At 41.2% G+C, this 65,380-nt stretch overlaps 12 non-coding genes across 12 annotated transcripts; all 12 read left to right on the top strand.

Moving 5' to 3' along the window:
* Positions 1-285: 285 nt before the first annotated feature.
* Positions 286-359, top strand: trnan-guu (transfer RNA asparagine (anticodon GUU)). Its single transcript has one exon. It is a non-coding gene; the product is annotated as a tRNA-Asn (tRNA).
* Positions 360-2,914: 2,555 nt separating this feature from the next.
* trnan-guu (transfer RNA asparagine (anticodon GUU)) lies at positions 2,915-2,988 on the top strand. The gene has a single exon. It is a non-coding gene; the product is annotated as a tRNA-Asn (tRNA).
* An 18,547-nt stretch (positions 2,989-21,535) lies between these two features.
* On the top strand, positions 21,536-21,609 carry trnan-guu (transfer RNA asparagine (anticodon GUU)). Its single transcript has one exon. It is a non-coding gene; the product is annotated as a tRNA-Asn (tRNA).
* Positions 21,610-22,708: 1,099 nt separating this feature from the next.
* On the top strand, positions 22,709-22,782 carry trnan-guu (transfer RNA asparagine (anticodon GUU)). Its single transcript has one exon. It is a non-coding gene; the product is annotated as a tRNA-Asn (tRNA).
* Positions 22,783-25,018: 2,236 nt separating this feature from the next.
* trnan-guu (transfer RNA asparagine (anticodon GUU)) lies at positions 25,019-25,092 on the top strand. Its single transcript has one exon. It is a non-coding gene; the product is annotated as a tRNA-Asn (tRNA).
* Positions 25,093-29,674: 4,582 nt separating this feature from the next.
* On the top strand, positions 29,675-29,748 carry trnan-guu (transfer RNA asparagine (anticodon GUU)). The gene has a single exon. It is a non-coding gene; the product is annotated as a tRNA-Asn (tRNA).
* Positions 29,749-34,006: 4,258 nt separating this feature from the next.
* trnan-guu (transfer RNA asparagine (anticodon GUU)) lies at positions 34,007-34,080 on the top strand. The gene has a single exon. It is a non-coding gene; the product is annotated as a tRNA-Asn (tRNA).
* A 3,427-nt stretch (positions 34,081-37,507) lies between these two features.
* trnan-guu (transfer RNA asparagine (anticodon GUU)) lies at positions 37,508-37,581 on the top strand. Its single transcript has one exon. It is a non-coding gene; the product is annotated as a tRNA-Asn (tRNA).
* A 2,260-nt stretch (positions 37,582-39,841) lies between these two features.
* trnan-guu (transfer RNA asparagine (anticodon GUU)) lies at positions 39,842-39,915 on the top strand. Its single transcript has one exon. It is a non-coding gene; the product is annotated as a tRNA-Asn (tRNA).
* Positions 39,916-42,173: 2,258 nt separating this feature from the next.
* trnan-guu (transfer RNA asparagine (anticodon GUU)) lies at positions 42,174-42,247 on the top strand. The gene has a single exon. It is a non-coding gene; the product is annotated as a tRNA-Asn (tRNA).
* Positions 42,248-47,171: 4,924 nt separating this feature from the next.
* trnan-guu (transfer RNA asparagine (anticodon GUU)) lies at positions 47,172-47,245 on the top strand. The gene has a single exon. It is a non-coding gene; the product is annotated as a tRNA-Asn (tRNA).
* Positions 47,246-48,309: 1,064 nt separating this feature from the next.
* trnan-guu (transfer RNA asparagine (anticodon GUU)) lies at positions 48,310-48,383 on the top strand. The gene has a single exon. It is a non-coding gene; the product is annotated as a tRNA-Asn (tRNA).
* The last annotated feature ends 16,997 nt before the right edge of the window (positions 48,384-65,380 follow it).

The raw sequence follows: 65,380 nt of genomic DNA on the forward strand, positions 1-65,380 counted from the left end.
CATAATATATTTGTGATTGTGGCTGAATTTACTCCTGCCAGATGCCTTTTAATATAATGTTGCGCTGACGAACATTGCGCTACATCTTTGCCCTTTTGAAGGCCATTCAAACAGCTAACAAACATTAGAAAACTACAGGGCTACTTCCTTGAAAATGTTGCTGCACTTTCGATGCACGTTAACACAACCATTGGAACAAAGTGTTGTTGTTTCATAAACTCCATGTTCAGTTGGATGAGAGTACAAATGGCCAGCGATCTAGCGTCAGTATTAAATACATCACAAGTCTCTGTGGCGCAATTGGTTAGCGCGTTAGACTGTTAATCTAAAGGTTGGTGGTTCGAGCCCACCCAGGGACGACAGTTTTCAGTTTGTTGTGCTCCATGATGTCGATGTGACGTCCTGTACCTGTTGTGAGATTCCTGTTAAATTGACATGCTGAGGGTCAATGCCAACACAAGCCTCTCTTGTGCAATCAGTTAGTGTGTTTGACTGTCAATCTAAAGGTTGGTGCTTTGACACCACCCAGGGATGACATTTTTCAGATTGTGAAGTCCCCCTTCCTGACTTGGCGTGAGCTTCCATGAGACTTTGGCCTGCTGAGGGTCAGTATAACCACAAGTCTCTGTGGTGCAATTTGTTGGCGCGTTAGACTGTTCATTTAAAAGTTGGTGATTTGAGCCCACCCAGGGATGCTTTCTTTCTATTTCTAGTGATATGGAAGACCTTCCTGGCCTTACAGTAAGCTTGCTTTTGACCTGCTGTGTTTCCTGTTGTAACATGTGATTGGTGTGTTGTTGAACATGAAAGATGACAACTTACTATACCTACTGGTAAAATGGCTGTCAATGGTCTCTGATCTTCTGTTACTCAATAGCTTGATCATTCTGTGTTCTCCAAGGAACATATCATTTATTCTTATTAATCTGGCTAGTATGACAATGTAAATGATGTCAATCTGGTATGAAAAAACGTATTATTTATATTTATCTCGCGAGAAGGACAATGTTGGTCCAGTGTGTTTGTGTGTAAATGTATGCCTATACGCCATGAAAGTGACTAGCCACTTCATCATTCTTCCGGAGTCAGTCCCCTAATTATTTTTGAATGGGCTTGGCGATTATATATTACATTTGTGAAAATGCAGTTGTTTAAAATATATATTTATCATAATATATTTGTGATTGTGGCTGAATTTACTCCTGCCAGATGCCTTTTAATATAATGTTGCGCTGACGAACATTGCGCTACATCTTTGCCCTTTTGAAGGCCATTCAAACAGCTAACAAACATTAGAAAACTACAGGGCTACTTCCTTGAAAATGTTGCTGCACTTTCGATGCACGTTAACACAACCATTGGAACAAAGTGTTGTTGTTTCGTAAACTCCATGTTCAGTTGGATGAGAGTACAAATGGCCAGCGATCTAGCGTCAGTATTAAATACATCACAAGTCTCTGTGGCGCAATTGGTTAGCGCGTTAGGCTGTTAATCTAAAGGTTGGTGGTTTGAGCCTACCCAGGGATGACAGTTTTCAGTTTGTTGTGCTCCATGATGTCGATGTGACGTCCTGTACCTGTTATGAGATTCCTGTTAAATTGCCGTGCTGAGGGTCAATGTCAACACAAGCCTCTCTCGTGCAATCAGTGGTGCTTTGACACCACCCAGGGATGACATTTTTCAGATTGTGGAGATGTGAACTGACCCTTCCTGACTTGGCGTGAGCTTCCATGAGACTTTGGCCTGCTGAGGGTCAGTATAACCACAAGTCTCTGTGGCGCAATTGGTTAGCGCGTTAGGCTGTTAATCTAAAGGTTGGTGGTTTGAGCCTACCCAGGGATGACAGTTTTCAGTTTGTTGTGCTCCATGATGTCGATGTGACGTCCTGTACCTGTTATGAGATTCCTGTTAAATTGCCGTGCTGAGGGTCAATGTCAACACAAGCCTCTCTCGTGCAATCAGTGGTGCTTTGACACCACCCAGGGATGACATTTTTCAGATTGTGGAGATGTGAACTGACCCTTCCTGACTTGGCGTGAGCTTCCATGAGACTTTGGCCTGCTGAGGGTCAGTATAACCACAAGTCTCTGTGGTGCAATTTGTTGGCGCGTTAGACTGTTCATTTAAAAGTTGGTGATTTGAGCCCACCCAGGGATGCTGTCTTTCTATTTCTAGTGATATGGAAGACCTTCCTGGCCTTACAGTAAGCTTGCTTTTGACCTGCTGTGTTTCCACTTGTAACATGTGATTGGTGTGATGTTGAACATGAAAGATGACAAGTTACTATAACTACTGGTAAAATGGCTGTCAATGGTCTCTGATCTTCTGTTACTCAATAGCTTGATCATTCTGTGTTCTCCAAGGAACATATAATTTATTCTTATTAATCTGGCTAGTATGACAACGTAAATGATGTCAATCTGGTATGAAAAAACATATTATTTATATTTATCTCGCGAGAAGGACAATGTTGGTCCAGTGTGTTTGTGTGTAAATGTATGCCTATACGCCATGAAAGTGACTAGCCACTTCATCATTCTTCCGGAGTCAGTCCCCTAATTATTTTTGAATGGGCTTGGCGATTATATATTACATTTGTGAAAATGCAGTTGTTTAAAATATATATTTATCATAATATATTTGTGATTGTGGCTGAATTTACTCCTGCCAGATGCCTTTTAATATAATGTTGCGCTGACGAACATTGCGCTACATCTTCGCCCTTTTAAGGCCATTCAAAAAGCTAACAAACATTAGAAAATTACAGGGCTACTTCCTTGAAAATGTTGCTGCACTTTCGATGCACGTTAACACAACCATTGGAACAAAGTGTTGTTGTTTCGTAAACTCCATGTTCAGTTGGATGAGAGCACAAATGGCCAGCGATCTAGCGTCAGTATAAAATACACCACAAGTCTCTGTGGCGCAATTGGTTAGCGCGTTAGACTGTTAATCTAAAGGTTGGTGGTTCGAGCCCACCCAGGGACGGCAGTTTTCAGTTTGTTGTGCTCCGTGACGTCCTGTACCTGTTATGAGATTCCTGTTAAATTGCCGTGCTGAGGGTCAATGCCAACACAAGCCTGTCTCGTGCAATCAGTTAGTGTGTTTGACTGTCAATCTAAAGGTTGGTGCTTTGACACCACCCAGGGATGACATTTTTCAGATTGTGAAGTCCCCCTTCCTGACTTGGCGTGAGCTTCCATGAGACTTTGGCCTGCTGAGGGTCAGTATAACCACAAGTCTCTGTGGTGGAATTTGTTGGCGCGTTAGACTGTTCATTTAAAAGTTGGTGATTTGAGCCCACCCAGGGATGCTGTCTTTCTATTTCTAGTGATATGGAAGACCTTCCTGGCCTTACAGTAAGCTTGCTTTTGACCTGCTGTGTTTCCTGTTGTAACATGTGATTGGTGTGTTGTTGAACATGAAAGATGACAAGTTACTATACCTACTGGAAAAATGGCTGTCAATGGTCTCTGATCTTCTGTTACTCAATAGCTTGATCATTCTGTGTTCTCCAAGGAACATATAATTTATTCTTATTCATCTGGCTAGTATGACAATGTAAATGATGTCAATCTGGTATGAAAAAACGTATTATTTATATTTATCTCGCGAGAAGGACAATGTTGTTCCAGTGTGTTTGTGTGTAAATGTATGCCTATACGCCATGAAAGTGACTAGCCACTTCATCATTCTTCCGGAGTCAGTCCCCTAATTATTTTTGAATGGGCTTGGCGATTATATATTACATTTGTGAAAATGCAGTTGTTTAAAATATATATTTATCATAATATATTTGTGATTGTGGCTGAATTTACTTCTGCCAGATGCCTTTTAATATAATGTTGCGCTGACGAACATTGCGCTACATCTTTGCCCTTTTAAGGCCATTCAAAAAGCTAACAAACATTAGAAAACTACAGGGCTACTTCCTTGAAAATGTTGCTGCACTTTCGATGCACGTTAACACAACCATTGGAACAAAGTGTTGTTGTTTCGTAAACTCCATGTTCAGTTGGATGAGAGCACAAATGGCCAGCGATCTAGCGTCAGTATTAAACACACCACAAGTCTCTGTGGCACAATTGGTTAGCGCGTTAGACTGTTAATCTAAAGGTTGGTGGTTCGAGCCCACCCAGGGACGACAGTTTTCAGTTTGTTGTGCTCCATGATGTCGATGTGACGTCCTGTACCTGTTGTGAGATTCCTGTTAAATTGACATGCTGAGGGTCAATGCCAACACAAGCCTCTCTTGTGCAATCAGTTAGTGTGTTTGACTGTCAATCTAAAGGTTGGTGCTTTGACACCACCCAGGGATGACATTTTTCAGATTGTGAAGTCCCCCTTCCTGACTTGGCGTGAGCTTCCATGAGACTTTGGCCTGCTGAGGGTCAGTATAACCACAAGTCTCTGTGGTGCAATTTGTTGGCGCGTTAGACTGTTCATTTAAAAGTTGGTGATTTGAGCCCACCCAGGGATGCTTTCTTTCTATTTCTAGTGATATGGAAGACCTTCCTGGCCTTACAGTAAGCTTGCTTTTGACCTGCTGTGTTTCCTGTTGTAACATGTGATTGGTGTGTTGTTGAACATGAAAGATGACAACTTACTATACCTACTGGTAAAATGGCTGTCAATGGTCTCTGATCTTCTGTTACTCAATAGCTTGATCATTCTGTGTTCTCCAAGGAACATATCATTTATTCTTATTAATCTGGCTAGTATGACAATGTAAATGATGTCAATCTGGTATGAAAAAACGTATTATTGATATTTATCTCGCGAGAAGGACAATGTTGGTCCAGTGTGTTTGTGTGTAAATGTATGCCTATACGCCATGAAAGTGACTAGCCACTTCATCATTCTTCCGGAGTCAGTCCCCTAATTATTTTTGAATGGGCTTGGCGATTATATATTACATTTGTGAAAATGCAGTTGTTTAAAATATATATTTATCATAATATATTTGTGATTGTGGCTGAATTTACTCCTGCCAGATGCCTTTTAATATAATGTTGCGCTGACGAACATTGCGCTACATCTTTGCCCTTTTGAAGGCCATTCAAACAGCTAACAAACATTAGAAAACTACAGGGCTACTTCCTTGAAAATGTTGCTGCACTTTCGATGCACGTTAACACAACCATTGGAACAAAGTGTTGTTGTTTCGTAAACTCCATGTTCAGTTGGATGAGAGTACAAATGGCCAGCGATCTAGCGTCAGTATTAAATACATCACAAGTCTCTGTGGCGCAATTGGTTAGCGCGTTAGGCTGTTAATCTAAAGGTTGGTGGTTTGAGCCTACCCAGGGATGACAGTTTTCAGTTTGTTGTGCTCCATGATGTCGATGTGACGTCCTGTACCTGTTATGAGATTCCTGTTAAATTGCCGTGCTGAGGGTCAATGTCAACACAAGCCTCTCTCGTGCAATCAGTGGTGCTTTGACACCACCCAGGGATGACATTTTTCAGATTGTGGAGATGTGAACTGACCCTTCCTGACTTGGCGTGAGCTTCCATGAGACTTTGGCCTGCTGAGGGTCAGTATAACCACAAGTCTCTGTGGTGCAATTTGTTGGCGCGTTAGACTGTTCATTTAAAAGTTGGTGATTTGAGCCCACCCAGGGATGCTGTCTTTCTATTTCTAGTGATATGGAAGACCTTCCTGGCCTTACAGTAAGCTTGCTTTTGACCTGCTGTGTTTCCACTTGTAACATGTGATTGGTGTGATGTTGAACATGAAAGATGACAAGTTACTATAACTACTGGTAAAATGGCTGTCAATGGTCTCTGATCTTCTGTTACTCAATAGCTTGATCATTCTGTGTTCTCCAAGGAACATATAATTTATTCTTATTAATCTGGCTAGTATGACAACGTAAATGATGTCAATCTGGTATGAAAAAACATATTATTTATATTTATCTCGCGAGAAGGACAATGTTGGTCCAGTGTGTTTGTGTGTAAATGTATGCCTATACGCCATGAAAGTGACTAGCCACTTCATCATTCTTCCGGAGTCAGTCCCCTAATTATTTTTGAATGGGCTTGGCGATTATATATTACATTTGTGAAAATGCAGTTGTTTAAAATATATATTTATCATAATATATTTGTGATTGTGGCTGAATTTACTTCTGCCAGATGCCTTTTAATATAATGTTGCGCTGACGAACATTGCGCTACATCTTTGCCCTTTTAAGGCCATTCAAAAAGCTAACAAACATTAGAAAACTACAGGGCTACTTCCTTGAAAATGTTGCTGCACTTTCGATGCACGTTAACACAACCATTGGAACAAAGTGTTGTTGTTTCGTAAACTCCATGTTCAGTTGGATGAGAGCACAAATGGCCAGCGATCTAGCGTCAGTATTAAACACACCACAAGTCTCTGTGGCACAATTGGTTAGCGCGTTAGACTGTTAATCTAAAGGTTGGTGGTTCGAGCCCACCCAGGGACGACAGTTTTCAGTTTGTTGTGCTCCATGATGTCGATGTGACGTCCTGTACCTGTTGTGAGATTCCTGTTAAATTGACATGCTGAGGGTCAATGCCAACACAAGCCTCTCTTGTGCAATCAGTTAGTGTGTTTGACTGTCAATCTAAAGGTTGGTGCTTTGACACCACCCAGGGATGACATTTTTCAGATTGTGAAGTCCCCCTTCCTGACTTGGCGTGAGCTTCCATGAGACTTTGGCCTGCTGAGGGTCAGTATAACCACAAGTCTCTGTGGTGCAATTTGTTGGCGCGTTAGACTGTTCATTTAAAAGTTGGTGATTTGAGCCCACCCAGGGATGCTTTCTTTCTATTTCTAGTGATATGGAAGACCTTCCTGGCCTTACAGTAAGCTTGCTTTTGACCTGCTGTGTTTCCTGTTGTAACATGTGATTGGTGTGTTGTTGAACATGAAAGATGACAACTTACTATACCTACTGGTAAAATGGCTGTCAATGGTCTCTGATCTTCTGTTACTCAATAGCTTGATCATTCTGTGTTCTCCAAGGAACATATCATTTATTCTTATTAATCTGGCTAGTATGACAATGTAAATGATGTCAATCTGGTATGAAAAAACGTATTATTTATATTTATCTCGCGAGAAGGACAATGTTGGTCCAGTGTGTTTGTGTGTAAATGTATGCCTATACGCCATGAAAGTGACTAGCCACTTCATCATTCTTCCGGAGTCAGTCCCCTAATTATTTTTGAATGGGCTTGGCGATTATATATTACATTTGTGAAAATGCAGTTGTTTAAAATATATATTTATCATAATATATTTGTGATTGTGGCTGAATTTACTCCTGCCAGATGCCTTTTAATATAATGTTGCGCTGACGAACATTGCGCTACATCTTTGCCCTTTTGAAGGCCATTCAAACAGCTAACAAACATTAGAAAACTACAGGGCTACTTCCTTGAAAATGTTGCTGCACTTTCGATGCACGTTAACACAACCATTGGAACAAAGTGTTGTTGTTTCATAAACTCCATGTTCAGTTGGATGAGAGTACAAATGGCCAGCGATCTAGCGTCAGTATTAAATACATCACAAGTCTCTGTGGCGCAATTGGTTAGCGCGTTAGGCTGTTAATCTAAAGGTTGGTGGTTTGAGCCTACCCAGGGATGACAGTTTTCAGTTTGTTGTGCTCCATGATGTCGATGTGACGTCCTGTACCTGTTATGAGATTCCTGTTAAATTGCCGTGCTGAGGGTCAATGTCAACACAAGCCTCTCTCGTGCAATCAGTGGTGCTTTGACACCACCCAGGGATGACATTTTTCAGATTGTGGAGATGTGAACTGACCCTTCCTGACTTGGCGTGAGCTTCCATGAGACTTTGGCCTGCTGAGGGTCAGTATAACCACAAGTCTCTGTGGTGCAATTTGTTGGCGCGTTAGACTGTTCATTTAAAAGTTGGTGATTTGAGCCCACCCAGGGATGCTGTCTTTCTATTTCTAGTGATATGGAAGACCTTCCTGGCCTTACAGTAAGCTTGCTTTTGACCTGCTGTGTTTCCACTTGTAACATGTGATTGGTGTGTTGTTGAACATGAAAGATGACAAGTTACTATACCTACTGGTAAAATTGCTGTCAATGGTCTCTGATCTTCTGTTACTCAATAGCTTGATCATTCTGTGTTCTCCAAGGAACATATAATTTATTCTTATTCATCTGGCTAGTATGACAACGTAAATGATGTCAATCTGGTATGAAAAAACATATTATTTATATTTATCTCGCAAGAAGGACAATGTTGGTCCAGTGTGTTTGTGTGTAAATGTATGCCTATACGCCATGAAAGTGACTAGCCACTTCATCATTCTTCCGGAGTCAGTCCCCTAATTATTTTTGAATGGGCTTGGCGATTATATATTACATTTGTGAAAATGCAGTTGTTTAAAATATATATTTATCATAATATATTTGTGATTGTGGCTGAATTTACTCCTGCCAGATGCCTTTTAATATAATGTTGCGCTGACGAACATTGCGCTACATCTTTGCCCTTTTAAGGCCATTCAAACAGCTAACAAACATTAGAAAACTACAGGGCTACTTCCTTGAAAATGTTGCTGCACTTTCGTTGCACGTTAACACAACCATTGGAACAAAGTGTTGTTGTTTCGTAAACTCCATGTTCAGTTGAATGAGAGCACAAATGGCCAGCGATCTAGCGTCAGTATTAAATACACCACAAGTCTCTGTGGCGCAATTGGTTATCGCGTTAGACTGTTAATCTAAAGGTTGGTGGTTCGAGCCCACCCAGGGACGACAGTTTTCAGTTTGTTGTGCTCCATGATGTCGATGTGACGTCCTGTACCTGTTATGAGATTCCTGTTAAATTGCCGTGCTGAGGGTCAATGCCAACACAAGCCTCTCTCGTGCAATCAGTTAGTGTGTTTGACTGTCAATCTAAAGGTTGGTGCTTTGACACCACCCAGGGATGACATTTTTCAGATTGTGAAGTCCCCCTTCCTGTCTTGGCGTGAGCTTCCATGAGACTTTGGCCTGCTGAGGGTGAGTATAACCACACGTCTCTGTGGTGCAATTTGTTGGCGCGTTAGACTGTTCATTTAAAAGTTGGTGATTTGAGCCCACCCAGGGATGCTGTCTTTCTATTTCTAGTGATATGGAAGACCTTCCTGGCCTTACAGTAAGCTTGCTTTTGACCTGCTGTGTTTCCACTTGTAACATGTGATTGGTGTGTTGTTGAACATGAAAGATGACAAGTTACTATACCTACTGGTAAAATTGCTGTCAATGGTCTCTGATCTTCTGTTACTCAATAGCTTGATCATTCTGTGTTCTCCAAGGAACATATAATTTATTCTTATTAATCTGGCTAGTATGACAACGTAAATGATGTCAATCTGGTATGAAAAAACATATTATTTATATTTATCTCGCGAGAAGGACAATGTTGGTCCAGTGTGTTTGTGTGTAAATGTATGCCTATACGCCATGAAAGTGACTAGCCACTTCATCATTCTTCCGGAGTCAGTCCCCTAATTATTTTTGAATGGGCTTGGCGATTATATATTACATTTGTGAAAATGCAGTTGTTTAAAATATATATTTATCATAATATATTTGTGATTGTGGCTGAATTTACTCCTGCCAGATGCCTTTTAATATAATGTTGCGCTGACGAACATTGCGCTACATCTTTGCCCTTTTAAGGCCATTCAAACAGCTAACAAACATTAGAAAACTACAGGGCTACTTCCTTGAAAATGTTGCTGCACTTTCGATGCACGTTAACACAACCATTGGAACAAAGTGTTGTTGTTTCGTAAACTCCATGTTCAGTTGGATGAGAGCACAAATGGCCAGCGATCTAGCGTCAGTATTAAATACACCACAAGTCTCTGTGGCGCAATTGGTTAGCGCGTTAGGCTGTTAATCTAAAGGTTGGTGGTTCGAGCCCACCCAGGGACGACAGTTTTCAGTTTGTTGTGCTCCATGATGTCGATGTGACGTCCTGTACCTGTTATGAGATTCCTGTTAAATTGCCGTGCTGAGGGTCAATGTCAACACAAGCCTCTCTCGTGCAATCAGTTAGTGTGTTTGACTGTCAATCTAAAGGTTGGTACTTTGACACCACCCAGGGATGACATTTTTCAGATTGTGAAGTCCCCCTTCCTGACTTGGCGTGAGCTTCCATGAGACTTTGGCCTGCTGAGGGTCAGTATAACCACAAGTCTCTGTGGTGCAATTTGTTGGCGCGTTAGACTGTTCATTTAAAAGTTGGTGATTTGAGCCCACCCAGGGATGCTGTCTTTCTATTTCTAGTGATATGGAAGACCTTCCTGGCCTTACAGTAAGCTTGCTTTTGACCTGCTGTGTTTCCACTTGTAACATGTGATTGGTGTGTTGTTGAACATGAAAGATGACAAGTTACTATACCTACTGGTAAAATTGCTGTCAATGGTCTCTGATCTTCTGTTACTCAATAGCTTGATCATTCTGTGTTCTCCAAGGAACATATAATTTATTCTTATTCATCTGGCTAGTATGACAACGTAAATGATGTCAATCTGGTATGAAAAAACATATTATTTATATTTATCTCGCAAGAAGGACAATGTTGGTCCAGTGTGTTTGTGTGTAAATGTATGCCTATACGCCATGAAAGTGACTAGCCACTTCATCATTCTTCCGGAGTCAGTCCCCTAATTATTTTTGAATGGGCTTGGCGATTATATATTACATTTGTGAAAATGCAGTTGTTTAAAATATATATTTATCATAATATATTTGTGATTGTGGCTGAATTTACTCCTGCCAGATGCCTTTTAATATAATGTTGCGCTGACGAACATTGCGCTACATCTTTGCCCTTTTAAGGCCATTCAAACAGCTAACAAACATTAGAAAACTACAGGGCTACTTCCTTGAAAATGTTGCTGCACTTTCGTTGCACGTTAACACAACCATTGGAACAAAGTGTTGTTGTTTCGTAAACTCCATGTTCAGTTGAATGAGAGCACAAATGGCCAGCGATCTAGCGTCAGTATTAAATACACCACAAGTCTCTGTGGCGCAATTGGTTATCGCGTTAGACTGTTAATCTAAAGGTTGGTGGTTCGAGCCCACCCAGGGACGACAGTTTTCAGTTTGTTGTGCTCCATGATGTCGATGTGACGTCCTGTACCTGTTATGAGATTCCTGTTAAATTGCCGTGCTGAGGGTCAATGCCAACACAAGCCTCTCTCGTGCAATCAGTTAGTGTGTTTGACTGTCAATCTAAAGGTTGGTGCTTTGACACCACCCAGGGATGACATTTTTCAGATTGTGAAGTCCCCCTTCCTGTCTTGGCGTGAGCTTCCATGAGACTTTGGCCTGCTGAGGGTGAGTATAACCACACGTCTCTGTGGTGCAATTTGTTGGCGCGTTAGACTGTTCATTTAAAAGTTGGTGATTTGAGCCCACCCAGGGATGCTGTCTTTCTATTTCTAGTGATATGGAAGACCTTCCTGGCCTTACAGTAAGCTTGCTTTTGACCTGCTGTGTTTCCACTTGTAACATGTGATTGGTGTGTTGTTGAACATGAAAGATGACAAGTTACTATACCTACTGGTAAAATTGCTGTCAATGGTCTCTGATCTTCTGTTACTCAATAGCTTGATCATTCTGTGTTCTCCAAGGAACATATAATTTATTCTTATTAATCTGGCTAGTATGACAACGTAAATGATGTCAATCTGGTATGAAAAAACATATTATTTATATTTATCTCGCGAGAAGGACAATGTTGGTCCAGTGTGTTTGTGTGTAAATGTATGCCTATACGCCATGAAAGTGACTAGCCACTTCATCATTCTTCCGGAGTCAGTCCCCTAATTATTTTTGAATGGGCTTGGCGATTATATATTACATTTGTGAAAATGCAGTTGTTTAAAATATATATTTATCATAATATATTTGTGATTGTGGCTGAATTTACTCCTGCCAGATGCCTTTTAATATAATGTTGCGCTGACGAACATTGCGCTACATCTTTGCCCTTTTAAGGCCATTCAAACAGCTAACAAACATTAGAAAACTACAGGGCTACTTCCTTGAAAATGTTGCTGCACTTTCGATGCACGTTAACACAACCATTGGAACAAAGTGTTGTTGTTTCGTAAACTCCATGTTCAGTTGGATGAGAGCACAAATGGCCAGCGATCTAGCGTCAGTATTAAATACACCACAAGTCTCTGTGGCGCAATTGGTTAGCGCGTTAGGCTGTTAATCTAAAGGTTGGTGGTTCGAGCCCACCCAGGGACGACAGTTTTCAGTTTGTTGTGCTCCATGATGTCGATGTGACGTCCTGTACCTGTTATGAGATTCCTGTTAAATTGCCGTGCTGAGGGTCAATGTCAACACAAGCCTCTCTCGTGCAATCAGTTAGTGTGTTTGACTGTCAATCTAAAGGTTGGTACTTTGACACCACCCAGGGATGACATTTTTCAGATTGTGAAGTCCCCCTTCCTGACTTGGCGTGAGCTTCCATGAGACTTTGGCCTGCTGAGGGTCAGTATAACCACAAGTCTCTGTGGTGCAATTTGTTGGCGCGTTAGACTGTTCATTTAAAAGTTGGTGATTTGAGCCCACCCAGGGATGCTGTCTTTCTATTTCTAGTGATATGGAAGACCTTCCTGGCCTTACAGTAAGCTTGCTTTTGACCTGCTGTGTTTCCACTTGTAACATGTGATTGGTGTGTTGTTGAACATGAAAGATGACAAGTTACTATACCTACTGGTAAAATTGCTGTCAATGGTCTCTGATCTTCTGTTACTCAATAGCTTGATCATTCTGTGTTCTCCAAGGAACATATAATTTATTCTTATTCATCTGGCTAGTATGACAACGTAAATGATGTCAATCTGGTATGAAAAAACATATTATTTATATTTATCTCGCAAGAAGGACAATGTTGGTCCAGTGTGTTTGTGTGTAAATGTATGCCTATACGCCATGAAAGTGACTAGCCACTTCATCATTCTTCCGGAGTCAGTCCCCTAATTATTTTTGAATGGGCTTGGCGATTATATATTACATTTGTGAAAATGCAGTTGTTTAAAATATATATTTATCATAATATATTTGTGATTGTGGCTGAATTTACTCCTGCCAGATGCCTTTTAATATAATGTTGCGCTGACGAACATTGCGCTACATCTTTGCCCTTTTAAGGCCATTCAAACAGCTAACAAACATTAGAAAACTACAGGGCTACTTCCTTGAAAATGTTGCTGCACTTTCGTTGCACGTTAACACAACCATTGGAACAAAGTGTTGTTGTTTCGTAAACTCCATGTTCAGTTGAATGAGAGCACAAATGGCCAGCGATCTAGCGTCAGTATTAAATACACCACAAGTCTCTGTGGCGCAATTGGTTATCGCGTTAGACTGTTAATCTAAAGGTTGGTGGTTCGAGCCCACCCAGGGACGACAGTTTTCAGTTTGTTGTGCTCCATGATGTCGATGTGACGTCCTGTACCTGTTATGAGATTCCTGTTAAATTGCCGTGCTGAGGGTCAATGCCAACACAAGCCTCTCTCGTGCAATCAGTTAGTGTGTTTGACTGTCAATCTAAAGGTTGGTGCTTTGACACCACCCAGGGATGACATTTTTCAGATTGTGAAGTCCCCCTTCCTGTCTTGGCGTGAGCTTCCATGAGACTTTGGCCTGCTGAGGGTGAGTATAACCACACGTCTCTGTGGTGCAATTTGTTGGCGCGTTAGACTGTTCATTTAAAAGTTGGTGATTTGAGCCCACCCAGGGATGCTGTCTTTCTATTTCTAGTGATATGGAAGACCTTCCTGGCCTTACAGTAAGCTTGCTTTTGACCTGCTGTGTTTCCACTTGTAACATGTGATTGGTGTGTTGTTGAACATGAAAGATGACAAGTTACTATACCTACTGGTAAAATTGCTGTCAATGGTCTCTGATCTTCTGTTACTCAATAGCTTGATCATTCTGTGTTCTCCAAGGAACATATAATTTATTCTTATTAATCTGGCTAGTATGACAACGTAAATGATGTCAATCTGGTATGAAAAAACATATTATTTATATTTATCTCGCGAGAAGGACAATGTTGGTCCAGTGTGTTTGTGTGTAAATGTATGCCTATACGCCATGAAAGTGACTAGCCACTTCATCATTCTTCCGGAGTCAGTCCCCTAATTATTTTTGAATGGGCTTGGCGATTATATATTACATTTGTGAAAATGCAGTTGTTTAAAATATATATTTATCATAATATATTTGTGATTGTGGCTGAATTTACTCCTGCCAGATGCCTTTTAATATAATGTTGCGCTGACGAACATTGCGCTACATCTTTGCCCTTTTAAGGCCATTCAAACAGCTAACAAACATTAGAAAACTACAGGGCTACTTCCTTGAAAATGTTGCTGCACTTTCGATGCACGTTAACACAACCATTGGAACAAAGTGTTGTTGTTTCGTAAACTCCATGTTCAGTTGGATGAGAGCACAAATGGCCAGCGATCTAGCGTCAGTATTAAATACACCACAAGTCTCTGTGGCGCAATTGGTTAGCGCGTTAGGCTGTTAATCTAAAGGTTGGTGGTTCGTGCCCACCCAGGGACGACAGTTTTCAGTTTGTTGTGCTCCATGATGTCGATGTGACGTCCTGTACCTGTTATGAGATTCCTGTTAAATTGCCGTGCTGAGGGTCAATGTCAACACAAGCCTCTCTCGTGCAATCAGTTAGTGTGTTTGACTGTCAATCTAAAGGTTGGTACTTTGACACCACCCAGGGATGACATTTTTCAGATTGTGAAGTCCCCCTTCCTGACTTGGCGTGAGCTTCCATGAGACTTTGGCCTGCTGAGGGTCAGTATAACCACAAGTCTCTGTGGTGCAATTTGTTGGCGCGTTAGACTGTTCATTTAAAAGTTGGTGATTTGAGCCCACCCAGGGATGCTGTCTTTCTATTTGTAGTGATATGGAAGACCTTCCTGGCCTTACAGTAAGCTTGCTTTTGACCTGCTGTGTTTCCTGTTGTAACATGTGATTGGTGTGATGTTGAACATGAAAGATGACAAGTTACTATAACTACTGGTAAAATGGCTGTCAATGGTCTCTGATCTTCTGTTACTCAATAGCTTGATCATTCTGTGTTCTCCAAGGAACATATAATTTATTCTTATTAATCTGGCTAGTATGACAACGTAAATGATGTCAATCTGGTATGAAAAAACATATTATTTATATTTATCTCGCAAGAAGGACATTGTTGGTCCAGTGTGTTTGTGTGTAAATGTATGCCTATACGCCATGAAAGTGACTAGCCACTTCATCATTCTTCCGGAGTCAGTCCCCTAATTATTTTTGAATGGGCTTGGCGATTATATATTACATTTGTGAAAATGCAGTTGTTTAAAATATATATTTATCATAATATATTTGTGATTGTGGCTGAATTTACTCCTGCCAGATGCCTTTTAATATAATGTTGCGCTGACGAACATTGCGCTACATCTTTGCCCTTTTAAGGCCATTCAAAAAGCTAACAAACATTAGAAAACTACAGGGCTACTTCCTTGAAAATGTTGCTGCACTTTCGATGCACGTTAACACAACCATTGGAACAAAGTGTTGTTGTTTCGTAAACTCCATGTTCAGTTGGATGAGAGCACAAATGGCCAGCGATCTAGCGTCAGTATTAAATACACCACAAGTCTCTGTGGCGCAATTGGTTATCGCGTTAGACTGTTAATCTAAAGGTTGGTGGTTCGAGCCCACCCAGGGATGACAGTTTTCAGTTTGTTGTGCTCCATGATGTCGATGTGACGTCCTGTACCTGTTATGAGATTCCTGTTAAATTGCCGTGCTGAGGGTCAATGCCAACACAAGCCTCTCTCGTGCAATCAGTTAGTGTGTTTGACTGTCAATCTAAAGGTTGGTGCTTTGACACCACCCAGGGATGACATTTTTCAGATTGTGAAGTCCCCCTTCCTGTCTTGGCGTGAGCTTCCATGAGACTTTGGCCTGCTGAGGGTGAGTATAACCACACGTCTCTGTGGTGCAATTTGTTGGCGCGTTAGACTGTTCATTTAAAAGTTGGTGATTTGAGCCCACCCAGGGATGCTGTCTTTCTATTTCTAGTGATATGGAAGACCTTCCTGGCCTTACAGTAAGCTTGCTTTTGACCTGCTGTGTTTCCACTTGTAACATGTGATTGGTGTGTTGTTGAACATGAAAGATGACAAGTTACTATACCTACTGGTAAAATTGCTGTCAATGGTCTCTGATCTTCTGTTACTCAATAGCTTGATCATTCTGTGTTCTCCAAGGAACATATAATTTATTCTTATTAATCTGGCTAGTATGACAACGTAAATGATGTCAATCTGGTATGAAAAAACATATTATTTATATTTATCTCGCGAGAAGGACAATGTTGGTCCAGTGTGTTTGTGTGTAAATGTATGCCTATACGCCATGAAAGTGACTAGCCACTTCATCATTCTTCCGGAGTCAGTCCCCTAATTATTTTTGAATGGGCTTGGCGATTATATATTACATTTGTGAAAATGCAGTTGTTTAAAATATATATTTATCATAATATATTTGTGATTGTGGCTGAATTTACTCCTGCCAGATGCCTTTTAATATAATGTTGCGCTGACGAACATTGCGCTACATCTTTGCCCTTTTAAGGCCATTCAAACAGCTAACAAACATTAGAAAACTACAGGGCTACTTCCTTGAAAATGTTGCTGCACTTTCGATGCACGTTAACACAACCATTGGAACAAAGTGTTGTTGTTTCGTAAACTCCATGTTCAGTTGGATGAGAGCACAAATGGCCAGCGATCTAGCGTCAGTATTAAATACACCACAAGTCTCTGTGGCGCAATTGGTTAGCGCGTTAGGCTGTTAATCTAAAGGTTGGTGGTTCGAGCCCACCCAGGGACGACAGTTTTCAGTTTGTTGTGCTCCATGATGTCGATGTGACGTCCTGTACCTGTTATGAGATTCCTGTTAAATTGCCGTGCTGAGGGTCAATGCCAACACAAGCCTCTCTCGTGCAATCAGTTAGTGTGTTTGACTGTCAATCTAAAGGTTGGTGCTTTGACACCACCCAGGGATGACATTTTTCAGATTGTGAAGTCCCCCTTCCTGTCTTGGCGTGAGCTTCCATGAGACTTTGGCCTGCTGAGGGTGAGTATAACCACACGTCTCTGTGGTGCAATTTGTTGGCGCGTTAGACTGTTCATTTAAAAGTTGGTGATTTGAGCCCACCCAGGGATGCTGTCTTTCTATTTCTAGTGATATGGAAGACCTTCCTGGCCTTACAGTAAGCTTGCTTTTGACCTGCTGTGTTTCCACTTGTAACATGTGATTGGTGTGTTGTTGAACATGAAAGATGACAAGTTACTATACCTACTGGTAAAATTGCTGTCAATGGTCTCTGATCTTCTGTTACTCAATAGCTTGATCATTCTGTGTTCTCCAAGGAACATATAATTTATTCTTATTAATCTGGCTAGTATGACAACGTAAATGATGTCAATCTGGTATGAAAAAACATATTATTTATATTTATCTCGCGAGAAGGACAATGTTGGTCCAGTGTGTTTGTGTGTAAATGTATGCCTATACGCCATGAAAGTGACTAGCCACTTCATCATTCTTCCGGAGTCAGTCCCCTAATTATTTTTGAATGGGCTTGGCGATTATATATTACATTTGTGAAAATGCAGTTGTTTAAAATATATATTTATCATAATATATTTGTGATTGTGGCTGAATTTACTCCTGCCAGATGCCTTTTAATATAATGTTGCGCTGACGAACATTGCGCTACATCTTTGCCCTTTTAAGGCCATTCAAACAGCTAACAAACATTAGAAAACTACAGGGCTACTTCCTTGAAAATGTTGCTGCACTTTCGATGCACGTTAACACAACCATTGGAACAAAGTGTTGTTGTTTCGTAAACTCCATGTTCAGTTGGATGAGAGCACAAATGGCCAGCGATCTAGCGTCAGTATTAAATACACCACAAGTCTCTGTGGCGCAATTGGTTAGCGCGTTAGGCTGTTAATCTAAAGGTTGGTGGTTCGAGCCCACCCAGGGACGACAGTTTTCAGTTTGTTGTGCTCCATGATGTCGATGTGACGTCCTGTACCTGTTATGAGATTCCTGTTAAATTGCCGTGCTGAGGGTCAATGTCAACACAAGCCTCTCTCGTGCAATCAGTTAGTGTGTTTGACTGTCAATCTAAAGGTTGGTACTTTGACACCACCCAGGGATGACATTTTTCAGATTGTGAAGTCCCCCTTCCTGACTTGGCGTGAGCTTCCATGAGACTTTGGCCTGCTGAGGGTCAGTATAACCACAAGTCTCTGTGGTGCAATTTGTTGGCGCGTTAGACTGTTCATTTAAAAGTTGGTGATTTGAGCCCACCCAGGGATGCTGTCTTTCTATTTGTAGTGATATGGAAGACCTTCCTGGCCTTACAGTAAGCTTGCTTTTGACCTGCTGTGTTTCCTGTTGTAACATGTGATTGGTGTGATGTTGAACATGAAAGATGACAAGTTACTATAACTACTGGTAAAATGGCTGTCAATGGTCTCTGATCTTCTGTTACTCAATAGCTTGATCATTCTGTGTTCTCCAAGGAACATATAATTTATTCTTATTAATCTGGCTAGTATGACAACGTAAATGATGTCAATCTGGTATGAAAAAACATATTATTTATATTTATCTCGCAAGAAGGACATTGTTGGTCCAGTGTGTTTGTGTGTAAATGTATGCCTATACGCCATGAAAGTGACTAGCCACTTCATCATTCTTCCGGAGTCAGTCCCCTAATTATTTTTGAATGGGCTTGGCGATTATATATTACATTTGTGAAAATGCAGTTGTTTAAAATATATATTTATCATAATATATTTGTGATTGTGGCTGAATTTACTCCTGCCAGATGCCTTTTAATATAATGTTGCGCTGACGAACATTGCGCTACATCTTTGCCCTTTTAAGGCCATTCAAAAAGCTAACAAACATTAGAAAACTACAGGGCTACTTCCTTGAAAATGTTGCTGCACTTTCGATGCACGTTAACACAACCATTGGAACAAAGTGTTGTTGTTTCGTAAACTCCATGTTCAGTTGGATGAGAGCACAAATGGCCAGCGATCTAGCGTCAGTAATAAATACACCACACGTCTCTGTGGCGCAATTGGTTAGCGTGTTAGACTGTTAATCTAAAGGTTGGTGGTTCGAGCCCACCCAGGGACGACAGTTTTCAGTTTGTTGTGCTCCATGATGTCGATGTGACGTCCTGTACCTGTTATGAGATTCCTGTTAAATTGCCGTGCTGAGGGTCAATGCCAACACAAGCCTCTCTCGTGCAATCAGTTAGTGTGTTTGACTGTCAATCTAAAGGTTGGTGCTTTGACACCACCCAGGGATGACATTTTTCAGATTGTGAAGTCCCCCTTCCTGACTTGGCGTGAGCTTCCATGAGACTTTGGCCTGCTGAGGGTCAGTATAACCACAAGTCTCTGTGGTGCAATTTGTTGGCGCGTTAGACTGTTCATTTAAAAGTTGGTGATTTGAGCCCACCCAGGGATGCTGTCTTTCTATTTGTAGTGATATGGAAGACCTTCCTGGCCTTACAGTAAGCTTGATTTTGACCTGCTGTGTTTCCTGTTGTAACATGTGATTGGTGTGATGTTGAACATGAAAGATGACAAGTTACTATAACTACTGGTAAAATGGCTGTCAATGGTCTCTGATCTTCTGTTACTCAATAGCTTGATCATTCTGTGTTCTCCAAGGAACATATAATTTATTCTTATTCATCTGGCTAGTATGACAACGTAAATGATGTCAATCTGGTATGAAAAAACATATTATTTATATTTATCTCGCAAGAAGGACATTGTTGGTCCAGTGTGTTTGTGTGTAAATGTATGCCTATACGCCATGAAAGTGACTAGCCACTTCATCATTCTTCCGGAGTCAGTCCCCTAATTATTTTTGAATGGGCTTGGCGATTATATATTACATTTGTGAAAATGCAGTTGTTTAAAATATATATTTATCATAATATATTTGTGATTGTGGCTGAATTTACTCCTGCCAGATGCCTTTTAATATAATGTTGCGCTGACGAACATTGCGCTACATCTTTGCCCTTTTAAGGCCATTCAAAAAGCTAACAAACATTAGAAAACTACAGGGCTACTTCCTTGAAAATGTTGCTGCACTTTCGATGCACGTTAACACAACCATTGGAACAAAGTGTTGTTGTTTCGTAAACTCCATGTTCAGTTGGATGAGAGCACAAATGGCCAGCGATCTAGCGTCAGTAATAAATACACCACACGTCTCTGTGGCGCAATTGGTTAGCGTGTTAGACTGTTAATCTAAAGGTTGGTGGTTCGAGCCCACCCAGGGACGACAGTTTTCAGTTTGTTGTGCTCCATGATGTCGATGTGACGTCCTGTACCTGTTATGAGATTCCTGTTAAATTGCCGTGCTGAGGGTCAATGCCAACACAAGCCTCTCTCGTGCAATCAGTTAGTGTGTTTGACTGTCAATCTAAAGGTTGGTGCTTTGACACCACCCAGGGATGACGTTTTTCAGATTGTGAAGTCCCCCTTCCTGACTTGGCGTGAGCTTCCATGAGACTTTGGCCTGCTGAGGGTCAGTATAACCACAAGTCTCTGTGGTGCAATTTGTTGGCGCGTTAGACTGTTCATTTAAAAGTTGGTGATTTGAGCCCACCCAGGGATGCTGTCTTTCTATTTCTAGTGATATGGAAGACCTTCCTGGCCTTACAGTAAGCTTGCTTTTGACCTGCTGTGTTTCCACTTGTAACATGTGATTGGTGTGTTGTTGAACATGAAAGATGACAAGTTACTATACCTACTGGTAAAATTGCTGTCAATGGTCTCTGATCTTCTGTTACTCAATAGCTTGATCATTCTGTGTTCTCCAAGGAACATATAATTTATTCTTATTAATCTGGCTAGTATGACAATGTAAATGATGTCAATCTGGTATGAAAAAACATATTATTTATATTTATCTCGCAAGAAGGACAATGTTGGTCCAGTGTGTTTGTGTGTAAATGTATGCCTATACGCCATGAAAGTGACTAGCCACTTCATCATTCTTCCGGAGTCAGTCCCCTAATTATTTTTGAATGGGCTTGGCGATTATATATTACATTTGTGAAAATGCAGTTGTTTAAAATATATATTTATCATAATATATTTGTGATTGTGGCTGAATTTACTCCTGCCAGATGCCTTTTAATATAATGTTGCGCTGACGAACATTGCGCTACATCTTTGCCCTTTTAAGGCCATTCAAAAAGCTAACAAACATTAGAAAACTACAGGGCTACTTCCTTGAAAATGTTGCTGCACTTTCGATGCACGTTAACACAACCATTGGAACAAAGTGTTGTTGTTTCGTAAACTCCATGTTCAGTTGGATGAGAGCACGAATGGCCAGTGATCTAGCATCAGGATTAAATACACCACAAGTCTCTGTGGCGCAATTGGTTAGCGCGTTAGACTGTTAATCTAAAGGTTGGTGGTTCAAGCCCACCCAGGGACGACAGTTTTCAGTTTGTTGTGCTCCATGATGTCGATGTGACGTCCTGTACCTGTTATGAGATTCCTGTTAAATTGCCGTGCTGAGGGTCAATGCCAACACAAGCCTCTCTCGTGCAATCAGTTAGCGTGTTTGACTGTCAATCTAAAGGTTGGTGCTTTGACACCACCCAGGGATGACATTTTTCAGATTGTGGAGATGTGAACTGACCCTTCCTGACTTGGCGTGAGCTTCCATGAGACTTTGGCCTGCTGAGGGTCAGTATAACCACAAGTCTCTGTGGTGCAATTTGTTGGCGCGTTAGACTGTTCATTTAAAAGTTGGTGATTTGAGCCCACCCAGGGATGCTGTCTTTCTATTTCTAGTGATATGGAAGACCTTCCTGGCCTTACAGTAAGCTTGCTTTTGACCTGCTGTGTTTCCTGTTGTAACATGTGATTGGTGTTGTTGAACATGAAAGATGACAAGTTACTATACCTACTGGTAAAATGGCTGTCAATGGTCTCTGATCTTCTGTTACTCAATAGCTTGATCATTCTGTGTTCTCCAAGGAACATATAATTTATTCTTATTCATCTGGCTAGTATGACAATGTAAATTATGTCAATCTGGTATGAAAAAACGTATTATTTATATTTATCTCGCGAGAAGGACAATGTTGGTCCAGTGTGTTTGTGTGTAAATGTATGCCTATACGCCATGAAAGTGACTAGCCACTTCATCATTCTTCCGGAGTCAGTCCCCTAATTATTTTTGAATGGGCTTGGCGATTATATATTACATTTGTGAAAATGCAGTTGTTTAAAATATATATTTATCATAATATATTTGTGATTGTGGCTGAATTTACTCCTGCCAGATGCCTTTTAATATAATGTTGCGCTGACGAACATTGCGCTACATCTTTGCCCTTTTAAGGCCATTCAAACAGCTAACAAACATTAGAAAACTACAGGGCTACTTCCTTGAAAATGTTGCTGCACTTTCGATGCACGTTAACACAACCATTGGAACAAAGTGTTGTTGTTTCGTAAACTCCATGTTCAGTTGGATGAGAGTACAAATGGCCAGCGATCTAGCGTCAGTATTAAATACACCACAAGTCTCTGTGGCGCAATTGGTTAGCGCGTTAGACTGTTAATCTAAAGGTTGGTGGTTCGAGCCCACCCAGGGACGACAGTTTTCAGTTTGTTGTGCTCCATGATGTCGATGTGACGTCCTGTACCTGTTATGAGATTCCTGTTAAATTGCCGTGCTGAGGGTCAATGCCAACACAAGCCTCTCTCGTGCAATCAGTTAGTGTGTTTGACTGTCAATCTAAAGGTTGGTGCTTTGACACCACCCAGGGATGATATTTTTCAGATTGTGAAGTCCCCCTTCCTGACTTGGCGTGAGCTTCCATGAGACTTTGGCCTGCTGAGGGTCAGTATAACCACAAGTCTCTGTGGTGCAATTTGTTGGCGCGTTAGACTGTTCATTTAAAAGTTGGTGATTTGAGCCCACCCAGGGATGCTGTCTTTCTATTTCTAGTGATATGGAAGACCTTCCTGGCCTTACAGTAAGCTTGCTTTTGACCTGCTGTGTTTCCTGTTGTAACATGTGATTGGTGTGTTGTTGAACATGAAAGATGACAAGTTACTATAACTACTGGTAAAATGGCTGTCAATGGTCTCTGATCTTCTGTTACTCAATAGCTTGATCATTCTGTGTTCTCCAAGGAACATATAATTTATTCTTATTAATCTGGCTAGTATGACAACGTAAATGATGTCAATCTGGTATGAAAAAACGTATTATTTATATTTATCTCGCGAGAAGGACAATGTTGGTCCAGTGTGTTTGTGTGTAAATGTATGCCTATACGCCATGAAAGTGACTAGCCACTTCATCATTCTTCCGGAGTCAGTCCCCTAATTATTTTTGAATGGGCTTGGCGATTATGTATTACATTTGTGAAAATGCAGTTGTTTAAAATATATATTTATCATAATATATTTGTGATTGTGGCTGAATTTACTCCTGCCAGATGCCTTTTAATATAATGTTGCGCTGACGAACATTGCGCTACATCTTTGCCCTTTTAAGGCCATTCAAACAGCTAACAAACATTAGAAAACTACAGGGCTACTTCCTTGAAAATGTTGCTGCACTTTCGATGCACGTTAACACAACCATTGGAACAAAGTGTTGTTGTTTCGTAAACTCCATGTTCAGTTGGATGAGAGCACAAATGGCCAGCGATCTAGCGTCAGTATTAAATACACCACAAGTCTCTGTGGCGCAATTGGTTAGCGCGTTAGACTGTTAATCTAAAGGTTGGTGGTTCGAGCCCACCCAGGGAAGACAGTTTTCAGTTTGTTGTGCTCCATGATGTCGATGTGACGTCCTGTACCTGTTATGAGATTCCTGTTAAATTGCCGTGCTGAGGTTCAATGTCAACACAAGCCTCTCTCGTGCGATCAGTGGTGCATTGACACCACCCAGGGATGACATTTTTCAGATTGTGGAGATGTGAACTGACCCTTCCTGACTTGGCGTGAGCTTCCATGAGACTTTGGCCTGCTGAGGGTCAGTATAACCACAAGTCTCTGTGGTGCAATTTGTTGGCGCGTTAGACTGTTAATTTAAAAGTTGGTGATTTGAGCCCACCCAGGGATGCTGTCTTTCTATTTCTAGTGATATGGAAGACCTTCCTGGCCTTACAGTAAGCTTGCTTTTGACCTGCTGTGTTTCCTGTTGTAACATGTGATTGGTGTTGTTGAACATGAAAGATGACAAGTTACTATACCTACTGGTAAAATGGCTGTCAATGGTCTCTGATCTTCTGTTACTCAATAGCTTGATCATTCTGTGTTCTCCAAGGAACATATAATTTATTCTTATTAATCTGGCTAGTATGACAATGTAAATGATGTCAATCTGGTATGAAAAAACGTATTATTTATATTTATCTCGCGAGAAGGACAATGTTGGTCCAGTGTGTTTGTGTGTAAATGTATGCCTATACGCCATGAAAGTGACTAGCCACTTCATCATTCTTCCGGAGTCAGTCCCCTAATTATTTTTGAATGGGCTTGGCGATTATATATTACATTTGTGAAAATGCAGTTGTTTAAAATATATATTTATCATAATATATTTGTGATTGTGGCTGAATTTACTCCTGCCAGATGCCTTTAATATAATGTTGCGCTGACGAACATTGCGCTACATCTTTGCCCTTTTAAGGCCATTCAAACAGCTAACAAACATTAGAAAACTACAGGGCTACTTCCTTGAAAATGTTGCTGCACTTTCGATGCACGTTAACACAACCATTGGAACAAAGTGTTGTTGTTTCGTAAACTCCATGTTCAGTTGGATGAGAGTACAAATGGCCAGCGATCTAGCGTCAGTATTAAATACACCACAAGTCTCTGTGGCGCAATTGGTTAGCGCGTTAGACTGTTAATCTAAAGGTTGGTGGTTCGAGCCCACCCAGGGACGACAGTTTTCAGTTTGTTGTGCTCCATGATGTCGATGTGACGTCCTGTACCTGTTATGAGATTCCTGTTAAATTGCCTTGCTGAGGGTCAATGCCAACACAAGCCTCTCTCGTGCAATCAGTTAGTGTGTTTGACTGTCAATCTAAAGGTTGGTGCTTTGACACCACCCAGGGATGATATTTTTCAGATTGTGAAGTCCCCCTTCCTGACTTGGCGTGAGCTTCCATGAGACTTTGGCCTGCTGAGGGTCAGTATAACCACAAGTCTCTGTGGTGCAATTTGTTGGCGCGTTAGACTGTTCATTTAAAAGTTGGTGATTTGAGCCCACCCAGGGATGCTGTCTTTCTATTTCTAGTGATATGGAAGACCTTCCTGGCCTTACAGTAAGCTTGCTTTTGACCTGCTGTGTTTCCTGTTGTAACATGTGATTGGTGTGTTGTTGAACATGAAAGATGACAAGTTACTATAACTACTGGTAAAATGGCTGTCAATGGTCTCTGATCTTCTGTTACTCAATAGCTTGATCATTCTGTGTTCTCCAAGGAACATATAATTTATTCTTATTAATCTGGCTAGTATGACAACGTAAATGATGTCAATCTGGTATGAAAAAACGTATTATTTATATTTATCTCGCGAGAAGGACAATGTTGGTCCAGTGTGTTTGTGTGTAAATGTATGCCTATACCCCATGAAAGTGACTAGCCACTTCATCATTCTTCCGGAGTCAGTCCCCTAATTATTTTTGAATGGGCTTGGCGATTATGTATTACATTTGTGAAAATGCAGTTGTTTAAAATATATATTTATCATAATATATTTGTGATTGTGGCTGAATTTACTCCTGCCAGATGCCTTTTAATATAATGTTGCGCTGACGAACATTGCGCTACATCTTTGCCCTTTTAAGGCCATTCAAACAGCTAACAAACATTAGAAAACTACAGGGCTACTTCCTTGAAAATGTTGCTGCACTTTCGATGCACGTTAACACAACCATTGGAACAAAGTGTTGTTGTTTCGTAAACTCCATGTTCAGTTGGATGAGAGCACAAATGGCCAGCGATCTAGCGTCAGTATTAAATACACCACAAGTCTCTGTGGCGCAATTGGTTAGCGTGTTAGACTGTTAATCTAAAGGTTGGTGGTTCGAGCCCACCCAGGGACGACAGTTTTCAGTTTGTTGTGCTCCATGATGTCGATGTGACGTCCTATACCTGTTATGAGATTCCTGTTAAATTGACGTGCTGAGGGTCAATGCCAACACAAGCCTCTCTCGTGCAATCAGTTAGTGTGTTCGACTGTCAATCTAAAGGTTGGTGCTTTGACACCACCCAGGGATGACATTTTTCAGATTGTGAAGTCCCCCTTCCTGACTTGGCGTGAGCTTCCATGAGACTTTGGCCTGCTGAGGGTCAGTATAACCACAAGTCTCTGTGGTGCAATTTGTTGGCGCGTTAGACTGTTCATTTAAAAGTTGGTGATTTGAGCCCACCCAGGGATGCTGTCTTTCTATTTCTAGTGATATGGAAGACCTTCCTGGCCTTACAGTAAGCTTGCTTTTGACCTGCTGTGTTTCCTGTTGTAACATGTGATTGGTGTGTTGTTGAACATGAAAGATGACAAGTTAGTATACCTACTGGTAAAATGGCTGTCAATGGTCTCTGATCTTCTGTTACTCAATAGCTTGATCATTCTGTGTTCTCCAAGGAACATATAATTTATTCTTATTAATCTGGCTAGTATGACAATGTAAATGATGTCAATCTGGTATGAAAAAACGTATTATTTATATTTATCTCGCGAGAAGGACAATGTTGGTCCAGTGTGTTTGTGTGTAAATGTATGCCTATACGCCATGAAAGTGACTAGCCACTTCATCATTCTTCCGGAGTCAGTCCCCTAATTATTTTTGAATGGGCTTGGCGATTATATATTACATTTGTGAAAATGCAGTTGTTTAAGATATATATTTATCATAATATATTTGTGATTGTGGCTGAATTTACTCCTGCCAGATGCCTTTTAATATAATGTTGCGCTGACGAACATTGCGCTACATCTTTGCCCTTTTAAGGCCATTCAAACAGCTAACAAACATTAGAAAACTACAGGGCTACTTCCTTGAAAATGTTGCTGCACTTTCGATGCACGTTAACACAACCATTGGAACAAAGTGTTGTTGTTTCGTAAACTCCATGTTCAGTTGGATGAGAGTACAAATGGCCAGCGATCTAGCGTCAGTATTAAATACACCACAAGTCTCTGTGGCGCAATTGGTTAGCAAGTTAGACTGTTAATCTAAAGGTTGGTGGTTCGAGCCCACCCAGGGTCGACAGTTTTCAGTTTGTTGTGCTCCATGATGTCGATGTGACGTCCTGTTATGAGATTCCTGTTAAATTGCCGTGCTGAGGGTCAATGCCAACACAAGCCTCTCTCGTGCAATCAGTTAGTGTGTTTGACTGTCAATCTAAAGGTTGGTGCTTTGACACCACCCAGGGATGACATTTTTCAGATTGTGAAGTCCCCCTTCCTCACTTGGCGTGAGCTTCCATGAGACTTTGGCCTGCTGAGGGTCAGTATAACCACAAGTCTCTGTGGTGCAATTTGTTGGCGCGTTAGACTGTTCATTTAAAAGTTGGTGATTTGAGCCCACCCAGGGATGCTGTCTTTCTATTTCTAGTGATATGGAAGACCTTCCTGGCCTTACAGTAAGCTTGCTTTTGACCTGCTGTGTTTCCTGTTGTAACATGTGATTGGTGTGTTGTTGAACATGAAAGATGACAAGTTACTATACCTACTGGTAAAATGGCTGTCAATGGTCTCTGATCTTCTGTTACTCAATAGCTTGATCATTCTGTGTTCTCCAAGGAACATATAATTTATTCTTATTAATCTGGCTAGTATGACAATGTAAATGATGTCAATCTGGTATGAAAAAACGTATTATTTATATTTATCTCGCGAGAAGGACAATGTTGGTCCAGTGTGTTTGTGTGTAAATGTATGCCTATACGCCATGAAAGTGACTAGCCACTTCATCATTCTTCCGGAGTCAGTCCCCTAATTATTTTTGAATGGGCTTGGCGATTATATATTACATTTGTGAAAATGCAGTTGTTTAAGATATATATTTATCATAATATATTTGTGATTGTGGCTGAATTTACTCCTGCCAGATGCCTTTTAATATAATGTTGCGCTGACGAACATTGCGCTACATCTTTGCCCTTTTAAGGCCATTCAAACAGCTAACAAACATTAGAAAACTACAGGGCTACTTCCTTGAAAATGTTGCTGCACTTTCGATGCACGTTAACACAACCATTGGAACAAAGTGTTGTTGTTTCGTAAACTCCATGTTCAGTTGGATGAGAGTACAAATGGCCAGCGATCTAGCGTCAGTATTAAATACACCACAAGTCTCTGTGGCGCAATTGGTTAGCGCGTTAGACTGTTAATCTAAAGGTTGGTGGTTCGAGCCCACCCAGGGTCGACAGTTTTCAGTTTGTTGTGCTCCATGATGTCGATGTGACGTCCTGTTATGAGATTCCTGTTAAATTGCCGTGCTGAGGGTCAATGCCAACACAAGCCTCTCTCGTGCAATCAGTTAGTGTGTTTGACTGTCAATCTAAAGGTTGGTGCTTTGACACCACCCAGGGATGACATTTTTCAGATTGTGAAGTCCCCCTTCCTCACTTGGCGTGAGCTTCCATGAGACTTTGGCCTGCTGAGGGTCAGTATAACCACAAGTCTCTGTGGTGCAATTTGTTGGCGCGTTAGACTGTTCATTTAAAAGTTGGTGATTTGAGCCCACCCAGGGATGCTGTCTTTCTATTTCTAGTGATATGGAAGACCTTCCTGGCCTTACAGTAAGCTTGCTTTTGACCTGCTGTGTTTCCTGTTGTAACATGTGATTGGTGTGTTGTTGAACATGAAAGATGACAACTTACTATACCTACTGGTAAAATGGCTGTCAATGGTCTCTGATCTTCTGTTACTCAATAGCTTGATCATTCTGTGTTCTCCAAGGAACATATAATTTATTCTTATTAATCTGGCTAGTATGACAATGTAAATGATGTCAATCTGGTATGAAAAAACGTATTATTTATATTTATCTCGCGAGAAGGACAATGTTGGTCCAGTGTGTTTGTGTGTAAATGTATGCCTATACGCCATGAAAGTGACTAGCCACTTCATCATTCTTCCGGAGTCAGTCCCCTAATTATTTTTGAATGGGCTTGGCGATTATATATTACATTTGTGAAAATGCAGTTGTTTAAGATATATATTTATCATAATATATTTGTGATTGTGGCTGAATTTACTCCTGCCAGATGCCTTTTAATATAATGTTGCGCTGACGAACATTGCGCTACATCTTTGCCCTTTTAAGGCCATTCAAACAGCTAACAAACATTAGAAAACTACAGGGCTACTTCCTTGAAAATGTTGCTGCACTTTCGATGCACGTTAACACAACCATTGGAACAAAGTGTTGTTGTTTCGTAAACTCCATGTTCAGTTGGATGAGAGTACAAATGGCCAGCGATCTAGCGTCAGTATTAAATACACCACAAGTCTCTGTGGCGCAATTGGTTAGCGCGTTAGACTGTTAATCTAAAGGTTGGTGGTTCGAGCCCACCCAGGGACGACAGTTTTCAGTTTGTTGTGCTCCATGATGTCGATGTGACGTCCTGTACCTGTTATGAGATTCCTGTTAAATTGCCGTGCTGAGGGTCAATGCCAACACAAGCCTCTCTCGTGCAATCAGTTAGTGTGTTTGACTGTCAATCTAAAGGTTGGTGCTTTGACACCACCCAGGGATGATATTTTTCAGATTGTGAAGTCCCCCTTCCTGACTTGGCGTGAGCTTCCATGAGACTTTGGCCTGCTGAGGGTCAGTATAACCACAAGTCTCTGTGGTGCAATTTGTTGGCGCGTTAGACTGTTCATTTAAAAGTTGGTGATTTGAGCCCACCCAGGGATGCTGTCTTTCTATTTCTAGTGATATGGAAGACCTTCCTGGCCTTACAGTAAGCTTGCTTTTGACCTGCTGTGTTTCCTGTTGTAACATGTGATTGGTGTGTTGTTGAACATGAAAGATGACAAGTTACTATAACTACTGGTAAAATGGCTGTCAATGGTCTCTGATCTTCTGTTACTCAATAGCTTGATCATTCTGTGTTCTCCAAGGAACATATAATTTATTCTTATTAATCTGGCTAGTATGACAACGTAAACGATGTCAATCTGGTATGAAAAAACGTATTATTTATATTTATCTCGCGAGAAGGACAATGTTGGTCCAGTGTGTTTGTGTGTAAATGTATGCCTATACGCCATGAAAGTGACTAGCCACTTCATCATTCTTCCGGAGTCAGTCCCCTAATTATTTTTGAATGGGCTTGGCGATTATGTATTACATTTGTGAAAATGCAGTTGTTTAAAATATATATTTATCATAATATATTTGTGATTGTGGCTGAATTTACTCCTGCCAGATGCCTTTTAATATAATGTTGCGCTGACGAACATTGCGCTACATCTTTGCCCTTTTAAGGCCATTCAAACAGCTAACAAACATTAGAAAACTACAGGGCTACTTCCTTGAAAATGTTGCTGCACTTTCGATGCACGTTAACACAACCATTGGAACAAAGTGTTGTTGTTTCGTAAACTCCATGTTCAGTTGGATGAGAGCACAAATGGCCAGCGATCTAGCGTCAGTATTAAATACACCACAAGTCTCTGTGGCGCAATTGGTTAGCGTGTTAGACTGTTAATCTAAAGGTTGGTGGTTCGAGCCCACCCAGGGACGACAGTTTTCAGTTTGTTGTGCTCCATGATGTCGATGTGACGTCCTGTACCTGTTATGAGATTCCTGTTAAATTGACGTGCTGAGGGTCAATGCCAACACAAGCCTCTCTCGTGCAATCAGTTAGTGTGTTCGACTGTCAATCTAAAGGTTGGTGCTTTGACACCACCCAGGGATGATATTTTTCAGATTGTGAAGTCCCCCTTCCTGACTTGGCGTGAGCTTCCATGAGACTTTGGCCTGCTGAGGGTCAGTATAACCACAAGTCTCTGTGGTGCAATTTGTTGGCGCGTTAGACTGTTCATTTAAAAGTTGGTGATTTGAGCCCACCCAGGGATGCTGTCTTTCTATTTCTAGTGATATGGAAGACCTTCCTGGCCTTACAGTAAGCTTGCTTTTGACCTGCTGTGTTTCCTGTTGTAACATGTGATTGGTGTGTTGTTGAACATGAAAGATGACAAGTTACTATAACTACTGGTAAAATGGCTGTCAATGGTCTCTGATCTTCTGTTACTCAATAGCTTGATCATTCTGTGTTCTCCAAGGAACATATAATTTATTCTTATTAATCTGGCTAGTATGACAACGTAAATGATGTCAATCTGGTATGAAAAAACGTATTATTTATATTTATCTCGCGAGAAGGACAATGTTGGTCCAGTGTGTTTGTGTGTAAATGTATGCCTATACGCCATGAAAGTGACTAGCCACTTCATCATTCTTCCGGAGTCAGTCCCCTAATTATTTTTGAATGGGCTTGGCGATTATGTATTACATTTGTGAAAATGCAGTTGTTTAAAATATATATTTATCATAATATATTTGTGATTGTGGCTGAATTTACTCCTGCCAGATGCCTTTTAATATAATGTTGCGCTGACGAACATTGCGCTACATCTTTGCCCTTTTAAGGCCATTCAAACAGCTAACAAACATTAGAAAACTACAGGGCTACTTCCTTGAAAATGTTGCTGCACTTTCGATGCACGTTAACACAACCATTGGAACAAAGTGTTGTTGTTTCGTAAACTCCATGTTCAGTTGGATGAGAGCACAAATGGCCAACGATCTAGCGTCAGTATTAAATACACCACAAGTCTCTGTGGCGCAATTGGTTAGCGTGTTAGACTGTTAATCTAAAGGTTGGTGGTTCGAGCCCACCCAGGGACGACAGTTTTCAGTTTGTTGTGCTCCATGATGTCGATGTGACGTCCTGTACCTGTTATGAGATTCCTGTTAAATTGACGTGCTGAGGGTCAATGCCAACACAAGCCTCTCTCGTGCAATCAGTTAGTGTGTTCGACTGTCAATCTAAAGGTTGGTCCTTTGACACCACCCAGGGATGACATTTTTCAGATTGTGAAGTCCCCCTTCCTGACTTGGCGTGAGCTTCCATGAGACTTTGGCCTGCTGAGGGTCAGTATAACCACAAGTCTCTGTGGTGCAATTTGTTGGCGCGTTAGACTGTTCATTTAAAAGTTGGTGATTTGAGCCCACCCAGGGATGCTGTCTTTCTATTTCTAGTGATATGGAAGACCTTCCTGGCCTTACAGTAAGCTTGCTTTTGACCTGCTGTGTTTCCTGTTGTAACATGTGATTGGTGTGTTGTTGAACATGAAAGATGACAAGTTACTATACCTACTGGTAAAATGGCTGTCAATGGTCTCTGATCTTCTGTTACTCAATAGCTTGATCATTCTGTGTTCTCCAAGGAACATATAATTTATTCTTATTAATCTGGCTAGTATGACAATGTAAATGATGTCAATCTGGTATGAAAAAACGTATTATTTATATTTATCTCGCGAGAAGGACAATGTTGGTCCAGTGTGTTTGTGTGTAAATGTATGCCTATACGCCATGAAAGTGACTAGCCACTTCATCATTCTTCCGGAGTCAGTCCCCTAATTATTTTTGAATGGGCTTGGCGATTATATATTACATTTGTGAAAATGCAGTTGTTTAAAATATATATTTATCATAATATATTTGTGATTGTGGCTGAATTTACTCCTGCCAGATGCCTTTTAATATAATGTTGCGCTGACGAACATTGCGCTACATCTTTGCCCTTTTAAGGCCATTCAAAAAGCTAACAAACATTAGAAAACTACAGGGCTACTTCCTTGAAAATGTTGCTGCACTTTCGATGCACGTTAACACAACCATTGGAACAAAGTGTTGTTGTTTCGTAAACTCCATGTTCAGTTGGATGAGAGCACAAATGGCCAGCGATCTAGCGTCAGTATTAAATACACCACAAGTCTCTGTGGTGCAATTTGTTGGCGCGTTAGACTGTTCATTTAAAAGTTGGTGATTTGAGCCCACCCAGGGATGCTGTCTTTCTATTTCTAGTGATATGGAAGACCTTCCTGGCCTTACAGTAAGCTTGCTTTTGACCTGCTGTGTTTCCTGTTGTAACATGTGATTGGTGTGTTGTTGAACATGAAAGATGACAAGTTACTATACCTACTGGTAAAATGGCTGTCAATGGTCTCTGATCTTCTGTTACTCAATAGCTTGATCATTCTGTGTTCTCCAAGGAACATATAATTTATTCTTATTAATCTGGCTAGTATGACAATGTAAATGATGTCAATCTGGTATGAAAAAACGTATTATTTATATTTATCTCGCGAGAAGGACAATGTTGGTCCAGTGTGTTTGTGTGTAAATGTATGCCTATACGCCATGAAAGTGACTAGCCACTTCATCATTCTTCCGGAGTCAGTCCCCTAATTATTTTTGAATGGGCTTGGCGATTATATATTACATTTGTGAAAATGCAGTTGTTTAAAATATATATTTATCATAATATATTTGTGATTGTGGCTGAATTTACTCCTGCCAGATGCCTTTTAATATAATGTTGCGCTGACGAACATTGCGCTACATCTTTGCCCTTTTAAGGCCATTCAAACAGCTAACAAACATTAGAAAACTACAGGGCTACTTCCTTGAAAATGTTGCTGCACTTTCGATGCACGTTAACACAACCATTGGAACAAAGTGTTGTTGTTTCGTAAACTCCATGTTCAGTTGGATGAGAGTACAAATGGCCAGCGATCTAGCGTCAGTATTAAATACACCACAAGTCTCTGTGGCGCAATTGGTTAGCGCGTTAGACTGTTAATCTAAAGGTTGGTGGTTCGAGCCCACCCAGGGACGACAGTTTTCAGTTTGTTGTGCTCCATGATGTCGATGTGACGTCCTGTACCTGTTATGAGATTCCTGTTAAATTGCCGTGCTGAGGGTCAATGCCAACACAAGCCTCTCTCGTGCAATCAGTTAGTGTGTTTGACTGTCAATCTAAAGGTTGGTGCTTTGACACCACCCAGGGATGACATTTTTCAGATTGTGAAGTCCCCCTTCCTGACTTGGCGTGAGCTTCCATGAGACTTTGGCCTGCTGAGGGTCAGTATAACCACAAGTCTCTGTGGTGCAATTTGTTGGCGCGTTAGACTGTTCATTTAAAAGTTGGTGATTTGAGCCCACCCAGGGATGCTGTCTTTCTATTTCTAGTGATATGGAAGACCTTCCTGGCCTTACAGTAAGCTTGCTTTTGACCTGCTGTGTTTCCTGTTGTAACATGTGATTGGTGTGTTGTTGAACATGAAAGATGACAAGTTACTATAACTACTGGTAAAATGGCTGTCAATGGTCTCTGATCTTCTGTTACTCAATAGCTTGATCATTCTGTGTTCTCCAAGGAACATATAATTTATTCTTATTAATCTGGCTAGTATGACAACGTAAATGATGTCAATCTGGTATGAAAAAACGTATTATTTATATTTATCTCGCGAGAAGGACAATGTTGGTCCAGTGTGTTTGTGTGTAAATGTATGCCTATACGCCATGAAAGTGACTAGCCACTTCATCATTCTTCCGGAGTCAGTCCCCTAATTATTTTTGAATGGGCTTGGCGATTATGTATTACATTTGTGAAAATGCAGTTGTTTAAAATATATATTTATCATAATATATTTGTGATTGTGGCTGAATTTACTCCTGCCAGATGCCTTTTAATATAATGTTGCGCTGACGAACATTGCGCTACATCTTTGCCCTTTTAAGGCCATTCAAACAGCTAACAAACATTAGAAAACTACAGGGCTACTTCCTTGAAAATGTTGCTGCACTTTCGATGCACGTTAACACAACCATTGGAACAAAGTGTTGTTGTTTCGTAAACTCCATGTTCAGTTGGATGAGAGCACAAATGGCCAGCGATCTAGCGTCAGTATTAAATACACCACAAGTCTCTGTGGCGCAATTGGTTAGCGTGTTAGACTGTTAATCTAAAGGTTGGTGGTTCGAGCCCACCCAGGGACGACAGTTTTCAGTTTGTTGTGCTCCATCATGTCGATGTGACGTCCTGTACCTGTTATGAGATTCCTGTTAAATTGACGTGCTGAGGGTCAATGCCAACACAAGCCTCTCTCGTGCAATCATTTAGTGTGTTCGACTGTCAATCTAAAGGTTGGTGCTTTGACACCACCCAGGGATGACATTTTTCAGATTGTGAAGTCCCCCTTCCTGACTTGGCGTGAGCTTCCATGAGACTTTGGCCTGCTGAGGGTCAGTATAACCACAAGTCTCTGTGGTGCAATTTGTTGGCGCGTTAGACTGTTCATTTAAAAGTTGGTGATTTGAGCCCACCCAGGGATGCTGTCTTTCTATTTCTAGTGATATGGAAGACCTTCCTGGCCTTACAGTAAGCTTGCTTTTGACCTGCTGTGTTTCCTGTTGTAACATGTGATTGGTGTGTTGTTGAACATGAAAGATGACAACTTACTATACCTACTGGTAAAATGGCTGTCAATGGTCTCTGATCTTCTGTTACTCAATAGCTTGATCATTCTGTGTTCTCCAAGGAACATATAATTTATTCTTATTAATCTGGCTAGTATGACAATGTAAATGATGTCAATCTGGTATGAAAAAACGTATTATTTATATTTATCTCGCGAGAAGGACAATGTTGGTCCAGTGTGTTTGTGTGTAAATGTATGCCTATACGCCATGAAAGTGACTAGCCACTTCATCATTCTTCCGGAGTCAGTCCCCTAATTATTTTTGAATGGGCTTGGCGATTATATATTACATTTGTGAAAATGCAGTTGTTTAAAATATATATTTATCATAATATATTTGTGATTGTGGCTGAATTTACTCCTGCCAGATGCCTTTTAATATAATGTTGCGCTGACGAACATTGCGCTACATCTTTGCCCTTTTAAGGCCATTCAAAAAGCTAACAAACATTAGAAAACTACAGGGCTACTTCCTTGAAAATGTTGCTGCACTTTCGATGCACGTTAACACAACCATTGGAACAAAGTGTTGTTGTTTCGTAAACTCCATGTTCAGTTGGATGAGAGCACAAATGGCCAGCGATCTAGCGTCAGTATTAAATACACCACAAGTCTCTGTGGCGCAATTGGTTAGCGCGTTAGACTGTTAATCTAAAGGTTGGTGATTCGAGCCCACCCAGGGGCGACAGTTTTCAGTTTGTTGTGCTCCATGATGTCGATGTGACGTCCTGTACCTGTTATGAGATTCCTGTTAAATTGCCGTGCTGAGGGTCAATGCCAACACAAGCCTCTCTCGTGCAATCAGTTAGTGTGTTTGACTGTCAATCTAAAGGTTGGTGCTTTGACACCACCCAGGGATGACATTTTTCAGATTGTGAAGTCCCCCTTCCTGACTTGGCATGAGCTTCCATGAGACTTTGGCCTGCTGAGGGTCAGTATAACCACAAGTCTCTGTGGTGCAATTTGTTGGCGCGTTAAACTGTTCATTTAAAAGTTGGTGATTTGAGCCCACCCAGGGATGCTGTCTTTCTATTTCTAGTGATATGGAAGACCTTCCTGGCCTTACAGTAAGCTTGCTTTTGACCTGCTGTGTTTCCTGTTGTAACATGTGATTGGTGTGTTGTTGAACATGAAAGATGACAAGTTACTATACCTACTGGTAAAATGGCTGTCAATGGTCTCTGATCTTCTGTTACTCAATAGCTTGATCATTCTGTGTTCTCCAAGGAACATATAATTTATTCTTATTAATCTGGCTAGTATGACAACGTAAATGATGTCAATCTGGTATGAAAAAACGTATTATTTATATTTATCTCGCGAGAAGGACAATGTTGGTCCAGTGTGTTTGTGTGTAAATGTATGCCTATACGCCATAAAAGTGACTAGCCACTTCATCATTCTTCCGGAGTCAGTCCCCTAATTATTTTTGAATGGGCTTGGCGATTATATATTACATTTGTGAAAATGCAGTTGTTTAAAATATATATTTATCATAATATATTTGTGATTGTGGCTGAATTTACTCCTGCCAGATGCCTTTTAATATAATGTTGCGCTGACGAACATTGCGCTACATCGTTGCCCTTTTAAGGCCATTCAAAAAGTTAACAAACATTAGAAAACTACAGGGCTACTTCCTTGAAAATGTTGCTGCACTTTCGATGCACGTTAACACAACCATTGGAACAAAGTGTTGTTGTTTCGTAAACTCCATGTTCAGTTGGATGAGAGCACAAATGGCCAGCGATCTAGCGTCAGTGTTAAATACACCACAAGTCTCTGTGGCGCAATTGGTTAGCGCGTTAGACTGTTAATCTAAAGGTTGGTGGTTCGAGCCCACCCAGGGACGACAGTTTTCAGTTTGTTGTGCTCCATGATGTCGATGTGACGTCCTGTACCTGTTATGAGATTCCTGTTAAATTGCCTTGCTGAGGGTCAATGCCAACACAAGCCTCTCTCGTGCAATCAGTTAGTGTGTTTGACTGTCAATCTAAAGGTTGGTGCTTTGACACCACCCAGGGATGACATTTTTCAGATTGTCAAGTCCCCCTTCCTGACTTGGCGTGAGCTTCCATGAGACTTTGGCCTGCTGAGGGTCAGTATAACCACAAGTCTCTGTGGTGCAATTTGTTGGCACGTTAGACTGTTCATTTAAAAGTTGGTGATTTGAGCCCACCCAGGGATGCTGTCTTTCTATTTCTAGTGATATGGAAGACCTTCCTGGCCTTACAGTAAGCTTGCTTTTGACCTGCTGTGTTTCCTGTTGTAACATGTGATTGGTGTGTTGTTGAACATGAAAGATGACAAGTTACTATACCTACTGGTGAAATGGCTGTCAATGGTCTCTGATCTTCTGTTACTCAATAGCTTGATCATTCTGTGTTCTCCAAGGAACATATAATTTATTCTTATTAGTCTGGCTAGTATGACAACGTAAATGATGTCAATCTGGTATGAAAAAACATATTATTTATATTTATCTCGCGAGAAGGACAATGTTGGTCCAGTGTGTTTGTGTGTAAATGTATGCCTATACGCCATAAAAGTGACTAGCCACTTCATCATTCTTCCGGAGTCAGTCCCCTAATTATTTTTGAATGGGCTTGGCGATTATATATTACATTTGTGAAAATGCAGTTGTTTAAAATATATATTTATCATAATATATTTGTGATTGTGGCTGAATTTACTCCTGCCAGATGCCTTTTAATATAATGTTGCGCTGACGAACATTGCGCTACATCTTTGCCCTTTTAAGGCCATTCAAACAGCTAACAAACATTAGAAAACTACAGGGCTACTTCCTTGAAAATGTTGCTGCACTTTCGATGCACGTTAACACAACCATTGGAACAAAGTGTTGTTGTTTCGTAAACTCCATGTTCAGTTGGATGAGAGCACAAATGGCCAGCGATCTAGCGTCAGTGTTAAATACACCACAAGTCTCTGTGGCGCAATTGGTTAGCGCGTTAGACTGTTAATCTAAAGGTTGGTGATTCGAGCCCACCCAGGGACGACAGTTTTCAGTTTGTTGTGCTCCATGATGTCGATGTGACGTCCTGTACCTGTTATGAGATTCCTGTTAAATTGCCGTGCTGAGGGTCAATGCCAACACAAGCCTATCTCGTGCAATCAGTTAGTGTGTTTGACTGTCAATCTAAAGGTTGGTGCTTTGACACCACCCAGGGATGACATTTTTCAGATTGTGAAGTCCCCCTTCCTGACTTGGCGTGAGCTTCCATGAGACTTTGGCCTGCTGAGGGTCAGTATAACCACAAGTCTCTGTGGTGCAATTTGTTGGCGCGTTAGACTGTTCATTTAAAAGTTGGTGATTTGAGCCCACCCAGGGATGCTGTCTTTCTATTTCTAGTGATATGGAAGACCTTCCTGGCCTTACAGTAAGCTTGCTTTTGACCTGCTGTGTTTCCTGTTGTAACATGTGATTGGTGTGTTGTTGAACATGAAAGATGACAACTTACTATACCTACTGGTAAAATGGCTGTCAATGGTCTCTGATCTTCTGTTACTCAATAGCTTGATCATTCTGTGTTCTCCAAGGAACATATAATTTATTCTTATTAATCTGGCTAGTATGACAACGTAAATGATGTCAATCTGGTATGAAAAAACGTATTATTTATATTTATCTCGCGAGAAGGACAATGTTGGTCCAGTGTTTTTGTGTGTAAATGTATGCCTATACGCCATAAAAGTGACTAGCCACTTCATCATTCTTCCGGAGTCAGTCCCCTAATTATTTTTGAATGGGCTTGGCGATTATATATTACATTTGTGAAAATGCAGTTGTTTAAAATATATATTTATCATAATATATTTGTGATTGTGGCTGAATTTACTCCTGCCAGATGCCTTTTAATATAATGTTGCGCTGACGAACATTGCGCTACATCTTTGCCCTTTTAAGGCCATTCAAACAGCTAACAAACATTAGAAAACTACAGGGCTACTTCCTTGAAAATGTTGCTGCACTTTCGATGCACGTTAACACAACCATTGGAACAAAGTGTTGTTGTTTCGTAAACTCCATGTTCAGTTGGATGAGAGCACAAATGGCCAGCGATCTAGCGTCAGTATTAAATACACCACAAGTCTCTGTGGCGCAATTGGTTAGCGCGTTAGACTGTTAATCTAAAGGTTGGTGGTTCGAGCCCACCCAGGGACGACAGTTTTCAGTTTGTTGTGCTCCATGATGTCGATGTGACGTCCTGTACCTGTTATGAGATTCCTGTTAAATTGCCGTGCTGAGGGTCAATGCCAACACAAGCCTCTCTCGTGCAATCAGTTAGTGTGTTTGACTGTCAATCTAAAGGTTGGTGCTTTGACACCACCCAGGGATGACATTTTTCAGATTGTGAAGTCCCCATTCCTGACTTGGCGTGAGCTTCCATGAGACTTTGGCCTGCTGAGGGTCAGTATAACCACAAGTCTCTTTGGTGGAATTTATTGGAACGTTAGACTGTTCATTTAAAAGTTGGTGATTTGAGCCCACCCAGGGATGCTGTCTTTCTATTTCTAGTGATATGGAAGACCTTCCTGGCCTTACAGTAAGCTTGCTTTTGACCTGCTGTGTTTCCTGTTGTAACATGTGATTGGTGTGTTGTTGAACATGAAAGATGACAAGTTACTATACCTACTGGTAAAATGGCTGTCAATGGTCTCTGATCTTCTGTTACTCAATAGCTTGATCATTCTGTGTTCTCCAAGGAACATATAATTTATTCTTATTAATCTGGCTAGTATGACAACGTAAATGATGTCAATCTGGTATGAAAAAACATATTATTTATATTTATCTCGCGAGAAGGACAATGTTGGTCCAGTGTGTTTGTGTGTAAATGTATGCCTATACGCCATAAAAGTGACTAGCCACTTCATCATTCTTCCGGAGTCAGTCCCCTAATTATTTTTGAATGGGCTTGGCGATTATATATTACATTTGTGAAAATGCAGTTGTTTAAAATATATATTTATCATAATATATTTGTGATTGTGGCTGAATTTACTCCTGCCAGATGCCTTTTAATATAATGTTGCGCTGACGAACATTGCGCTACATCTTTGCCCTTTTAAGGCCATTCAAAAAGCTAACAAACATTAGAAAACTACAGGGCTACTTCCTTGAAAATGTTGCTGCACTTTCGATGCACGTTAACACAACCATTGGAACAAAGTGTTGTTGTTTCGTAAACTCCATGTTCAGTTGGATGAGAGCACAAATGGCCAGCGATCTAGCGTCAGTATTAAATACACCACAAGTCTCTGTGGCGCAATTGGTTAGCGCTTTAGACTGTTAATCTAAAGGTTGGTGGTTCGAGCCCACCCAGGGACGACAGTTTTCAGTTTGTTGTGCTCCATGATGTCGATGTGACGTCCTGTACCTGTTATGAGATTCCTGTTAAATTGCCGTGCTGAGGGTCAATGCCAACACAAGCCTCTCTCGTGCAATCAGTTAGTGTGTTTGACTGTCAATCTAAAGGTTGGTGCTTTGACACCACCCAGGGATGACATTTTTCAGATTGTGAAGTCCCCCTTCCTGACTTGGCGTGAGCTTCCATGAGACTTTGGCCTGCTGAGGGTCAGTATAACCACAAGTCTCTGTGGTGCAATTTGTTGGCGCGTTAGACTGTTCATTTAAAAGTTGGTGATTTGAGCCCACCCAGGGATGCTGTCTTTCTATTTCTAGTGATATGGAAGACCTTCCTGGCCTTACAGTAAGCTTGCTTTTGACCTGCTGTGTTTCCTGTTGTAACATGTGATTGGTGTTGTTGAACATGAAAGATGACAAGTTACTATACCTACTGGTAAAATGGCTGTCAATGGTCTCTGATCTTCTGTTACTCAATAGCTTGATCATTCTGTGTTCTCCAAGGAACATATAATTTATTCTTATTAATCTGGCTAGTATGACAACGTAAATGATGTCAATCTGGTATGAAAAAACGTATTATTTATATTTATCTCGCGAGAAGGACAATGTTGGTCCAGTGTTTTTGTGTGTAAATGTATGCCTATACGCCATAAAAGTGACTAGCCACTTCATCATTCTTCCGGAGTCAGTCCCCTAATTATTTTTGAATGGGCTTGGCGATTATATATTACATTTGTGAAAATGCAGTTGTTTAAAATATATATTTATCATAATATATTTGTGATTGTGGCTGAATTTACTCCTGCCAGATGCCTTTTAATATAATGTTGCGCTGACGAACATTGCGCTACATCTTTGCCCTTTTAAGGCCATTCAAACAGCTAACAAACATTAGAAAACTACAGGGCTACTTCCTTGAAAATGTTACTGCACTTTCGATGCACGTTAACACAACCATTGGAACAAAGTGTTGTTGTTTCGTAAACTCCATGTTCAGTTGGATGAGAGCACAAATGGCCAGCGATCTAGCATCAGTATTAAATACACCACAAGTCTCTGTGGCGCAATTGGTTAGCGCGTTAGACTGTTAATCTAAAGGCTGGTGGTTCGAGCCCACCCAGGGACGACATGTCGATGTGACGTCCTATTCCTGTTAAATTGCCGTGCTGAGGGTCAATGCCAACACAAGCCTCTCTCGTGCAGTCAGTTAGTGTGTTTGACTGTCAATCTAAAGGTTGGTGCTTTGACACCACCCAGGGATGACATTTTTCAGATTGTGAAGTCCCCATTCCTGACTTGGCGTGAGCTTCCATGAGACTTTGGCCTGCTGAGGGTCAGTATAACCACAAGTCTCTTTGGTGCAATTTGTTGGCGCGTTAGACTGTTCATTTAAAAGTTGGTGATTTGAGCCCACCCAGGGATGCTGTCTTTCTATTTCTAGTGATATGGAAGACCTTCCTGGCCTTACAGTAAGCTTGCTTTTGACCTGCTGTGTTTCCTGTTGTAACATGTGATTGGTGTGTTGTTGAACATGAAAGATGACAAGTTACTATACCTACTGGTAAAATGGCTGTCAATGGTCTCTGATCTTCTGTTACTCAATAGCTTGATCATTCTGTGTTCTCCAAGGAACATATAATTTATTCTTATTAATCTGGCTAGTATGACAACGTAAATGATGTCAATCTGGTATGAAAAAACATATTATTTATATTTATCTCGCGAGAAGGACAATGTTGGTCCAGTGTGTTTGTGTGTAAATGTATGCCTATACGCCATAAAAGTGACTAGCCACTTCATCATTCTTCCGGAGTCAGTCCCCTAATTATTTTTGAATGGGCTTGGCGATTATATATTACATTTGTGAAAATGCAGTTGTTTAAAATATATATTTATCATAATATATTTGTGATTGTGGCTGAATTTACTCCTGCCAGATGTCTTTTAATATAATGTTGCGCTGACGAACATTGCGCTACATCTTTGCCCTTTTAAGGCCATTCAAAAAGCTAACAAACATTAGAAAACTACAGGGCTACTTCCTTGAAAATGTTGCTGCACTTTCGATGCACGTTAACACAACCATTGGAACAAAGTGTTGTTGTTTCGTAAACTCCATGTTCAGTTGGATGAGAGCACAAATGGCCAGCGATCTAGCGTCAGTATTAAATACACCACAAGTCTCTGTGGCGCAATTGGTTACCGCGTTAGACTGTTAATCTAAAGGTTGGTGGTTCGAGCCCACCCAGGGACGACATGTCGATGTGACGTCCTATTCCTGTTAAATTGCCGTGCTGAGGGTCAATGCCAACACAAGCCTCTCTCGTGCAATCAGTTAGTGTGTTTGACTGTCAATCTAAAGGTTGGTGCTTTGACACCACCCAGGGATTACATTTTTCAGATTGTGAAGTCCCCCTTCCTGACTTGGCGTGAGCTTCCATGAGACTTTGGCCTGCTGAGGGTCAGTATAACCACAAGTCTCTGTGGTGCAATTTGTTGGCGCGTTAGACTGTTAATTTAAAAGTTGGTGATTTGAGCCCACCCAGGGATGCTGTCTTTCTATTTCTAGTGATATGGAAGACCTTCCTGGCCTTACAGTAAGCTTGCTTTTGACCTGCTGTGTTTCCTGTTGTAACATGTGATTGGTGTGTTGTTGAACATGAAAGATGACAACTTACTATACCTACTGGTAAAATGGCTGTCAATGGTCTCTGATCTTCTGTTACTCAATAGCTTGATCATTCTGTGTTCTCCAAGGAACATATCATTTATTCTTATTAATCTGGCTTGTATGACAATGTAAATGATGTCAATCTGGTATGAAAAAACATATTATTTATATTTATCTCGCGAGAAGGACAATGTTGGTCCAGTGTGTTTGTGTGTAAATGTATGCCTATACGCCATGAAAGTGACTAGCCCCTTCATCATTCTTCCGGAGTCAGTCCCCTAATTATTTTTGAATGGGCTTGGCGATTATGTATTACATTTGTGAAAATGCAGTTGTTTAAAATATATATTTATCATAATATATTTGTGATTGTGGCTGAATTTACTCCTGCCAGATGCCTTTTAATATAATGTTGCGCTGACGAACATTGCGCTACATCTTTTCCCTTTTAAGGCCATTCAAAAAGCTAACAAACATTAGAAAACTACAGGGCTACTTCCTTGAAAATGTTGCTGCACTTTCGATGCACGTTAACACAACCATTGGAACAAAGTGTTGTTGTTTCGTAAACTCCATGTTCGTCAGTATTAAAGACACCACAAGTCTCTGTGGCGCAATTGGTTAGCGCGTTAGACTGTTAATCTAAAGGTTGGTGGTTCGAGCCCACCCAGGGTCGACAGTTTTCAGTTTGTTGTGCTCCATGATGTCGATGTGACGTCCTGTTATGAGATTCCTGTTAAATTGACTTGCTGAGGGTCAATGCCAACACAAGCCTCTCTCGTGCAATCATTTAGTGTGTTTGACTGTCAATCTAAAGGTTGGTGCTTTGACACCACCCAGGGATGACATTTTTCAATTGGTTAGCGCGTTAGACTGTTAATCTAAAGGTTGGTGGTTCGAGCCCACCCAGGGACGACAGTTTTCAGTTTGTTGTGCTCCATGATGTCGATGTGACGTCCTGTACCTGTTATGAGATTCCTGTTAAATTGCCGTGCTGACGGTCAATGCCAACACAAGCCTCTCTCGTGCAATCAGTTAGTGTGTTTGACTGTCAATCTAAAGGTTGGTGCTTTGACACCACCCAGGGATGACATTTTTCAGATTGTGAAGTCCCCCTTCCTGACTTGGCGTGAGCTTCCATGAGACTTTGGCCTGCTGAGGGTCAGTATAACCACAAATCTCTGTGGTGCAATTTGTTGGCGCGTTAGACTGTTCATTTAAAAGTTGGTGATTTGAGCCCACCCAGGGATGCTGTCTTTCTATTTCTAGTGATATGGAAGACCTTCCTGGCCTTACAGTAAGCTTGCTTTTGACCTGCTGTGTTTCCTGTTGTAACATGTGATTGGTGTGTTGTTGAACATGAAAGATGACAACTTACTATACCTACTGGTAAAATGGCTGTCAATGGTCTCTGATCTTCTGTTACTCAATAGCTTGATCATTCTGTGTTCTCCAAGGAACATATCATTTATTCTTATTAATCTGGCTTGTATGACAATGTAAATGATGTCAATCTGGTATGAAAAAACATATTATTTATATTTATCTCGCGAGAAGGACAATGTTGGTCCAGTGTGTTTGTGTGTAAATGTATGCCTATACGCCATGAAAGTGACTAGCCCCTTCATCATTCTTCCGGAGTCAGTCCCCTAATTATTTTTGAATGGGCTTGGCGATTATGTATTACATTTGTGAAAATGCAGTTGTTTAAAATATATATTTATCATAATATATTTGTGATTGTGGCTGAATTTACTCCTGCCAGATGCCTTTTAATATAATGTTGCGCTGACGAACATTGCGCTACATCTTTTCCCTTTTAAGGCCATTCAAAAAGCTAACAAACATTAGAAAACTACAGGGCTACTTCCTTGAAAATGTTGCTGCACTTTCGATGCACGTTAACACAACCATTGGAACAAAGTGTTGTTGTTTCGTAAACTCCATGTTCGTCAGTATTAAAGACACCACAAGTCTCTGTGGCGCAATTGGTTAGCGCGTTAGACTGTTAATCTAAAGGTTGGTGGTTCGAGCCCACCCAGGGTCGACAGTTTTCAGTTTGTTGTGCTCCATGATGTCGATGTGACGTCCTGTTATGAGATTCCTGTTAAATTGACTTGCTGAGGGTCAATGCCAACACAAGCCTCTCTCGTGCAATCATTTAGTGTGTTTGACTGTCAATCTAAAGGTTGGTGCTTTGACACCACCCAGGGATGACATTTTTCAATTGGTTAGCGCGTTAGACTGTTAATCTAAAGGTTGGTGGTTCGAGCCCACCCAGGGACGACAGTTTTCAGTTTGTTGTGCTCCATGATGTCGATGTGACGTCCTGTACCTGTTATGAGATTCCTGTTAAATTGCCGTGCTGACGGTCAATGCCAACACAAGCCTCTCTCGTGCAATCAGTTAGTGTGTTTGACTGTCAATCTAAAGGTTGGTGCTTTGACACCACCCAGGGATGACATTTTTCAGATTGTGAAGTCCCCCTTCCTGACTTGGCGTGAGCTTCCATGAGACTTTGGCCTGCTGAGGGTCAGTATAACCACAAATCTCTGTGGTGCAATTTGTTGGCGCGTTAGACTGTTCATTTAAAAGTTGGTGATTTGAGCCCACCCAGGGATGCTGTCTTTCTATTTCTAGTGATATGGAAGACCTTCCTGGCCTTACAGTAAGCTTGCTTTTGACCTGCTGTGTTTCCTGTTGTAACATGTGATTGGTGTGTTGTTGAACATGAAAGATGACAACTTACTATACCTACTGGTAAAATGGCTGTCAATGGTCTCTGATCTTCTGTTACTCAATAGCTTGATCATTCTGTGTTCTCCAAGGAACATATAATTTATTCTTATTAATCTGGCTAGTATGACAACGTAAATGATGTCAATCTGGTATGAAAAAACATATTATTTATATTTATCTCGCGAGAAGGACAATGTTGGTCCAGTGTGTTTGTGTGTAAATGTATGCCTATACGCCATAAAAGTGACTAGCCAGTTCATCATTCTTCCGGAGTCAGTCCCCTAATTATTTTTGAATGGGCTTGGCGATTATATATTACATTTGTGAAAATGCAGTTGTTTAAAATATATATTTATCATAATATATTTGTGATTGTGGCTGAATTTACTCCTGCCAGATGCCTTTTAATATAATGTTGTGCTGACGAACATTGCGCTACATCTTTTCCCTTTTAAGGCCATTCAAAAAGCTAACAAACATTAGAAAACTACAGGGCTACTTCCTTGAAAATGTTGCTGCACTTTCGATGCACGTTAACACAACCATTGGAACAAAGTGTTGTTGTTTCGTAAACTCCATGTTCAGTTGGATGAGAGCAGAAATGGCCAGCGATCTAGCGTCAGTATTATGTACACCACAAGTCTCTGTGGCGCAATTGGTTAGCGCGTTAGACTGTTAATCTAAAGGTTGGTGGTTCGAGCCCACCCAGGGACGACAGTTTTCAGTTTGTTGTGCTCCATGATGTCGATGTGAGATTCCTGTTAAATTGACTTGCTGAGGGTCAAGCCTCTCTCGTGCAATCAGTTAGTGTGTTTGACTGTCAATCTAAAGGTTGGTGCTTTGACACCACCCAGGGATGACATTTTTCAGATTGTGAAGTCCCCCTTCCTGACTTGGCGTGAGCTTCCATGAGACTTTGGCCTGCTGAGGGTCAGTATAACCACAAGTCTCTGTGGTGCAATTTGTTGGCGCGTTAGACTGTTAATTTAAAAGTTGGTGATTTGAGCCCACCCAGGGATGCTGTCTTTCTATTTATAGTGATATGGAAGACCTTCCTGGCCTTACAGTAAGCTTGCTTTTGACCTGCTGTGTTTCCTGTTGTAACATGTGATTGGTGTGTTGTTGAACATGAAAGATGACAACTTACTATACCTACTGGTAAAATGGCTGTCAATGGTCTCTGATCTTCTGTTACTCAATAGCTTGATCATTCTGTGTTCTCCAAGGAACATATCATTTATTCTTATTAATCTGGCTAGTATGACAACGTAAATGATGTCAATCTGGTATGAAAAAACGTATTATTCATATTTATCTCGCGAGAAGGACAATGTTGGTCCAGTGTGTTTGTGTGTAAATGTATGCCTATACGCCATAAAAGTGACTAGCCAGTTCATCATTCTTCCGGAGTCAGTCCCCTAATTATTTTTGAATGGGCTTGGCGATTATATATTACATTTGTGAAAATGCAGTTGTTTAAAATATATATTTATCATAATATATTTGTGATTGTGGCTGAATTTACTCCTGCCAGATGCCTTTTAATATAATGTTGCGCTGACGAACATTGCGCTACATCTTTTCCCTTTTAAGGCCATTCAAAAAGCTAACAAACATTAGAAAACTACAGGGCTACTTCCTTGAAAATGTTGCTGCACTTTCGATGCACGTTAACACAACCATTGGAACAAAGTGTTGTTGTTTCGTAAACTCCATGTTCAGTTGGATGAGAGCACAAATGGCCAGCGATCTAGCGTCAGTATTATTATACACCACAAGTCTCTGTGGCGCAATTGGTTAGCGCGTTAGACTGTTAATCTAAAGGTTGGTGGTTCGAGCCCACCCAGGGACGACAGTTTTCAGTTTGTTGTGCTCCATGATGTCGATGTGACGTCCTGTTATGAGATTCCTGTTAAATTGCCGTGCTGAGGGTCAATGCCAACACAAGCCTCTCTCGTGCAATCAGTTAGTGTGTTTGACTGTCAATCTAAAGGTTGGTGCTTTGACACCACCCAGGGATGACATTTTTCAGATTGTGAAGTTCCCCTTCCTGACTTGGCGTGAGCTTCCATGAGACTTTGGCCTGCTGAGGGTCAGTATAACCACAAGTCTCTGTGGTGCAATTTGTTGGCGCGTTAGACTGTTCATTTAAAAGTTGGTGATTTGAGCCCACCCAGGGATGCTGTCTTTCTATTTCTAGTGATATGGAAGACCTTCCTGGCCTTACAGTAAGCTTGCTTTTGACCTGCTGTGTTTCCTGTTGTAACATGTGATTGGTGTGTTGTTGAACATGAAAGATGACAACTTACTATACCTACTGGTAAAATGGCTGTCAATGGTCTCTGATCTTCTGTTACTCAATAGCTTGATCATTCTGTGTTCTCCAAGGAACATATCATTTATTCTTATTAATCTGGCTAGTATGACAATGTAAATGATGTCAATCTGGTATGAAAAAACATATTATTTATATTTATCTCGCGAGAAGGACAATGTTGGTCCAGTGTGTTTGTGTGTAAATGTATGCCTATACGCCATGAAAGTGACTAGCCCCTTCATCATTCTTCTGGAGTCAGTGCCCTAATTATTTTTGAATGGGCTTGGCGATTATGTATTACATTTGTGAAAATGCAGTTGTTTAAAATATATATTTATCATAATATATTTGTGATTGTGGCTGAATTTACTCCTGCCAGATGCCTTTTAATATAATGTTGCGCTGACGAACATTGCGCTACATCTTTTCCCTTTTAAGGCCATTCAAAAAGCTAACAAACATTAGAAAACTACAGGGCTACTTCCTTGAAAATGTTGCTGCACTTTCGATGCACGTTAATACAACCATTGGAACAAAGTGTTGTTGTTTCGTAAACTCCATGTTCAGTTGGATGAGAGCACAAATGGCCAGCGATCTAGCGTCAGTATTATATACACCACAAGTCTCTGTGGCGCAATTGGTTAGCGCGTTAGACTGTTAATCTAAAGGTTGGTGGTTCGAGGCCACCCAGGGACGACAGTTTTCAGTTTGTTGTGCTCCATGATGTCGATGTGACGTCCTGTTATGAGATTCCTGTTAAATTGCCGTGCTGAGGGTCAATGCCAACACAAGCCTCTCTCGTGCAATCAGTTAGTGTGTTTGACTGTCAATCTAAAGGTTGGTGCTTTGACACCACCCAGGGATGACATTTTTCAGATTGTGAAGTTCCCCTTCCTGACTTGGCGTGAGCTTCCATGAGACTTTGGCCTGCTGAGGGTCAGTATAACCACAAGTCTCTGTGGTGCAATTTGTTGGCGCGTTAGACTGTTCATTTAAAAGTTGGTGATTTGAGCCCACCCAGGGATGCTGTCTTTCTATTTCTAGTGATATGGAAGACCTTCCTGGCCTTACAGTAAGCTTGCTTTTGACCTGCTGTGTTTCCTGTTGTAACATGTGATTGGTGTGTTGTTGAACATGAAAGATGACAACTTACTATACCTACTGGTAAAATGGCTGTCAATGGTCTCTGATCTTCTGTTACTCAATAGCTTGATCATTCTGTGTTCTCCAAGGAACATATCATTTATTCTTATTAATCTGGCTAGTATGACAATGTAAATGATGTCAATCTGGTATGAAAAAACATATTATTTATATTTATCTCGCGAGAAGGACAATGTTGGTCCAGTGTGTTTGTGTGTAAATGTATGCCTATACGCCATGAAAGTGACTAGCCCCTTCATCATTCTTCTGGAGTCAGTGCCCTAATTATTTTTGAATGGGCTTGGCGATTATGTATTACATTTGTGAAAATGCAGTTGTTTAAAATATATATTTATCATAATATATTTGTGATTGTGGCTGAATTTACTCCTGCCAGATGCCTTTTAATATAATGTTGCGCTGACGAACATTGCGCTACATCTTTTCCCTTTTAAGGCCATTCAAAAAGCTAACAAACATTAGAAAACTACAGGGCTACTTCCTTGAAAATGTTGCTGCACTTTCGATGCACGTTAATACAACCATTGGAACAAAGTGTTGTTGTTTCGTAAACTCCATGTTCAGTTGGATGAGAGCACAAATGGCCAGCGATCTAGCGTCAGTATTATATACACCACAAGTCTCTGTGGCGCAATTGGTTAGCGCGTTAGACTGTTAATCTAAAGGTTGGTGGTTCGAGGCCACCCAGGGACGACAGTTTTCAGTTTGTTGTGCTCCATGATGTCGATGTGACGTCCTGTACCTGTTATGAGATTCCTGTTAAATTGACTTGCTGAGGGTCAATGCCAACACAAGCCTCTCTCGTGCAATCAGTTAGTGTGTTTGACTGTCAATCTAAAGGTTGGTGCTTTGACACCACCCAGGGATGACATTTTTCAGATTGTGAAGTCCCCCTTCCTGACTTGGCGTGAGCTTCCATGAGACTTTGGCCTGCTGAGGGTCAGTATAACCACAAGTCTCTGTGGTGCAATTTGTTGGCGCGTTAGACTGTTCATTTAAAAGTTGGTGATTTGAGCCCACCCAGGGATGCTGTCTTTCTATTTCTAGTGATATGGAAGACCTTCCTGGCCTTACAGTAAGCTTGCTTTTGACCTGCTGTGTTTCCTGTTGTAACATGTGATTGGTGTGTTGTTGAACATGAAAGATGACAACTTACTATACCTACTGGTAAAATGGCTGTCAATGGTCTCTGATCTTCTGTTACTCAATAGCTTGATCATTCTGTGTTCTCCAAGGAACATATCATTTATTCTTATTAATCTGGCTAGTATGACAATGTAAATGATGTCAATCTGGTATGAAAAAACATATTATTTATATTTATCTCGCGAGAAGGACAATGTTGGTCCAGTGTGTTTGTGTGTAAATGTATGCCTATACGCCATGAAAGTGACTAGCCCCTTCATCATTCTTCCGGAGTCAGTGCCCTAATTATTTTTGAATGGGCTTGGCGATTATGTATTACATTTGTGAAAATGCAGTTGTTTAAAATATATATTTATCATAATATATTTGTGATTGTGGCTGAATTTACTCCTGCCAGATGCCTTTTAATATAATGTTGCGCTGACGAACATTGCGCTACATCTTTTCCCTTTTAAGGCCATTCAAAAAGCTAACAAACATTAGAAAACTACAGGGCTACTTCCTTGAAAATGTTGCTGCACTTTCGATGCACGTTAATACAACCATTGGAACAAAGTGTTGTTGTTTCGTAAACTCCATGTTCAGTTGGATGAGAGCACAAATGGCCAGCGATCTAGCGTCAGTATTATATACACCACAAGTCTCTGTGGCGCAATTGGTTACCGCGTTAGACTGTTAATCTAAAGGTTGGTGGTTCGAGGCCACCCAGGGACGACAGTTTTCAGTTTGTTGTGCTCCATGATGTCGATGTGACGTCCTGTACCTGTTATGAGATTCCTGTTAAATTGACTTGCTGAGGGTCAATGCCAACACAAGCCTCTCTCGTGCAATCAGTTAGTGTGTTTGACTGTCAATCTAAAGGTTGGTGCTTTGACACCACCCAGGGATGACATTTTTCAGATTGTGAAGTCCCCCTTCCTGACTTGGCGTGAGCTTCCATGAGACTTTGGCCTGCTGAGGGTCAGTATAACCACAAGTCTCTGTGGTGCAATTTGTTGGCGCGTTAGACTGTTAATTTAAAAGTTGGTGATTTGAGCCCACCCAGGGATGCTGTCTTTCTATTTCTAGTGATATGGAAGACCTTCCTGGCCTTACAGTAAGCTTGCTTTTGACCTGCTGTGTTTCCTGTTGTAACATGTGATTGGTGTGTTGTTGAACATGAAAGATGACAAGTTACTGTACCTACTGGTAAAATGGCTGTCAATGGTCTCTGATCTTCTGTTACTCAATAGCTTGATCATTCTGTGTTCTCCAAGGAACATATCATTTATTCTTATTAATCTGGCTAGTATGACAATGTAAATGATGTCAATCTGGTATGAAAAAACATATTATTTATATTTATCTCGCGAGAAGGACAATGTTGGTCCAGTGTGTTTGTGTGTAAATGTATGCCTATACGCCATGAAAGTGACTAGCCACTTCATCATTCTTCCGGAGTCAGTCCCCTAATTATTTTTGAATGGGCTTGGCGATTATATATTAAATTTGTGAAAATGCAGTTGTTTAAAATATATATTTATCATAATATATTTGTGATTGTGGCTGAATTTACTCCTGCCAGATGCCTTTTAATATAATGTTGCGCTGACGAACATTGCGCTACATCTTTTCCCTTTTAAGGCCATTCAAAAAGCTAACAAACATTAGAAAACTACAGGGCTACTTCCTTGAAAATGTTGCTGCACTTTCGATGCACGTTAACACAACCATTGGAACAAAGTGTTGTTGTTTCGTAAACTCCATGTTCAGTTGGATGAGAGCACAAATGGCCAGCGATCTAGCGTCAGTATTAAATACAACACAAGTCTCTGTGGCGCAATTGGTTAGCGTGTTCGACTGTTGATCTAAAGGTTGGTGGTTCGAGTCCACCCAGGGTCGACAGTTTTCAGTTTGTTGTGCTCCATGATGTCGATGTGACTACCTGTTATGAGATTCCTGTTAAATTGACGTGCTGAGGGTCAATGTCAACACAAGCCTCTCTCGTGCAATCAGTTAGTGTGTTTGACTGTCAATCTAAAGGTTGGTGCTTTGACACCACCCAGGGATGACATTTTTCAGATTGTGAAGTCCCCCTTCCTGACTTGGCGTGAGCTTCCATGAGACTTTGGCCTGCTGAGGGTCAGTATAACCACAAGTCTCTGTGGTGCAATTTGTTGGCGCGTTAGACTGTTCATTTAAAAGTTGGTGATTTGAGCCCACCCAGGGATGCTGTCTTTCTATTTCTAGTGATATGGAAGACCTTCCTGGCCTTACAGTAAGCTTGCTTTTGACCTGCTGTGTTTCCTGTTGTAACATGTGATTGGTGTGTTGTTGAACATGAAAGATGACAAGTTACTATACCTACTGGTAAAATGGCTGTCAATGGTCTCTGATCTTCTGTTACTCAATAGCTTGATCATTCTGTGTTCTCCAAGGAACATATAATTTATTCTTATTAATCTGGCTAGTATGACAACGTAAATGATGTCAATCTGGTATGAAAAAACATATTATTTATATTTATCTCGCGAGATGGACAATGTTGGTCCAGTGTGTTTGTGTGTAAATGTATGCCTATACGCCATGAAAGTGACTAGCCACTTCATCATTCTTCCGGAGTCAGTCCCCTAATTATTTTTGAATGGGCTTGGCGATTATATATTACATTTGTGAAAATGCAGTTGTTTAATATATATTTATCATAATATATTTGTGATTGTGGCTGAATTTACTCCTGCCAGATGCCTTTTAATATAATGTTGCGCTGACGAACATTGCGCTACATCTTTGCCCTTTTAAGGCCATTCAAAAAGCTAACAAACATTAGAAAACTACAGGGCTACTTCCTTGAAAATGTTGCTGCACTTTCGATGCACGTTAACACAACCATTGGAACAAAGTGTTGTTGTTTCCTAAACTCCATGTTCAGTTGGATGAGAGCACTAATGGCCAGCGATCTAGCGTCAGTATTAAATACACCACAAGTCTCTGTGACGCAATTGGTTAGCGCGTTAGACTGTTCATCTAAAGGTTGGTGGTTCAAGCCCACCCAGGGACGACAGTTTTCAGTTTGTTGTGCTCCATGATGTCGATGTGACGTCCTGTACCTGTTATGAGATTCCTGTTAAATTGCCGTGCTGAGGGTCAATGCCAACACAAGCCTCTCTCGTGCAATCAGTTAGTGTGTTTGACTGTCAATCTAAAGGTTGGTGCTTTGACACCACCCAGGGATGACATTTTTCAGATTGTGAAGTCAATCAATCAATCAATCAAATTTATTTTATATAGCCCTTCGTACATCAGCTGATATCTCAAAGTGCTGTACAGAAACCCAGCCTAAAACCCCAAACAGCAAGCAATGCAGGTGAAGAAGCACGGTGGCTAGGAAAAACTCCCTAGAAAGGCCAAAACCTAGGAAGAAACCTAGAGAGGAACCAGGCTATGTGGGGTGGCCAGTCCTCTTCTGGCTGTGCCGGGTGGAGATTATAACAAAACATGGTCAAGATGTTCAAATGTTCATAAATGACCAGCATGGTCGAATAATAATAAGGCAGAATAGTTGAAACTGGAGCAGCAGCACAGTCAGGTGGACTGGGGACAGCAAGGAGTCATCATGTCAGGTATTCCTGGGGCATGGTCCTAGGGCTCAGGTCCTCCGAGAGAGAGAAAGAAAGAGAGAATTAGAGAGAGCATATGTGGGATGGCCAGTCCTCTTCTGGCTGTGCCGGGTGGAGATTATAACAGAACATGGCCAAGATGTTCAAATGTTCATAAATGATCAGCATGGTCAAATAATAATAAGGCAGAACAGTTGAAACTGGAGCAGCAGCACAGCCAGGTGGACTGGGGACAGCAAGGAGTCATCATGTCAGGTAGTCCTGGGGCATGGTCCTAGGGCTCAGGTCCTCCGAGAGAGAGAAAGAGAGAAGGAGAGAATTAGAGAACGCACACTTAGATTCACACAGGACACCGAATAGGACAGGAGAAGTACTCCAGATATAACAAACTGACCCTAGCCCCCCGACACATAAACTACTGCAGCATAAATACTGGAGGCTGAGACAGGAGGGGTCAGGAGACACTGTGGCCCACTCCGAGGACACCCCCGGACAGGGCCAAACAGGAAGGATATAACCCCACCCACTTTGCCAAAGCACAGCCCCCACACCACTAGAGGGATATCTTCAACCACCAACTTACCATCCTGAGACAAGGCTGAGTATAGCCCACAAAGACCTCCGCCACGGCACAACTTAAGTGGGGGGGGGGGGGGGGGGGGCGCCAACCCAGACAGGATGACCACATCAGTGACTCAACCCACTCAGGTGACGCACCGCCTCCAGGGACGGCATGAGAGAGCCCCAGTAAAGCCAGTGACTCAGCCCCTGTAATAGGGTTAGAGGCAGAGAATCCCAGTGGAAAGAGGGGAACCGGCCAGGCAGAGACAGCAAGGGTGGTTCGTTGCTCCAGAGCCTTTCCGTTCACCCTCCCACTCCTGGGCCAGACTACACTCAATCATATGACCCACTGAAGAGATGAGTCTTCAGTAGAGACTTAAAGGTTGAGACCGAGTTTGCGTCTCTGACATGGGTAGGCAGACCGTTCCATAAAAATGGAGCTCTATAGGAGAAAGCCCTGCCTCCAGCTGTTTGCTTAAAAATTCTAGGGACAATTAGGAGGCCTGCGTCTTGTGACCGTAGCGTACGTGTAGGTATGTACGGCAGGACCAAATCAGAGAGATAGATAGGAGCAAGCCCATGTAATGCTTTGTAGGTTAGCAGTAAAACCTTGAAATCAGCCCTTGCTTTGACAGGAAGCCAGTGTAGAGAGGCTAGCACTGGAGTAATATGATCAAATTTTTTGGTTCTAGTCAGGATTCTAGCAGCCGTATTTAGCACTAACTGAAGTTTATTTAGTGCTTTATCCGGGTAGCCGGAAAGTAGAGCATTGCAGTAGTCTAACCTGGAAGTGACAAAAGCATGGATTAATTTTTCTGCATCATTTTTGGACAGAAAGTTCCTGATTTTTGCAATGTTACGTAGATGGAAAAAAGCTGTCCTTGAAATGGTCTTGATATGTTCTTCAAAAGAGAGATCAGGGTCCAGAGTAACGCCGAGGTCCTTCACAGTTTTATTTGAGACGACTGTACAACCATTAAGATTAATTGTCAGATTCAACAGAAGATCTCTTTGTTTCTTGGGACCTAGAACAAGCATCTCTGTTTTGTCCGAGTTTAAAAGTAGAAAGTTTGCAGCCATCCACTTCCTTATGTCTGAAACACATTCTTCTAGCAAGGGCAATTTTGGGGCTTCACCATGTTTAATTGAAATGTACAGCTGTGTGTCATCTGCATAGCAGTGAAAGTTAACATTATGTTTTCGAATAACATCCCCAAGAGGTAAAATATATAGTGAAAACAATAGTGGTCCTAAAACGGAACCTTGAGGAACACCGAAATTTACAGTTGATTTGTCAGAGGACAGACCATTCACAGAGACAAACTGATATCTTTCCGACAGATAAGATCTAAACCAGGCCAGAACTTGTCCGTGTAGACCAATTTGGGTTTCCAATCTCTCCAAAAGAATGTGGTGATCGATGGTATCAAAAGCAGCACTAAGGTCTAGGAGCACGAGGACAGATGCAGAGCCTCGGTCCGATGCCATTAAAATGTCATTTACCACCTTCACAAGTGCCGTCTCAGTGCTATGATGGGGTCTAAAACCAGACTGAAGCATTTCGTATACATTGTTTGTCTTCAGGAAGGCAGTGAGTTGTTGCGCAACAGCCTTTTCTAAAATTTTTGAGAGGAATGGAAGATTCGATATAGGCCGATAGTTTTTTATATTTTCTGGGTCAAGGTTTGGCTTTTTCAAGAGAGGCTTTATTACTGCCACTTTTAGTGAGTTTGGTACACATCCGGTGGATAGAGAGCCGTTTATTATGTTCAACATAGTAGGGCCAAGCACAGGAAGCAGCTCTTTCAGTAGTTTAGTTGGAATAGGGTCCAGTATGCAGCTTGAAGGTTTAGAGGCCATGATTATTTTCATCATTGTGTCAAGAGATATAGTACTAAAACACTTGAGTGTCTCTCTTGATCCTAGGTCCTGGCAGAGTTGTGCAGACTCAGGACAACTGAGCTTTGAAGGAATACGCAGATTTAAGGAAGAGTCCGTAATTTGCTTTCTAATAATCATAATCTTTTCCTCAAAGAAGTTCATGAATTTATCACTGCTAAAGTGAAAGTCATCCTCTCTTGGGGAATGCTGCTTTTTAGTTAGCTTTGCGACAGTATCAAAAAGGAATTTCGGATTGTTCTTATTTTCCTCAATTAAGTTAGAAAAATAGGATGATCGAGCAGCAGTAAGGGCTCTTCGGTACTGCACAGTACTGTCTTTCCAAGCTAGTCGGAAGACTTCCAGTTTGGTGTGGCGCCATTTCCGTTCCAATTTTCTGGAAGCTTGCTTCAGAGCTCGGGTATTTTCTGTGTACCAGGGAGCTAGTTTCTTATGAGAAATGTTTTTAGTTTTTAGGGGTGCAACTGCATCTAGGGTATTGCGCAAGGTTAAGTTGAGTTCCTCAGTTAGGTGGTTAACTGATTTTTGTCCTCTGGCGTCCTTGGGTAGGCAGAAGGAGTCTGGAAGGACATCAAGGAATCTTTGTGTTGTCTGTGAATTTATAGCACGACTTTTGATGATCCTTGGTTGGGGTCTGAGCAGATTATTTGTTGCAATTGCAAACGTAATAAAATGGTGGTCCGATAGTCCAGGATTATGAGGAAAAACATTAAGATCCACAACATTTATTCCATGGGACAAAACTAGGTCCAGCGTATGACTGTGACAGTGAGTGGGTCCAGAGACATGTTGGACAAAACCCACTGAGTCGATGATGGCTCCGAAAGCCTTTTGGAGTGGGTCTGTGGACTTTTCCATGTGAATATTAAAGTCACCAAAGATTAGAATATTATCCGCTATGACTACAAGGTCCGATAGGAATTCAGGGAACTCAGTGAGGAACGCTGTATATGGCCCAGGAGGCCTGTAAACAGTAGCTATAAAAAGTGATTGAGTAGGCTGCATAGATTTCATGACTAGAAGCTCAAAAGACGAAAACGTCATTTTTTTTTTTGTAAATTGAAATTTGCTATCGTAAATGTTAGCAACACCTCCGCCTTTGCGGGATGCACGGGGGATATGGTCACTAGTGTAGCCAGGAGGTGAGGCCTCATTTAACACAGTAAATTCATCAGGCTTAAGCCATGTTTCAGTCAGGCCAATCACATCAAGATTATGATCAGTGATTAGTTCATTGACTATAATTGCCTTTGAAGTAAGGGATCTAACATTAAGTAGCCCTATTTTGAGATGTGAGGTATCATGATCTCTTTCAATAATGACAGGAATGGAGGTGGTCTTTATCCTAGTGAGATTGCTAAGGCGAACACCGCCATGTTTAGTTTTGCCCAACCTAGGTCGAGGCACAGACACGGTCTCAATGGTGATAGCTGAGCTGACTACACTGACTGTGCTAGTGGCAGACTCCACTATGCTGGCAGGCTGGCTAACAGCCTGCTGCCTGGCCTGCACCCTATTTCATTGTGGAGCTAGAGGAGTTAGAGCCCTGTCTATGTTGGTAGATAAAATGAGAGCACCCCTCCAGCTAGGATGGAGTCCGTCACTCCTCAGCAGGTCAGGCTTGGTCCTGTTTGTGGGCGAGTCCCAGAAAGAGGGCCAATTATCTACAAATTCTATCTTTTGGGAGGGGCAGAAAACAGTTTTCAACCAGCGATTGAGTTGTGAGACTCTGCTGTAGAGCTCATCACTCCCCCTAACTGGGAGGGGGCCAGAGACAATTACTCGATGCCGACACATCTTTCTAGCTGATTTACACGCAGAAGCTATGTTGCGCTTGGTGATCTCTGACTGTTTCATCCTAACATCGTTGGTGCCGACGTGGATAACAATATCTCTATACTCTCTACACTCGCCAGTTTTAGCTTTAGCCAGCACCATCTTCAGATTAGCCTTAACGTCGGTAGCCCTGCCCCCCGGTAAACAGTGTATGATCGCTGGATGATTCTCAAGTCTAATACTGCGGGTAATGGAGTCGCCAATGACTAGAGTTTTCAATTTGTCAGAGCTAATGGTGGGAAGCTTCGGCGTCTCAGACCCCGTAACGGGAGGAGAAGAGACCAGAGAAGACTCGGCCTCTGACTCCGACCCGCTGCTTAATGGGGAAAACCGGTTGAAAGTTTCTGTCGGCTGAATGAGCGACACCGGTTGAGCGTTCCTACAGCATTTCCTTCCAGAAACCGTGAGAAAGTTGTCCGGCTGCGGGGACTGTGCCAGGGGATTTATACTACTATCTGTACTTACTGGTGGCACAGACGCTGTTTCATCCTTTCCTACACTGAAATTACCCTTGCCTAGCGATTGCGTCTGAAGCTGGGCTTGTAGCACAGCTATCCTCGCCGTAAGGCGAGTACAGCGACTACAATTAGAAGGCATCATGTTAATGTTACTACTTAGCTTCGGCTGTTGGAGGTCCTGACGAATCGTGTCCAGATAAAGCGTCCGGAGTGAAAAAGTTGAGTAGGAAAAAACAAAAATATAAACGGTAATTGAAAAGTAAAAACCGTAAATTTGTCAGGTAGCAAAACAGGTTGGCAACAAAACGCACAGCAACTCAAAAACAAGTCTGCAAGTCGTGACCGGAAATGACGTTGCAGAGTCCGTAACTTACAGTGCAGAGTCTGTAACTTTAACCCTTTTAAAGTTACAAGTCCCCCTTCCTGACAAGAAGTCCCCCTTCCTGACTTGGCGTGAGCTTCCATGAGACTTTGGCCTGCTGAGGGTCAGTATAACCACAAGTCTCTGTGGTGCAATTTGTTGGCGCGTTAGACTGTTAATTTAAATGTTGGTGATTTGAGCCCACCCAGGGATGCTGTCTTTCTATTTCTAGTGATATGGAAGACCTTCCTGGCCTTACAGTAAGCTTGCTTTTGACCTGCTGTGTTTCCTGTTGTAACATGTGATTGGTGTGTTGTTGAACATGAAAGATGACAAGTTACTATACCTACTGGTAAAATGGCTGTCAATGGTCTCTGATCTTCTGTTACTCAATAGCTTGATCATTCTGTGTTCTCCAAGGAACATCTAATTTATTCTTATTCATCTGGCTAGTATGACAACGTAAATGATGTCAATCTGGTATGAAAAAACATATTATTTATATTTATCTCGCGAGAAGGACAATGTTGGTCCAGTGTGTTTGTGTGTAAATGTATGCCTATACGCCATGAAAGTGACTAGCCACTTCATCATTCTTCCGGAGTCAGTCCCCTAATTATTTTTGAATGGGCTTGGCGATTATATATTACATTTGTGAAAATGCAGTTGTTTAAAATATATATTTATCATAATATATTTGTGATTGTGGCTGAATTTACTCCTGCCAGATGCCTTTTAATATAATGTTGCGCTGACGAACATTGCGCTACATCTTTGCCCTTTTAAGGCCATTCAAAAAGCTAACAAACATTAGAAAACTACAGGGCTACTTCCTTGAAAATGTTGCTGCACTTTCGATGCACGTTAACACAACCATTGGAACAAAGTGTTGTTGTTTCGTAAACTCCATGTTCAGTTGGATGAGAGCACAAATGGCCAGCGATCTAGCGTCAATATTAAATACACCACAAGTCTCTCTGGCGCAATTGGTTAGCGCCTTAGACTGTTAATGTAAAGGTTGGTGGTTCGAGCCCACCCAGGGACGACAGTTTTCAGTTTGTTGTGCTCCATGATGTCGATGTGACGTCCTGTACCTGTTATGAGATTCCTGTTACATTGCCGTGCTGAGGGTCAATGCCAACACAAGCTTCTCTCGTGCAATCAGTTAGTGTGTTTGACTGTCAATCTAAAGGTTGGTGCTTTGACACCACCCAGGGATGACATTTTTCAGATTGTGAAGTCCCCCTTCCTGACTTTGGCGTGAGCTTCCATGAGACTTTGGCCTGCTGAGGGTCAGTATAACCACAAGTCTCTGTGGTGCAATTTGTTGGCGCGTTAGACTGTTAATTTAAAAGTTGGTGATTTGAGCCCACCCAGGGATGCTGTCTTTCTATTTCTAGTGATATGGAAGACCTTCCTGGCCTTACAGTAAGCTTGCTTTTGACCTGCTGTGTTTCCTGTTGTAACATGTGATTGGTGTGTTGTTGAACATGAAAGATGACAAGTTACTATACCTACTGGTAAAATGGCTGTCAATGGTCTCTGATCTTCTGTTACTCAATAGCTTGATCATTCTGTGTTCTCCAAGGAACATCTAATTTATTCTTATTCATCTGGCTAGTATGACAACGTAAATGATGTCAATCTGGTATGAAAAAACATATTATTTATATTTATCTCGCGAGAAGGACAATGTTGGTCCAGTGTGTTTGTGTGTAAATGTATGCCTATACGCCATGAAAGTGACTAGCCACTTCATCATTCTTCCGGAGTCAGTCCCCTAATTATTTTTGAATGGGCTTGGCGATTATATATTACATTTGTGAAAATGCAGTTGTTTAAAATATATATTTATCATAATATATTTGTGATTGTGGCTGAATTTACTCCTGCCAGATGCCTTTTAATATAATGTTGCGCTGACGAACATTGCGCTACATCTTTGCCCTTTTAAGGCCATTCAAAAAGCTAACAAACATTAGAAAACTACAGGGCTACTTCCTTGAAAATGTTGCTGCACTTTCGATGCACGTTAACACAACCATTGGAACAAAGTGTTGTTGTTTCGTAAACTCCATGTTCAGTTGGATGAGAGCACAAATGGCCAGCGATCTAGCGTCAATATTAAATACACCACAAGTCTCTCTGGCGCAATTGGTTAGCGCCTTAGACTGTTAATGTAAAGGTTGGTGGTTCGAGCCCACCCAGGGACGACAGTTTTCAGTTTGTTGTGCTCCATGATGTCGATGTGACGTCCTGTACCTGTTATGAGATTCCTGTTACATTGCCGTGCTGAGGGTCAATGCCAACACAAGCTTCTCTCGTGCAATCAGTTAGTGTGTTTGACTGTCAATCTAAAGGTTGGTGCTTTGACACCACCCAGGGATGACATTTTTCAGATTGTGAAGTCCCCCTTCCTGACTTTGGCGTGAGCTTCCATGAGACTTTGGCCTGCTGAGGGTCAGTATAACCACAAGTCTCTGTGGTGCAATTTGTTGGCGCGTTAGACTGTTAATTTAAAAGTTGGTGATTTGAGCCCACCCAGGGATGCTGTCTTTCTATTTCTAGTGATATGGAAGACCTTCCTGGCCTTACAGTAAGCTTGCTTTTGACCTGCTGTGTTTCCTGTTGTAACATGTGATTGGTGTGTTGTTGAACATGAAAGATGACAAGTTACTATACCTACTGGTAAAATGGCTGTCAATGGTCTCTGATCTTCTGTTACTCAATAGCTTGATCATTCTGTGTTCTCCAAGGAACATATAATTTATTCTTATTCATCTGGCTAGTATGACAACGTAAATGATGTCAATCTGGTATGAAAAAACATATTATTTATATTTATCTCGCGAGAAGGACAATGTTGGTCCAGTGTGTTTGTGTGTAAATGTATGCCTATACGCCATGAAAGTGACTAGCCACTTCATCATTCTTCCGGAGTCAGTCCCCTAATTATTTTTGAATGGGCTTGGCGATTATATATTACATTTGTGAAAATGCAGTTGTTTAAAATATATATTTATCATAATATATTTGTGATTGTGGCTGAATTTACTCCTGCCAGATGCCTTTTAATATAATGTTGTGCTGACGAACATTGCGCTACATCTTTGCCCTTTTAAGGCCATTCAAAAAGCTAACAAACATTAGAAAACTACAGGGCTACTTCCTTGAAAATGTTGCTGCACTTTCGATGCACGTTAACACAACCATTGGAACAAAGTGTTGTTGTTTCGTAAACTCCATGTTCAGTTGGATGAGAGCACTAATGGCCAGCGATCTAGCGTCAGTATTAAATACACCACAAGTCTCTGTGACGCAATTGGTTAGCGCGTTAGACTGTTAATCTAAAGGTTGGTGGTTTGAGCCCACCCAGGGACGACAGTTTTCAGTTTGTTGTGCTCCATGATGTCGATGTGACGTCCTGTACCTGTTATGAGATTCCTGTTAAATTGCCGTGCTGAGGGTCAATGCCAACACAAGCCTCTCTCGTGCAATCAGTTAGTGTGTTTGACTGTCAATCTAAAGGTTGGTGCTTTGACACCACCCAGGGATGACATTTTTCAGATGGTGAAGTCCCCCTTCCTGACTTTGGCGTGAGCTTCCATGAGACTTTGGCCTGCTGAGGGTCAGTATAACCACAAGTCTCTGTGGTGCAATTTGTTGGCGCGTTAGACTGTTCATTTAAAAGTTGGTGATTTGAGCCCACCCAGGGATGCTGTCTTTCTATTTCTAGTTATATGGAAGACCTTCCTGGCCTTACAGTAAGCTTGCTTTTGACCTGCTGTGTTTCCTGTTGTAACATGTGATTGGTGTGTTGTTGAACATGAAAGATGACAAGTTACTATACCTACTGGTAAAATGGCTGTCAATGGTCTCTGATCTTCTGTTACTCAATAGCTTGATCATTCTGTGTTCTCCAAGGAACATATAATTTATTCTTATTCATCTGGCTAGTATGACAACGTAAATGATGTCAATCTGGTATGAAAAAACATATTATTTATATTTATCTCGCGAGAAGGACAATGTTGGTCCAGTGTGTTTGTGTGTAAATGTATGCCTATACGCCATGAAAGTGACTAGCCACTTCATCATTCTTCCGGAGTCAGTCCCCTAATTATTTTTGAATGGGCTTGGCGATTATATATTACATTTGTGAAAATGCAGTTGTTTAAAATATATATTTATCATAATATATTTGTGATTGTGGCTGAATTTACTCCTGCCAGATGCCTTTTAATATAATGTTGCGCTGACGAACATTGCGCTACATCTTTGCCCTTTTAAGGCCATTCAAAAAGCTAACAAACATTAGAAAACTACAGGGCTACTTCCTTGAAAATGTTGCTGCACTTTCGATGCACGTTAACACAACCATTGGAACAAAGTGTTGTTGTTTCGTAAACTCCATGTTCAGTTGGATGAGAGCACAAATGGCCAGCGATCTAGCGTCAGTATTAAATACACCACAAGTCTCTCTGGCGCAATTGGTTAGCGCCTTAGACTGTTAATGTAAAGGTTGGTGGTTCGAGCCCACCCAGGGACTACAGTTTTCAGTTTGTTGTGCTCCATGATGTCGATGTGACGTCCTGTACCTGTTATGAGATTCCTGTTACATTGCCGTGCTGAGGGTCAATGCCAACACAAGCTTCTCTCGTGCAATCAGTTAGTGTGTTTGACTGTCAATCTAAAGGTTGGTGCTTTGACACCACCCATGGATGACATTTTTCAGATTGTGAAGTCCCCCTTCCTGACTTTGGCGTGAGCTTCCATGAGACTTTGGCCTGCTGAGGGTCAGTATAACCACAAGTCTCTGTGGTGCAATTTGTTGGCGCGTTAGACTGTTAATTTAAAAGTTGGTGATTTGAGCCCACCCAGGGATGCTGTCTTTCTATTTCTAGTGATATGGAAGACCTTCCTGGCCTTACAGTAAGCTTGCTTTTGACCTGCTGTGTTTCCTGTTGTAACATGTGATTGGTGTGTTGTTGAACATGAAAGATGACAACTTACTATACCTACTGGTAAAATGGCTGTCAATGGTCTCTGATCTTCTGTTACTCAATAGCTTGATCATTCTGTGTTCTCCAAGGAACATATCATTTATTCTTATTCATCTGGCTAGTATGACAACGTAAATGATGTCAATCTGGTATGAAAAAACATATTATTTATATTTATCTCGCGAGAAGGACAATGTTGGTCCAGTGTGTTTGTGTGTAAATGCATGCCTATACGCCATGAAAGTGACTAGCCACTTCATCATTCTTCCGGAGTCAGTCCCCTAATTATTTTTGAATGGGCTTGGCGATTATATATTACATTTGTGAAAATGCAGTTGTTTAAAATATATATTTATCATAATATATTTGTGATTGTGGCTGAATTTACTCCTGCCAGATGCCTTTTAATATAATGTTGCGCTGACGAACATTGCGCTACATCTTTGCCCTTTTAAGGCCATTCAAACAGCTAACAAACATTAGAAAACTACAGGGCTACTTCCTT

The sequence above is a fragment of the Oncorhynchus mykiss genome, chromosome 21 (genome assembly GCF_057628025.1).
Source record: "Oncorhynchus mykiss isolate SJ-2025 chromosome 21, ASM5762802v1, whole genome shotgun sequence".
NCBI lineage: Eukaryota > Metazoa > Chordata > Actinopteri > Salmoniformes > Salmonidae > Oncorhynchus > Oncorhynchus mykiss.